This window comes from Carassius gibelio, chromosome B12 (genome assembly GCF_023724105.1).
Source record: "Carassius gibelio isolate Cgi1373 ecotype wild population from Czech Republic chromosome B12, carGib1.2-hapl.c, whole genome shotgun sequence".
Classification (NCBI taxonomy): domain Eukaryota; kingdom Metazoa; phylum Chordata; class Actinopteri; order Cypriniformes; family Cyprinidae; genus Carassius; species Carassius gibelio.
In genome coordinates this window covers 1,466,757-1,538,845 of record NC_068407.1, presented here as the reverse complement: position 1 = coordinate 1,538,845, position 72,089 = coordinate 1,466,757, and the positions used below count along the sequence as shown (strand labels likewise).

Sequence of the window (72,089 nt, the reverse complement as noted above, 5' to 3'; positions counted from 1 at the left end):
GTCTGAGTTTCGCTGTGTTTCCTCTTTACAGTCACATGTACAAATATACACACTGATCACACAGATCAATAATATACTGTTATTTCACAGAAACTTGTATAAAACAGAAACTGGGTTTTAAATCAACCACCAGAGTTATATATTCAGTAGTTTGAGATACAAGAGATAGTGGAGTATGTAGTTTAGTGGAGTTCAAATAAAGCTTGTGTGTTTCATGAGCACTACATGAAAAGTCAAATAAAACTCATTAGTTTGGTTTTGCTGAATCAATAATATTTATCGAACACTGGTCAGGCCCCGGTGAGGAGTATTTCAATTGTTCAAGACAATTACCGTTGCCATCATTATGTTTGATGCACAGAAACATCCTCTTCAGGAACCCAAAATATTGTTTTTTGCTAATTATTGCCATTAAGATGATGATGAGGATGACAGATAAGACCACAACTGCAGTGATGACATCATTCTTAGATTCATCTGCTGTGTTTGATGATGACCCTGGAAGATGAATGTATGTTTAATGATTAATTATAGTGTTAAAGTCATAAACTCAACTTAAGTCTATCAGCCTGCAGACACAGACCTTCACAAAACACTTCTGCTATTGAGAATCTGATCAGACTGATTTCACAGGCAAATCTACACATCTCTTTTCTGACTGAATATCTTGAGAGATGCACTACTATTTAGAAACAATGATCATGCAACAGTTAGGCCATACACATGGCGGTAAATTGCAATCATTTATTGAAATAGAAACAGAATATGCTGTACCTGTTATGTCCACAGTGAATTTTGTTGTTTTCATTCCACATGTTGTTTGCACAAAGAAGCTGAATTCTTCTGTATTGTTAATTGCTGTTGTTGGAGTGTAGCGGCATGTTAAGATGTTACTCTGTTTACAGTAGTCTTTAGGAGGCTCTGTACAAATGGTTGATTCATTGGGGTATTTAAACTTATACATTATAATGGAACAATTAGAGCAATTCACTGAGACACTGCAGTGGAGATTTCCTTCCTTCCCCACAGATCCAGTCACTTTCTCACAGCTTACACTGATATCTGAAACATAATAATGTATATCATTTAATCAACTGAACAAGATATTTTATATATATATATATATATATATATATATATATATATATATATATATATATATATATATATATATATATATATCATTGTTTTGTGTAAAAGAGTACATTAATGGGCATTAAACAATGTATTGTTAATAAATAATAAATAAATAATAAACCATTTCCCCCCATTTTCTTACATTTTTAGTCTCTCTTCTAAATTCTCACACACATAGCTGAAGTTTATTCTCTTACCTTCATCAGCTTGACAGAGAGCAGTAAAGGTCCAGAACAGAGAGAACAGTTGCACTGCATTCACAACATTCATGGTTGTAATTCTGCAAAATGGAAAAAAAAAATTATAAATATAAAAAAATCTGAAATTTACATCAGAAATTAAACTCAACTCAGGCAGTATTATAGATCAGAGAGTTTAAAGAGACATTAAAGAGGATAATTTACTACAAAGTTTATTTCTACAGACACATTGTTCAGTTGCAGGGTTTTACACTTAGTTTTGAAGCGCTAAAGGGATTATATGTATAAAATACACACAAAATCCCAAAATGTATTAAAGTAAGACATTGAAAGCACACAGCAAAATGTGTTTTTGAAACATTCCGTTTATGACAATGTTTCTGTTACTGGCTGAAAGAAAAACAAGTTTAATTCTTTAGAAAACCCTGCAACACTAATCAGACAAAATCACATTAAAAAGTTTTCTATAGTCGACATAAAAAAAAAAAAAAAAATTGCTAAATGTCTAATAAATGTATTTGAAGGTTTTCCAGTAGTTGCTTATGAATGTGTAAATGTTGAGGGAATTATTTCTCACCTGCGGTCTGTGTGTCCTCACTGTCTGAGTTTACTCCGCTCTGTTTCTCTCTGCTGTTGCACAAGCAGTTAAATAGAGCTCCTGACAGGGGGCGTGTCTCAGTGGAGGAGGAGGGGGAGGGGGCATGCTGGGGCACTGCCTCCAAATGGGTTGGCCTCCAGTGACAAAAAAAAAAAAAAAAAAGATACATTCTAAAGTAAATCCTATTGATTTTATTATTATTTTTTAACTTGAATAAAATTACTTGTTAACAAATGCAGTAATAAAGCGCATTTTTTATTAATTAATTTATTTTTTTCATCCCTGTATATATGAATTAAGTTACATTTGAGAATAAATCTTTTTTTATTATTATTATTATTTGAAAGAAACTCCCTATATCTTTACTTCTTTTCATGGCTTGGCACTGCTGTCTTCCCTTCCTTCAAAAGAAACACTTATGTGTGTCTGTTATTCTCAATCTCAAAAAAAAAATAAAAAAAATAAATAAAATCAAATTGTGAATGAAATGCGCACATCCATGTCATTTCACGCGTAAATGACTAAGTTAGGCCTGACAATTTAACTAACTGACTTACTCTCATGCATTAACAAGTATCATCAGACAATTATTATTATGGAACATTCTGTGCATATTGTCATTTGGTGCAATCTTGCTATGTGGTCACTGTCACAAAATAAACTGATACAAAATATGCAAATCAACATGACTGTATATCTTTTGATAGCGCCCAGCGTATTTTACTTTTATTGTGTTTTTTTAAATGTTGACTGAACATTGGATTGAAATCAACCATGACCAACGCGAGCAGAGCCATATATATATATATATATATATATATATATATATATATATATATAATATTAGCTACCTTGCAGTATAGATATCAATCAGCAGTAAATTCACCATAAACATTCACAATAAAATGAAATGACGTTGTAATTGTTTCTGCAGTGAAATCAGTCAGTGGTTCATCTGCCGTGATTACACTCGTTTTCATTCAACACACTCCGTGGCCCTTTCAAGTCTTGTGGTTTTTTCAGGTGATGGAATGAGGCATTGTCTTGACTCTGAATACTCATCACGTGTCAGTTTGTTCTCTTTCCTGGAATAGTTATGATTTCTCAAACAGATGCACCTTTATCTCAAACAGCAGACAGTGGTGTTATGCAAACAGATTTTGGGTTCATATATAAATATTGAATTCAAATGTTGCTTTGAATAAAAGAATCTGCCAATTGCATAGATATCATTCTTTCCTCAGATTTCAGAAAACTGGTTGATTTAAACTGTGTAGAATTACACTAAAATCATTCTACCTTCAAATCTCTTGATTTAAAAAACAAACAACCCCTCAAATATATAAAAATGTCCGGCTGAAAAATACTTTCATGTATAGGCTACTTTAAACAAAATTATAAATGCAACACTTTTGTTTTGGCCCACATTTTTCATGAGCTGAACTAAAAGATCTAAGACTTGCTCTATGTACACAAAATGCCTATTTCTCTCAAATACTGTTCAGAAATCTGTCAAAAGCAAAAGTGCAGCGTTTACAATTTTGTTCAGATCAGCTCTTTACTCGGAGCACTCTCACCCACTTTACTAGTTTAACTGGTGTAGCTTCCCATAAACAGAATCCAGATATCGATCTCTACACAACACGTCAACAAGTCACACATATACAGACTGATCACACAGATGAATAATATACTTTAATTTCACAGAAAGTAATATTAAACAGAAATAGAGTTATATATTCAGTAGTTTGAGATAAAACAGAGTGTGGAGTTTGCTGGAGTTCAAATAAAGCTGTGTGTGTTTCATAAGCACTGTGTGAAAAGTCAATCAAAACCCATTAGTTAGGCCAGTGCTATAATATTAATATAATAATCTGGACATTTACTGTTTTCCTCATCATGTTTGATGCACAGAAACATACTTTTCTGGATTTGGTGAAGCTTGGTTTCTTCTTGTGAATGATTGTCATTACGATGATGATGATGATGATGATGATGATGATGAAACAGCTCACAGCTGCAGTGATGACAGAAACCTTTGATCTAAGACCTTTGTCTCGTGCTGATGTTTCTGATACTTTCTGGTTCTTGACTTCAGCTGTAAAGGTACATTTAAAATCTTTAACAACAACGTTTAAATCAGAAACACATATTTCTCGCCAGGAGCTGCAGTGGCAACTTCAGATGTAGTGGTCCCTGTTAAGACATTTTAAGCATAAATTAGATTAAACATAAATATGCAAAGATTTAGTGAATAATAAAAAATATATATATATTATTTACATTACCTGTTATGTCCACAGTAAATTCTGTTCTTTTTCTATTAAAACAATCTGAATGGTTCTGTCACTGCTGTTGTAGCTGGATGTGAAGCTCTGCTCTGATCGCAGGAGTCTTCAGGAAGCTCTTGTTTTCTGATTGTTGACTCTTTATTACTCTCAGTGTATTGAATCATAATTTTTCTTTAGAATGCTTCATTCAGCGAGCTGCAGAGAGACACTTCAGGTGAAAGTGAATTCCTTCTCTACAGATCCAGTCACTTCATCACAGCTTACACTGACATCTAAAAAAGAAAAAAAACAATGTACAGTATATCATATAATACAGTAACTGAATATGTGTTTTTTTTTGACATGCAGATTTAATATAAAGTGTCACGAGTTATCCATGACTCTTTCTTTAGAGAACATATTCATAAATAAAATTTTGTAGTTTAAATTTAGAGTTCGATTGCTAGATCTTTAGTCAGACTAAACACCAAAATGTATTTTTTAGCACAAAGCTAATACTGTTTTTTTTTTTTTTGTAAGAGAGTCACAGGTTTTCTATATCTATGAATCAGCTTTGACCATATTCTCACACACAATTTCTCACACCCTCTTTTCAAAGAAAGTTTATTCTTGTTATACAGCATTCATTGCTAATAGACTCTTCTAATGCATCTTACTTACATTTGACCAAGGCTGTAAAAGGGCATTGCATAGGCAATGTAAAACATTTGCTAAATATAAATAAACCACACCATATATTAATGATTGTCCAGTAGTTATTGATTAGTAACTATAAAGGTAATTATTTCCCGTCCAGAAAGAGCCATTGCTCTCCCACGGACTGTGTGTCTTCGCCATCTGAGTTCATTCTGCTCTGACTCTTTGCTGAAACTTACATGCACATTAAATGATAATGACGGCTAGTGAGTGTCTAAGCATGCAAGTGCCCACACACAGCATTGAGTAGTGAACACACACTTGGAGAAGTGGGCAGTCTGCAGCTTCAGCGCCTGGGGAGTAATCAAAGTTTCAGTGCCTTGATCAAGTGCACCTCAGTCATGGTTAATGAGGTTGAAAGAGTACACCTTCCTACAATTGCTTTCCAGTTTTGACACTGACCTTCCCGTTACACGACCTTCAAATTACAAGCACAACTCTCTAATCATTAGGTCACGGCTGCCCCATAAATAAATGTTGGCATAAAAAAGGTGTGTTTGCTTTAACAGTGCTCGTTAATGTGAAAATCATTCATATGACTAATCAAATCAAAAAAGCCTGGGATTTACTGTTCACAGACTGTTTAGTTTGTGCATGACACGTGACCAAAGGGTAAAGGCAGTTTTGTTTCATCTTCACATTTTTTAGTAAAGGTGTTTTTGAAAGACATGCATTGTAAAAAACGCTTTATAAAGAAAACTGATAAACACTTATCCACCCATGAAAGAATCAGTTATTGCAAAATCTTTCCAACTTCAAAGGTAAACAGGTTTTTTATGGACTGGATCAACTCCAAATGCAACTTGAGTCATTGAACCACGTGAATGCACTTTATAAAAATGGTCATGGGAGATCTTCACTATCAAAATTGTTATAGACACATTAATTCTTACAATAAAAAAATATGATAATGCACATGTTTGAAGAAGTTTACTTTGTCAATATTATTGATTTACAATTAATATTTACAAATGGTTTAACCAATAGTATTCTATTTCTAAATCTCTTCTATTAAAAAAATCTGAATCAATACCACACTCTCGAAAATGTGTAGAAAAATCATGACCTGATCTAGAGTAAATCGTATATATTTTATAGTATTTTACACCAGTGACCTGAAAGAGCCTGCTTATCAATGCAAAATCTTTTCCTCATCAAAGGCAAACATGTTTTTGATGCATTGCATCACCTGCATTGCAGGCACATGAACCATTAAACCATGTGTCAAAATATGAATGCAGTTTGTGTACAATTTTCCATCATGACTTATAGCATTAAAAAAACAATACAAGCATCCACCGTTGAGCCTCGAGCGAGGTGTTTTCCAATGCTTTAGGATCATTGTTTTGTCATTTATTAAAAGGTTCAGTTACATCTGTGTCCCACCCACCTTTTGTCTCTTGGGCTTAAACTCTTTGCGTCACGCGACAGGGAATCAATCCAAGTCATTCCTCAGTCGGATGATAAATCATAGTAAAAGTATGATAATTATAATCATAGTTTGAGCTCAAGCCTGCAGTGAGAGTTCAGTGCATGAAGTAAAAGCTCTGAAAATGACCTACAAAAGATGACCTAACTTATAAAAAATAGTTTAATATAATGCACACAATGTGGAAATATTGGAAGCATCATTAAATGTCAAATGAATTTTTTTTTATTGATTCTAATATTAGGTTAAATCTTTCTTCTTTCAAGTTTAAACTCCGTAAGTGATTTTATCTAGTGTTGTTTTATTACCTACTAAAAACCAATAAATATCTTCACATGGGAAGTTTGGTGAGATTCATTATAGAAGAAAAAGAGACTGTGTACAGAACATTTTAGAAGTGAACCACATAAAAAAAAAAAAATAAAAAAAAAACAGTGAAAGAATAAAGGCACTTCAAAGAAACAAAAAGTGAAACAAAACTGTGTATTGTTCCCTCCACTTTCAGTTTGTAACAATATCAGTTTTATCTTCACTTGAATATTAAACAGGCAGCAATCCTCCACCAAGAGTCTTTAAACAACACTCGATCAACAGCAAAATAATGCATACATTTATTTCAGAACAACACACATTAAAAATGTAGTTACATATGATCTACATGTGATATTCATGCATTGCAACACTTCTATTATATTCATGACACATTAGCAGAAAACGGCTTTCAGACTATTGGACCATTTGCCAAAAATAACCAAATTGAATAAAAAATGGTTTGATTAACAGCATAGGAACTGTTCAAAATAATTAATAATCTTATTCTGGAATCCATAAAGTTTAGTGGAGTTTGGTTTGGGTTTGTAAATGATTGTCATGATGATGATGATGAAGATGATGAAGATGATTAAACCTCACAACCACAGGGATGTTGGAGATGCTTCTGGTGAGTAAACTGGGTTCATTTGTCCTAAGTAACCTGAAAAAAGAATCAACAGTTATTTTAAATATATAACAACTGTTTTATAAATAAAAATAAAATAAGCTATAAATACAGAGTAGCTTTTTCATTAGAGAAGCTATTCATTTTTTATTTTGTATATTATATTTATTGCGGTATTTTGTAAGCTATTCTTAAATAAAAACACAGATTTTCAGTAGGAATTAATTTCTATCCAAGTCAGATATTTTATTTATTATTAATGTTAACTTCAGAACACACACACACACACACACACACAGCTTTGTACATTTTTACTTTCTCAAAAAAACTCATTCTGTATGATTTATAAGTGTTTTGAAAAATGGGGACATGGGTTATGTCCTCATAAGTCACCCTCTCCTTGTAATACCTGTGTCATACCCATGTCATTATACAGAGTTGTGTCCTGATATGATACAAAAACAAGAGCACACACACACACACACACACACACACACTCATTTTGTCTCCAAATAAAGTTAATTCTCACCCGCTCTCTGTGTGTCTTTAATGCTCTCACTGTTTGCTGTTCACACAAAACTTTCAACATGATTTCACTTTTTGGAGAGTTACTGATGGCGATACCTTTTTTGACCAGACGTTGGTGCTGTCCTCTTGCCATAATGGTGATCACAGACCAAACGCTATTGCAATACTTAAAATATAGTCTAAATATTGGATCACTTCTTCATCTGGCTCTTAAAATGTATTATTGATCATGGATATTTGACAGTAACAAGGTCGATCCAGTTGATGCTCGTGCAGACTGTCTGTGTGTGAGACAATGTCGTGAAGAAATCAAAACAAATTAACACAACTGTACACAGAAAAACTTAATCTGGCATCTATAGCTTTTAAATTTATAACATAGATGACAAGACCAAGAGAGAGCAGTAGGCCTAAACTTTCCCTGAAATCATGATTGCATCACTTCTAAATGCACCCTGAGATTTACGATACACAGGCAACTTTTTTGAGCAATTGTTTTTTGGGCAATGTTGCTTGGGCACTTTCCCATTGAGAATTGGTAGTAAATATCTACCTGGATACTTTAGATCAGGCGTGGGCCCTGTGTCTCACCTGGTTGCCTGTTGACAGCATCATTGCCCAAAGTTGTCCTGCAACATTCTCATAAAGTTGTCGTTAAGCAATTGTCAAAATATGAATGCAGTTAGCTAGAATTTTCCATCAGTATAAGCCACCACCGTTAAAGCTTAAGCAATGGGTTTCAAATGTTGCTTTAGGGTAAGTTTCACTCTTATAAGCATGCATTTAAAATAGTTTTGAAATCATTGCTTTTGTAATGCAGTATATATACAGAAATAGATCAAGAACTCAAGAATTAAACTGTGTCAGAACATATTAATCTTGATAATGTCATATAATTTTAATAGAAAGGTATGTAACAAAACATGGTCATGTCAAAGTGTCAAATCACATTTTTGGTCCCAAAATTTTAATCAGTTTTACTGGTAGTCCGCCGTATGAAGACTTTTTCTGTATAATACCTGTATGTCACAGTTTACTTTATACTTTGTTATCCTAACTTACATAAATTAAATACATCAAAAATTATATCTGGTGTCTGAATAGTTTTTGGTTTGACTGTATATACTATATATATATATATATATATATATATATATATATATATATATATATATATATATATATATATATATATATGTCAAAAACTTTTTTTTTATTTTATGAGGAAAAGATTTAGCATTATTAAGCAGGTTATATACAGTGGTGTGAAAAAGTGTTGGCCCCCTACTGATTCCTTTTTTTATTTTTTATTTTGCATGTTTGTCACATTTCAATGTTTCAGATCATCAAACAAATGTAAATATTAGTCAAAGATAACACAAGTAAAAAAACATGCAGTTTTTAAATGAAGGTTTTTATTATTAAGGGAAAACAAAATCCCAAACTACATGGCCCTGTGTGAAGAAGTGTTTGCCCTTCATTAAAACTGTGGTTTATCACACCTGAGTTCATCCACATCCAGGCCTGATTTAATAAATGATCTCATAAAGAGGACCTGCCTGACAAAGTGAAGTAGAGCAAAAGATCCTCAAAAGCTAGACATCATGCAGAGAGCCAAAGAAATTCAGAAACAAATGAGAAAGAAATTAACTTTAATTTTTTTAACTTTTGGGAAAAGACTAAAGTTTTTGGAAGGTGTATGTCCCATTACGTCTGGTGTAAAAGTATTTCAGAAAAAGAACATCATACCAATGGTGTTGGTAGTATTTCGGTCTGGAGCTATTTTGCTTCTTAAAGCTGCAGTAGGTAACTTTTGACGCTCTAGCGGTTAATAAACAGAACTGCTTGTGCCTTGCGGAAGAACATCGTAGCCGGAACTACTTCTCTCTGTTTATGTCTATGAAGAATCACAAAGGTACTGTGTTACTCCGCCGCGGTACCCCCGAAGCAATCTAAAATAGTCAGAATATAAACACTTATTATAGGTGCACCCTAGTGATTCAGGACAAGCTAAAAACACGGTTTGGAAAATGGATTCATGGTGTACTCGCTTATTATATACATTTTTCTACATTTTGAACACAAACAAAGTTACGGACCGCAGCTCTGATTGGTTGTTTTTTACCGGGAGCGATGTATTTCTGCAAATGGCAATAGGACACTGGGAGGAGCCAGAGGAGCTTGATTTTTTCACAGATTATCTGTCTCATATTCTATCAGGACATAATGACAGGTTTAACAAATATATTTTTACAAAAGTTACCTACTGCAGCTTTAAGAACCTGGGAGACTTGCTGTGATGAATGGAACCATGAAATCTGCTGTTTACCAAAAGATAATCTGAAACATTAAAGTGTGACAAACATGCAAAAAAATAAGAAATCACTCCACTGTGTCTGTGTATATATATATATATATATATATATATATATATATATAAATATATTAGTAGTAGTAATTTTACACAAATGACCTGAGAGAACCTGGTTAATAATTCTAAATCATTTTCTTTTGGTAAACCAGTAAGTTTCTGATGCATCGAATCACCTCAGCAAGCACAGGAGTCAAAATATCAATTCGGTTTGTGTAATATTTTCCATCATGACTACAAGCCTCCACCGTTGAGCCTCGAGCGAGGTGTTTTCCCATGTTGCTTTAGGGTGCTCTCTCTGTAATAACCACACATTAAAAACGCTTTGGAATCATTGTTTTGTCATTTAGTAAAAGGTTCAATTACATGTGTCTGTGTCCCACCCACCTTTTCCACTTTGTTTGTCTCTTGGGCTTAAACTCTTTGCGTCACGCGACAGGGAATCAATCCAAGTCATTCCTCAGTCGGATGATAAATCATAGTAAAAGTATGATAATTATAATCATAGTTTGAGCTCAAGCCTGCAGTGAGAGTTCAGTGCATGAAGTAAAAGCTCTGAAAATGACCTACAAATGATGAATATTATAAAAAGTGGTTTAATATAATGCACACAACGTGGAAATATTGGAAGCATCATTAAATGTCAAATGATTTTTTTTTTTAATTGATTCTAATATCTTTCTTCTAAATTTAAACTCTGTGAGTGATTTTATCTAGTGTTGTTTTATCACCTATTAAAACCCAATAAATATCTTCACATGGTGAGATTCATTATAGAAGAAAAAGAGGCTGTGTACAGAACATTTTAGAAGTGAACCACATACAAAAGACCAAGACTATAGTGAAAGAAGAAAGAAGAAAGAAACTTCAAAAAAAGTGTATTGTTTCCTTCACTTTCGGTTTGTAACAATATCAGTTTTATCTTCACTTGAATATTAAACAGGCAGCAATCCTCCACCAAGAGTCTTTAAACAACGCTCGATCGACAGCAAAACAATGCATACATTTATTTCAGAACAACACACAAGATGCACATTCAGGTGCTTTTAAAAATATATAGTTACATATGATCTACAGCCAAATTTAATTAAAAATGGTTTAATTCCCAACATAGGAATTGTTCATAATAATTACAAGCATTATTATGAATTATTTTCAGCTGGAGTGAAATGGACCATTGCTGCTGCTCGTGATCTTCAGTGGTTTTGTGAGTAATGCATCTTTGTTTGTTGTGGACTCAAATGAGTGAGATTGAGATTGAGTTGATCACTTGTTAAACCAATAAAACATGCTGGATAAAACCATACTGTTCACACTATTAGAAAACTGCATGTGCAGAATATAAAAATAAATATTTTTTGTATGATATTCATATTGGTCAGAAGACAATATTGTTTTCATTGTCTGGACACGCTCTCTGCTGGTAGACGAATGCATTTCAACACTAACATTATATTCCTCTGACACCAGAACAGACTTTATACCATTCATTAGATTTGCACCATTTTCACTGGTATAACTTACTCTTCACTTATGAAAAAAGAGATTTCAAACTATTTTTAGAGCATCATGACTAATAATTTAAACAGCAATTTAGTAAATACAATTAAAATGCTAATATAAAAGGTCAATGCAATGCATATGCAATGCAGCTATGATGCACAAAAATGCTTAAAAAACAGTTTACACTATTTAATTTACACAATATTTACAAATGATTGCCGCAATGATGATGATGATGCAACGGGTTACATCAGTGATTACGTTGGCATCAGTTCCAAAACCTGATTGATATGTTTTATAAATAATTTAAGAATCTCTTTAGGAGAATTCAAATGCTCTTACAACATCATTTAGTTTATAAAACAACTGGAGAATATTTGATCCTATACTTGACTTCTCAATAGACTGACATTTAAACATATTATGCCACTATTTGGAAACTCATCCATAATAAATAACACTTTAGATATTGCAATGCAGAGAGATGCTTCTTTCCCCACAGATCCAGTCGTATCATCACAGCTTACACTCAAATCTGAAAAATAACAATGTTTATTAAATATAATACAGCAGCACAACAATAATAAAGATGCCTGTCATTATTAAAAATTTCAAGATATGTTATCCTAACATATCCAGACTTTTGTCCTTGTCAATATCGCTGCACATTTTAGATGTGTTCACAGACATGAAATACAACACTGATGGAAAGTTGATTATTGCATGCATAAGCATTGGATGTTTGCTTTTTCTAATGGCTTAAGTGCATTGACTAATCACAGTGAAAATGACTTTTAAAATCTAAAACAATCAAGAAGTTCAGACGGGACGTTTGGTGCGTTTCATAATTCTTTGTTATTTATTTCTGTATTATTCTAGGCCATCATAAAGAGAGGCTGTACAAACACGGTCCTTACAGAACTTTATACAAGCGAACCACATATGAAAGACAGGAACAAAGTCAAAGAATAAAGAAAGTCAACTAAATTGAGTGTTTCCTTCACTTTCAGTCAATAACATCAGTTTTTTCCTCGTTTACATTATAACTAACAGGAAGCAAACCTCCACCAAGAGACATCGATCGACACTTGATCAATGACAAAACGAGGCCTAGAATCACCTCAGAACAAGACACAAGATGCAAATGAGAGCAGAACAATTTCATGCCGTTTATGTACATTCAGGAGCTGCTTAATTAAAAATATAGTTTCATACGATAATCATATTGGTCGAAGAAGAATTGACTGAATTAATCATAGCAGGACACGACAGACGCTCATCAGCAGTCAGTCAGACATGACAGACATGACATAAATGTGTACAAACACCCACAAACCGAACAAGGCATCACTGGACCATTCCACTTTAATCTCTGGTTTCGTATGTTTGGCTGAAGACAGCGCTCTCTGCTGGTAGACGAATGCATGGCAACTACATTATATTCAAATGACACCTGAGCAGAGAATGGCTTTCTGGTTTTATATTCACCTAAAATCAGAACAAGACTATTCAACATCATGCTCTCTGGATATACAGCGCTGTATTGATAAGGTGGACTATATTAGAGGAACAACAGCAGATTTGAGTAAAGAAATTTAAACTCACAAAACACTTATAGGTCGTGATTTCACACCAAAATCAACACGAAAAGTATTTTAGTTAAAGATTTTCAGGACCACACATGCATTACAGCAATGGGATATTAAATATGTGCTTCATTGTCATGGGAAAATAATGTCTAATGTCACAATGTCAATATTGCAAATAAATAAATGGTCTTAAAAAATAGGTAAAGATATTCAAGCCCATTTTAGGACAATTCGATAATGATAACAACAACAACAACAACAATAATAATAATAATAATAATAATAATAATAATGCATTTTAGTTAAAGTGCCATTAAATAATATAAACACAAATAATGGTCCTTAAAATGGGCTTCATTAACTGTACTTAAAAGTTTATTTATTTATTTATTTATTTATTTAGATTTAATATTTATATTTATTTATATGTATATTATTTATTGTATATTATTATTGTAGTTTATCATTGTTTTTTTTTGTTTTTGTTTTTTTTTGGATTTTAAATAATGCCAATTTCAATAAAAAGTAGTTGTATTACAGTTTGTCGGTCTACATTAAATAGAAACTAAAGAGCCTAAAATGATGGGAATGGCAAAATAAATTGTGCTTAATTGTCATGAAAATAATGTCAATATAAAAAAATGGTCCTAAAAATTAATATCTTTTCCTTTTAATTTTGGAGTGAAATGTGACTTGGATGTGTTTTCTTGTGATATTCACCCATATAACTTCATAAAGTTCCTAAACAGATATTATTTTATCTTGTATTTCCTATCTGCCCTTTAGACTCACTGTAGCACTAAGATGATGTCACTTTCTCCTCAAGTCACGACCGCTCGGAGAGTTTGAGGAAATGTTATTTTACACCATATTTACTCACGAAAACAGCACATGATTAACTGCAAAAAGAAAAAACAATGATTGAGATTGAAATGCGATGCTGGAACCCCATCACCATGGTGAAAATCATGGTACATTCAACGGTTTCAAGCTCCCAATCATCATGAGCCGTGTCATTAAACATCCACATGTGCGTCGATCACACACACACAGGCCTGTGCTGAATATTGCATGTGGCAGTTTTGCTTTCGACAAACCACATTCATTATAAGATTTAAAACATTCCTTAAATAGGTGATATATTTTGTGCATACACATCCTCACTCTCTCATCGATTACATAAGAAAGCAATACGGGAAAGCAATGCGTCTTAAACACTGACTAACTGCATTTAACAAGAAAAGATGACATTCAGTGTGCTGCGTGGGGAACAGGTTCGTTTGACTCATGAACTACACGCTGCCAGCCTCCTACCGACTTCAGCTTCTGTTGAACCGAACAAACACGAACGATTGTCACTAGTCAGCCATGCCATACACAGCAGACGACATTCAGCCAAGAGAATAATGCAGAAAGACAAGGACGAGAAGCTAAAATAGAGCATATTCAAAGAATTAACTATACAGAAACAGATACGCGTCTCGCTTCACTGCAGAAATCATTTTCTCATACTGTTTTTATGTATTTTTTCTTTCACTAAAATACATAAACATCCCTAAAATATACTTTTGCATATTCCGCTCTAAGAGAAAACATCTTGGATTTTGCAAACTTAATATTTAAGTTTATCTAGCTACATTTAGTGAGGTTTTTGCCTAAAAACTATTGGGGAAAAAAAAAATACAGTTTGCCAATCGAACTTAGTTTATTTGTTTATTAAAAAGTCTAACAATTTAGTGAGATTTCGGCTTAAAAACTAGAACAAAAAATCTAATTTTAAGGATGTTTAAATATTTTTTTTTTCAGAAAAAAGATAAAATACTGACTTGAGAAAATGTGTTTTGCAGTGTGATAATGCTTCGTGTTCAGTGCAAAAGACGGTTTAGGGCAAAACTGGGTTTTGCGGCGCAAATGGACGGTGTATTTAGTGACTATGATGTCCCGGTGCATTATTGTACAAATACAAACAGCTAATGCTGAGAACAACATGAAGAAATAACTAATTGCATACAGGCTAGTCAGTCTTCTGCTTGTCTGCTGCTCCTAAACACCACACGAAATCAGACACCCTTATGACACACAACAAGGATTGTGTTCCACCGTGCGAAATACACACATCCCAGACGTCCAGCGTTCGTACTTCACCTCACCATTTTGAGCAGAATTGATGAATTTTAATATGCATCGTGAACAAATCGGTTGTTTCCAGAAATGCAAAAACGGAAGATTTTCCGACACAATCATATCTTAAAGGTTCGAAGACGTTTAGACCCAGATTTGACTTGGTAGTGTGCGATGAAATGGCTTCGGGCGAGAAGTCGCAGAAGAAACCCAAGAACTAGAAGGCAAATGAAGGTTATGCGTTTCATATTTACGTTCCCAGTCGCATCCTCCCGTCCAGATCCCATAGCACCTTGTGTTGTGACATCACCCAGCCATCAGCCAATCACAGAGTCAGATTCAGTCGGAATCAACACCCTGATGGCACACACAGGAAAGAGAGAGACCTCACTTCCTCTCCAGTACAGCGAGCTTCCTGTGGGTGGCGGCGGCTTCACTTGCGGACGGCCTGCCTGTAGCTGTGTCTCTGGCCCTGACCGCGGGAGCAGCTGTTGTTTCCGTTGCCGGACGGTTCTTGTGCGCCGTGGGCGGTGCTTTGGCTCGCTCCGTCTCTGGTGCTGCAGGTCAAACTGCTGTCATGAAGCGTGGGGCTGGACTGAGCTCTCTGTAGCGCACCTTCCTCCAGGAGCATGGCTTCAAACACTGACAGATCATCGTCTTCGCAGCGCTGCTTCGCCCGCAGGAGCATGCTGTACGTCTCATAGCGCGTTTTCTACAAGATGAAGATGTTTTATTAACTCGATCACAATGCATTCACCCTCAGGTCATTCAAGATGTAGATGAGTTTGTTTCTTCATCAGGTTCGGAGAAATGTAGCATTGCATCAGTGTCTCAGCAATGGATGCTCTGTAGTGAATGGGTGCCGTCAGAATGAAAGCTGATAAAAACATTACAAGTAATTCACACCACTTCAGACCAGCAATTAATGTCTTGAGAAGCCAAAAGTTGTGTTTTTAAGAAACAAATCTATCATTAAAGTGAAAAAAGTAGTCCCTTCTGAATCAAGAGAGAAATCTGCACAGATTTTACAAGACAAAACAAATATGAGTGAACTAATTTTAAAGTGAGAGGACAACAGTAAATGCAATTTTTCACTGAAGGAAGTGTTATCATGGACTTGTGTTTTAGCCGGAAGCTGCTGGAATTCCTTAATGATGGATTTGTTTCTGACAGACACACAGCTTTTCTCTTCATAAGACATTAATTTAAGTGGCATGGATTATTGTGATGTTTTTATCAGCTGTTTGGAATCTTGTTCTGACGGCACCCATTCACTGCAGAGGATCTGTTGATGAGCAAGTGACGGAATGCTACATTGCTCCAAACCTGATGAAGAAACAATCTCATCTTTATCTTGGAAGTAGATGTAGAGTTGATTAAAAGCGACAAAGACATTTATAATGTTTCCACATAAATATGAAGCAGCTGTTTTTAACACTGACGATAATCAGAAATGTTTCTGGATCAAATCAGCATATTACAATGATTTCTGAAGATCATGTGACACTGAAAACTGTAATGATTTAAGAAAAACAGTGACGATGAACCCACAATTTTGAAGGATAGTGTATATATATATATATATATATATATATATATATATATATATATATATATATATATATATATTTACCTCAAACTCCAGATACTCCTCTCTCAGCCGGTACTCCTCAAGTTCACGACCTTTCACCTTTCTGTCAGGCGGATAAGAGTGCAGTTGTGCAAGCTCGGTGGAGATGGAGCGAAACCGAGCTTCATGAGCCTGTGCCTGCTCCTCCTACACACACACACACACACACACATTACATGCACAGTCACTCTTATGAAACATAACAAGCCTCCTTGCTCTCTACAGCCTACATAGGCAGCTGTCTTTTAAGGAAGCATCCTAAAATAAGTGATGCATGTCATGCAAATGGACATCATGTAAACAGTTAAAATAATTATTAACATAATTAACTAATTATTTTAGAAAATAATTACATTTTGCAACAAGGTTTATTTTGTTAAAATTAAGTATCTGTATTAGTTAAGATGCACTAACAATAAACAATACTTCTACAGCATGAATTCATCATAGTTTAAGTTAATTAATCTAATTAATGCTGGCAATTTAAGTTTATTCATATAGATTTATTACTATATTCATCATATTATTTATTATTATAGGACTTTATTAAAAGTATGAAAACTAATAATGATAACATTAGTGATAACTTATGCAAATCAGCTGATTTGACCTGCGACAGCTTGGAGGCGGAGCCTGGCAGCAGCGGTCGACTGAATTTCTTCTGTGAGCCAATGGCAGCAGGGAGGGGCGGGGCTGAAAACATGGCCGCCACCGTGTTGATGCGTGTGATCCAAGACTGCATTTGTTCAGCATTCCTACACGAATGAATCAAATCCAGATTACAACACTAGTGGCAGATCAGATCTCTGTGTGGAGCACTGGCTGCTCTCAGACAAAAATATCACTGGATTATTACAATCAATGGCACATTTAATGTTTGAAAATGTAAACTGATATTTCTTACTGACACACTAGCTACAGCAAAAGATAGAAATAACTGACTTAAAACCATTTTTTTTATCTGGTGAAAATACTAGTGTGCTAATAATTTTGGCCATCACTGTAAATGATGAAATGGACTAGTGATGGACATTTAAATGAAAAAACAAACAAAATTATATATATATATATATTGCAGTAAAGCAGCAGATGAATTGGTTTTATACGCAGACATGCACACACACATTTTCCAAAACAAACATTGAGGGCTGAAACTGGGGCAAACTTCAACTAGAACAGAGCGAGTTCTCCAGGGGAACACACACACACACACACACACACACACACACACACACACACACACACAGAGAGAGAGAGCCTCATGCTGTACAGATGATCTATGCAGTCGTTTTTTCCAGTTAAAGCTTAATTTTAGTTTTTTTTTTTTTGTGAAGCATATGCACATGTGGTTAAGCAAGCAATTTTCACAACTGTTTGACACAGACTTGCAATATTAATACGGATTAATCTACTAAGATCATTTTGCAATGCTATCAGGTTATCATAATTAAAACTAATACATAAAAAATAAACTGTTTTGCTCCTTGAAATAAAATAACCTTTGACAAATTAAAATATAAAACACTTTAAATACAATATAAACACTATAATAAACTGTATTATATCAGCTAGTTGTCAAAGCAACATTTCTGCTTTTCATTTAGTTTAAATCGATGTACTAAAATAACTTAAAAAAAATACGAAAACAAAAACACAAGAACACTTAAAAATGTAACTAAAACTTAAATGAACTGAAATAAAAATAAAGACAAAAATGATAAAAACAGACACAAAATGACAAACTTAAACAAAATATATATAAATATAAAATTTTTAAAAACTTACAGCAAAATGACTAAATCTTTAACCTAAATTAAAATGAAAAACTAAATATAAAAATAAAAAATATGAATAAAAATAATAATAATAGTAGTAGTAGTAATATCTCACAATGTTTTCCATATTAAGCAGAATATTCAATCAGAACAAAATAAAAGGTAGGAAGAGACTTGGTTTTATTGGATGTTGAAGTGATTGTGATGTCTCCAGATGAGAAGAGGTCAGAGGGAAGCAGATGAAAAATAAGCTCAAATGGCTTCAAATGAAAATGGAAAAATCATTCTATAATAAGTTGAAATATTAGATCCGGACTGTGTCATGTTTCTGCGTGTGTGAACTCACGGGGCCTGAAAGAGGTAGACTCTCCAGTCCGCGGTCCGGAGGTAAAACACGTTCGGACGTTTGCTGTAGTCTGTGGCTCTGATGGCCAGCGAATGATGAATAGACACCGCATTCTTCAAATCCTCATCTGATAACGGTTTATCCGGCCGATACTCGCCCTGGAAACACGATTATCCAGTTATTATTCAAAACATGCATGCTTTCTCATAATTACTGATCTATTGATTGGCATTCTGCATATTTCTACCATCAAACTGTTTATATACAAAAACTAAATTTGGATATATTTCAAATAAAGGCAAATATATATTATTAGTTTGTAAGACACAAAAATCTCTTTAAAACACTTTGAAGTAATGGTGACAGAAGACTAATATTGTCAAGACACAAAAGTGCTGTTTTTGTTCTGAAGTCAAGAGAAACATCAAAAACTGCTTCATGCACTGCTGTATATCAAACACACACACACACACACACACACACACATGCACACACCTGCAGCGATTGAACTGATTAAATCAATTATATATAACTATTAAATGTCACAGAATGAAAAAAAACCTACAATGTAATGTCAACATGGATACATAAATACAGCATGCAATACATGCATTGTTTCCTGTAAAATAATGTGAAATATGCCTTAAAGCTAAAAACACAATAAAACACCAAAATCAAATGCACCTTGAGAATGTAGCAAACAACAATAAACAAATAAATCAATGGTGAAGTAATTGAAAAGGTTGAGACATTGCAATAAATAAATAATAAAGGAAATAAAATGAAAAGTAGCTTTGGAAGGAAGGAAGGAAGGAAGGAAAAGAAAGACTTACTTTCTGCAGGTAAAGGATGAGTCCCTTAAGAACAGCATAAAAGGCTTTCCATCCTCTTTTTCCACGAGGTGCTGCATTACACATGAAAAATACAAAACACAACACAGATGAAACAGATCACAGGACCAAACAGATCACAGGATCAAATATCAGTACATCAGTCTAGACTAATTAATACATTTTCATTGGTAGACATTTTTTGCATCTATTTGTAAATCATATTATTTGCATTTTGTGACACTGTATGTTATTGTTCAACAACATTAAACTATACATATATAACATATGTTTCCTCTGTCTTGAGTGTCTTGGGTACCGTATCTTCCAGACTACAAGTCGCACTTTTTTTTATAGTTTGGCTGGTCCTGCTACTTATAGTCAGGTGCGACTTATTTATCAAAATTTTTTTGACATGAACCAAAAGAAATGAACTAAGAGCCAAGAACCAAAAGAAAACATTACCGTCTCCAGCCGCGAGAGGGCGCTGTAGTCTACACTGAAAACATAGAGCGCCCTCTCGTGGCTGGAGACGGTAATGTTTTCTCTTGGTTCTTGGTTCTAAATAAATGCGACTTATAGTCCAGTGCGACTTATATATGTTTTTCCTCATCATGACCTATTTTTGGACTGATGCGACTTATACTCAGGTGCAACTTATAGTCCGAAAAATACGGTATATTTGTAACAATATCCAACAATACATTGTAGGAGTCAAAATTATAGATTTTTTTCTTTTATGCCAAAAATCATTAGGTTATTAAGTAAAGATCATGTTCCATGAAGATATTTTGTAAATTCCCTACCATAAATATATCAAAACTTAATTTTGGATTAGTAATATACATTGCTAAGAACCTAATTTGGAAAACATTAAAGGCATTTTTTTTTCTTGCACCATCAGATTCCAGATTTAGATGCATCTCGGCCAAACATTGTCACATACTAACAAACCATACATCAATGGAAAGATTATTTATTCAGCTTTCAGATGCATCAATCTGAGTTTCACAAAATTGACACTTATGACTGGTTTTGTGGCCCAAGGTCACATATAGAAATCAGATTTCATTTTCAAAATAGAAATAGATCATTATAAACTAAAACGGAAAAGAAACAATATCATCAGAAGTAAAAGACACTTCAAACATGCATTTCTACATTTGATGACTCTTTGTGAATGTGTGGAAATGAGGAGTCCACACTGCTGGTTTAGGGATGTGAGATGATGATGTCTATTTTAACACTCACTTCTCTTCCCGTCACAGTCTGCGTGGACCTTCCTCACCAGGAAACCGGTTTTGTAGAGCAGCGCTCCGGACGGAGGAGTGAAGTCGCTGTCCGTCTGCTTCACTCCTCTGGAGTTGGACTCTCCTCGCTGCTCGCCCAGCTCCGAGAACGACTTCCGCAGCTCCTCTTCATCGCTGAGGGAAGAGAACGCAGAAGTGAGCTACTACAGTAACTGAGAGCAAGTGCATAAAAGAGCAATTTGAAACCGTGATATGACATCATTGCAATTTTACTGTAGATGGAATATAAATAATTTGAGGAACCACTTTCACTGAGAAATTGCTTGGAATTAATTGTGAAATAGTAAAGTAATACATAGCATATAAAAGTAGAAGGACCAAAATAGTATTTGCTTGGAAATCATATTCCAAAGAATGTTTACTGTGCAAGAACTCAATTGAATTCATGTTTTCTCTTTAGTTTCTAATAATATTGCATACACTTAGTTTGAAGGGTTTGTTCTAATAATAAACACTAAATATTAAAGACTATTGCATAATTAATTCTATACTCTTGGTGTAAAAGGCACGAGCTTTCAAATCTTGCAGAAGACAAATTCTGAAACTGTTCCTTTGGTTTTCAATTAATTTCCTAGATTATTTGTGCAAAAGCTTTGAAAGCCTATTCTGAAATGCCATCAATCTAAAATAAAGTTTTATTATTTTAAATATTATTTTCAAAGATTTAAATTGACATTTAATTTTACTATAACTAAAAGAAACCTAATACAATATGATAAAAATATAGCTTTTATTAAAAACTAACATTTGAAATTCAAACCTAAATAAATAAATTATTATATAGAATTCACAAAGACTTAAAACATTAATAACAAAAATGATAAAACAACAAATTACATTCAAATTATTAATACAACTACAGTAGGCTATATTAATGATAGTAAAAATAGGTTAGATGTAAATAAAATAAATAAGAGTACTTATTTTAGTATAAGTTAGATATTATATATAGTTATAGTTTTTAATATTTTTATTTAGTTTTATTATTTTTTATTTTAATTTAAAATGTGTAGTTTTTTGTCAGTTTTTTTTTTTTTTACGTCAATATTTAAACTAGTTTTAATTAATTTTTATTTCAGTTTTAGTTTCACTTATTTTACTACACTTAGTGTTACGGGTCTGTTCCAATAATCAACACTAAATATTAAACACGTAATTGCATAATCATCATCATCCTGCACTGTTGTTATCACAGACATGAATGGATCTTAAATCATGTAGAATTCTGAAACAGTTCATTGGCTTTACCTCTTTTCTAGATATTTTGACCAAAAACACTGTTTAGAAAGCATTGGTGTTTGGAAATGGACAGAGTTCTTTATGTGTGGAGAAATCCAGCGAGTTTAAGGACTACAGGAGGCAGGATTCAGAGCTCGCTGTGATATTTGGGGGCTCTCTCGCTGCATGTCCCACCTGTGGGAATGAATAAAAGTCTTTTCCCGACAGTTTTCACTCCCGCCGATCATAACCCCCCGAGTGCAGGAGACGCTATCGATCGAGTGTGTGTTGAAGTAAAGTGCTCTTCCCAGCGGGCTTCTCTCTCTCTCACATCTGCCACCGCAGAAATCAAATCAAGACTCGATCGCTCGGGCCGAACTCTTCAAGCCACTGCGAGACAACCGCAGGTTAAATGGATGGGTGTTTCAAAGCAGTCAAACCGTGAACAATCTAATTATCCTTGTATTTTTGGAAACTGAAGTGTTCGATGTACTATATATAGGCTCGTTTAAACATCCTTTCCCCAACCTTGAACACATTCAAGTCAATTGTAGATAAAAAATTAAATAAAATAAAAAAATCAGGTCCCATGCACCGTACTTTTTGGTTAAACATCCTTTTTCTTTGGAAATTATGGAAGCAAATTGTGGTACACATGCCACTTAATGTATGGTAGCAAGCATTTACACATCAAGGCATATTCAGTATGATGCATGATAAAGACAGATGAATGAGCCAAATAAAAACATGTCATTTATATCTAGAAGAAAGTCTTGTAAGAACGGTTGCAAAAAACAGGTGGAAATAGAATAATAAAAATACTTTTAGTGCAAGAAACCTTGACTAACATTTCTAGTACATTTAAAAGTAGGGTGATTACAGTTCATTGGTCCTTAAACGTGAAAAATATTTTTGTTAATTGAAATAAAATAGATTTTTTTTTTGTGATAAATTTTGTTTTACTAAAAGGAAATTAATATAATAAACAGTGATAAAAGTTTTAGCTCTTCTTAAAAACTCAGCATTTTACTTCACTAAAATGTAAGTTAAAAATAATACAAAAACTATAAAAAGGCATTTTAAAAATAATACAAATGACAAAAATTTAAAATTGCTAATTGCAAATATATAATTGAATTGAAAATTCCAAATAAAATGAATTCAAAATATTAATACATAATATATAAAATGACACTAAAATCTACTTTAGACAGATACAAAATAATAAAAACAAAAATAAGTGTTTTTTGATGTTTAATCAGTTTTATTTTATAGTATTATTAAGGTACTATTATAGTTTTATATTTTGAATGATTTCTTTTTATAGTTCATTTTCATTTTATTTAAAGTTTTAGTATTTTTGTACCGTTTTATCATTTAATTTTTTCCAGTTTTATTTATTTTATTTTTTTTTCGGTTTTAGCTTTACTAAAATGTTATAAATATTAAAATATAGTTTTTTTTATTTTATATAAATTAAAGTTTATTTAACTAATTTTAGTTCACTATAATCACCTTGGCACTGATGTACTCAGAAACGGTCTCGGACGAGCGCTTTGAAGCCGGAGTGTGGATGTGTGAATGTTCTGTCTTTCTCGGCTGTTTTACGAGGTCTCTCGCCACATTCTGCACACTCTGAGGTGTAATATTTCTCCTGGACACACACATCGATTGTCTGCGGTCGCTGAAGAGACCTCTTTAATGCTGTCTTTCTCAGAGAAAGGACACGCATCACACTGCGTCCCGTCCACGTGATGTTTCTCAGGGGAGAGACGCTCGACGAGTCTCTGCAAAGAAGCCAACTGCAAGGAAATCACGAGACACGGCGCCACAAAGAGCCCAAAACCTTCAGATCACCTCCAAAAAACCAGCAGCTTTCCCAGCCGGCATCAGCACAACAAGACAGTTTCTTCCTCAAACCCACATCGCTACAAAATACACTAAATAAAAGTTATAAATAATGCTACCGTTTAACCAGTTAACATTTTTTGTACTTAATTCTTATTAATAGACATCTAAAGGGGATTTATCTTTTATATTTTGATCTAGAAGACCTAAAGCTCTACCATATGGTTTTACATTTGCTGAACTATTTTATGAAGTTTTTTTGTAAATAACAAACATGCTTTTACTTTTTTTAAGTCCAGATACATTTCAGAATTTTCTGTCAACAAAAAAATTAAATGTATTCAAAAATTCTGTCCAGAAATACATACTGTATATTATGGTCAACATAATATCCAGGCCTTGTTCAGAGATTTTTGTTATTTTTTATTTATTTATTTATCATAAATTTTCAATAAATAAATTTGTAAAAGTAAAATAAATAAATTCAATTATTTCAGAAATGTAAATAATATTAATTAGTAATTATTTGTATTACAAGGATATATGTTTTTAGTAATTTTGCTTTCGTTTTTTTTTCCCAGTAAAAAATATATATTTGATAAATTAACCTGTAAATAAATAAATACATTTCATTTATAAATTAAACTATAAATAAATAAATAAATCAGTTTAAATGTTTCATGACTGATGTAAACATTTTCTAGTTTTCAGAAGTGGGAGCTTTATAACATTTCTCATTTTCATTTTAAGTTAAAGTTCTAAAATAAGAACACTGAAATAAATTGTAAAAAATATTCAAAAACATATAGACATATTTTTAAAAAGTTAAAAAAAAAAAAAAAAACAAACAAAAAAAGCCAACTAAACCAATAACAAGAAAAAATAAATAAAACAACATTAATCAAAACTATAATAGTATATTAGTATTATGGTGGTGATATAAAAATCCATCCACATTTACTCAAATATAGAAAAATATATAAAAGTCAAATATAAAATCTGTTTAATATCTAAATCTATTCCAGTTCTGAATCTCTCAAATGTCAGAATGGCCTTCTTGATCCATTTTGGGATATTATCACTAACTGATTACACGACAACACTGCATTCATACACAGCATGCAGTTGACACAAGAAGAAACAAATGATGTGAAAAGCAGACGCATTGTGTGTGCGCTGCTCTAAAATGGGTGAAAAACATCGGTCAATCCCTCTCACACTGAGCATGTGCGTAAAACATCAAGCCTGTTGCCTGGTAACTGTGGGAACAAAAGAGAGAGAGAGCGAGAGCGAGAGAGAGAGAGAGAGCGAGAGAGAGAGAGAGAGAGAGATGGTCGGAGGACTGATGGAGAAAAGAACACAAGCTTAAGAATAAATTTAGCCCGAGCCACTCCAGCAGGACTGATGCTGCTCACGAGACGCTGATGAAGGATGAAACACATGACACTTAATCACACGACTGACTCCAGATCAGATCAGATCCTCACATCACACACAACACCGCTTGATATTACTGCATGTTTTCTAATGCAATATACTGTACATATCAAATCTGGATAATTTATGCTTTTGTTTACTTATTTCATTTCAACCAAATATCCATTTGCAACCAATTAGAGTCAAAGTGACAAACTTGGTAATAACTGGAATGAAGAATAAGATTGATGATCAAATTTTAATTTATGGCACCTTATTTTATTATCTTTATTTAAATGTACACTTCCTTTCGATAGTCTGGGGTCAGTAAGATTTTCTTTAAATAAATTGATACTTTTAAATCAAAGATGCATTTAATTCATCAGACAAGGCAATAAAGGTATTTTAAATGCTCTTAAAAATGTGTTTCAAGTAAATGCTGTTCTTTCGAACTTTATATTTAGACAGTCCTGCTTAAAAAACAAGGTACCAAGGTTTTAACAAATATATCAAACAGCAGAATGGTTTTCAACATTGATAATAATCAAAACTGTTTCTTGAGCAGCAAATCAGAATGATTTGTGAAGATCATGTGACACTGAAGACTGGAGTAATGATGATGAAAATACAGCGGAGCATCACAGGAATAGATTACATTTTACAATGTATTCAAATATTCCAAAAATATTTCACATTATTACAGTTTTTAAAAATTATTTTTGAACAAGAAACGCAACATTACTGAGAGCAAATTAATTTAAAAAATATTGCAGGCCCCAAACTTTTGAATGGCAGAGTTAACAAAGTGACAACAAGATCAAGGATAATGCGTATCAACAGGTTATTCTAACAATTTAATATTCTACCATTTTAAAATGGTAACATTTGTAACTGGAACACTAATTGTAACACTAGTCTGAAACAATTATATTGTGACGTTTGAAAAGTGTCAAAGTCTTCATGAACAGTTCTGAAAGTGTCAAAATTTGAATAGAATTATTGTAACAGAGTTTGAACTGATGCAATGTTCTAAAGAGAATTAAATCAGTGACACCGATTTAACACTAGCATTCACTTTTCTTTTACTCTTCTATATATTTATTTTCTTTTTTTTAATAAAAACTTACATTTAACACCATTCTGTTCTTTTTCTATTCTTTTGACACGTTTGATACTTTTTAAAAAATTATTTATTATAAAAAAAACATATACTGCGACTTGCTCTTTTGTCGGTTTTGATTGCTTCTGTTGTCCTCATTTATAAGCCACTTTGGATAAAAGAATCTGCCGAATGATTAAATGTAAATATAAAAGATCTCTGTTGCAACATTCTCAATGTCACACATAAAAAATGAATAAAAACTTGATTTATCGTCCAGATCTAGAAGACAGAAACAGAGCTGAAGCAGAGGAAGGGAACAGACAGCAGGGTGAAGCATGTAATCAGGAAAAGGGCAGAATGATTAGATTCAGAGAGCGGCATGCTGGGAAAACAGTGTGTCTCATGACACACACACACACCATCTCTCTGTTTTTCAGCGTTGCATTCTTTGTATTTAACAGTAAGTGCATGAGCTCCGCAGCAGATAGCAATGGATCTGAACACTTGCGTATGTCTACTGTCTTTTTTTTCTTTACTGACTGTAAACTGCTCAATTCCTGCACCTCCATCAATACAGATCTTTCCTTTCCTCTAGAATCGGTCTCTCTGTCCCAGTCTCTCTTCGTTTTCTCTCTCTCAGACGTGGTAAAATGACTTGATTATTGATTATTGTGACATTGTGATTAATATGTGCGTGAGATTAGCAATTCATTAACACTCCTGGCTGACAAACAGCAGGGTTCACTCAGGCCAGTGAGGCAGATTTTTACTTGCCCTGCCAACATTTTTACTAAAATCATTAGCACTACTGTTCAGAAATTTGTTTATAATTATTAAGTTAATAAAGAATGCATTAAATTGATCACAAATGACAGTAAAACAAAGTTAATACGAAAAAAAATAATACAAAATATTTCCTATTTCAAATAAATGCTGTTCTTTTGAATTTTCTATTCATCAAAGAATCTTGAAAAATAAAATGTATCAATTTCCACAACTGTTTTCAACAATGATAATAATCAGGAATGTTTCTAATATTAGAATGATTTCTGAAGGCTCATGTGACACTGAAGGCTAGAGAAATTATGCTGAAAATTCAACATTGCATCACAGAAATAAATTATATTTTAGATTATACTCAAACAAAAAACAGCATTTTTAAATTGTAATAATATTTAACATTTTTACTGTTTTACTGAATTTTTAATCAAATGCAGCTTTGGTGAGCAGAAGAGACTGCTTTCAAAAACATAAAATCTTACCAACCCCAAACTTCTGAATGGAAGGTCATGGATATGTGATCAAAATGACCTTTTATTAGGGTAGGTTGAATTTAATAGCACTTATATGAAAAAACTTAAGTTTAACAAAGAGATATAAAAATATTTTACTGCTCTAACTCATGATAGACCAACTACGAATGAAGTATTCCAGCAATCCAATGCAAAACATACAGATCTGTTTGTCTTTTTGAACTCATTCTATCAAATGCATGCAAGTCATTCCCATAATTTTGACGAAACCTCTGAGTTCGTCAGCTGGCTAGACAACGCTTCCTCTGTGCCTCATTAAAATCAGCAGAATTCACATCCTGATATTGCTACAGAAGCATAAAAGCAAGATCCCAGATCTAAGTTTGAGCAGCTGGATACGGACGGGTCGGCGTTTCTCCACTGTGCTCTTGTTCATGAGCTCAGGGGGGGACAGATGAGGCTATTTTGGGAGATGCAGTAGGAGTCTGTGGGTTCACCTCTGCTCAGGATGAGAGCGGGACCCTTTAAAGAGCGCTGGGGTGTGTGTGGGCGCGCGGATGAGTGTTGAACATGAGAATGAGGTAAGTGCACGGTGAGAGAGCGAGCGGGTGAATACATATCGATGAAACGCAGCCTAGCCGTAACTATGCAGCGGTATCCATGGAGCCGTAACCATAGCAACAGCACTCAGAAAGCCAGGGTCTTTAATTGGTGTGTGTGTGTGTGTGTGTGTGTGTGGATATAGAGAGAGAATAGGCAGCCCTCACACACTATTGTTTCTAGCAAAACAACACACAGATGCAATGCCTCGGACACTGAAAACTGCTTTCCTTTCACTATTTATGCCATTTCCTCCCCATGACATCACTCATATCCTTCATCCTTAAGAAAATTTACTGTGGCGGTTATTTCATTATTATTACAGTTGTAAAGCATCGCTATTAAACAAAGAAATTACTTTCCAAGTGACTGAACGTGCAATTTTGTCTAGCTAGATGATAAAATCTGCAAAACGTCTGATATACACTGAACGTAACTAAACTGCACGTAACAAATATACATAAATAAATAAATAAATAAATAAAGAATAATACTTTTAAATTAACTTTAAGTTACACAAAACGTTGAAAACTTAATTTATTTCACATTTCATTCCAAGGCAACGTATCTCATTTGATTTAGTTTAAGCCGATGTAAAAATAAAACTAGAGAGAAAAACAAAACTGCACAATTAAAACAGGAAGAAAAAAAATCACACTTACATTGTCCACTGCAGCTTTTCATTTTTAATAGAGTTGTACAGGGCCTGTGGAGGGGGGGGGGGGGGGGGGGAGAAAAAGAGAGAGAGAGAGAGAGAGAGAGAGAGAGAGAGAGACAACAGTCAGTAAAGTCACACCTGAGCTGTAAATGGATGTGTTTGGCTTCACAGACTTTCGTAGGAGTTGCATCATATTTACCGTATTTTTCGGACTATAAGTCGCACCTGAGTATAAATCGAATCAGTCCAAAAATAGGTCATTATGAGGAAAAAAACATATAAAAGTCGCACTGGACTATAAGTCGCATTTATTAGAACCAAGAATCAAAAGAAAACATTACCGTCTCCAGCCACGAGAGGGCGCTCTATGCTGCTCAGTGTAGACTACAGCGCCCTCTCGTGGCTGGAGATGGTAATGTTTTCTCTTGGTTCATTTCTCTCATTTCATGTCAAAATAATTTTGATAAATAAGTCGCACCTGACTAAGTCGCAGGACCAGCCAAACTATGAAAAAAAAGTGCGACTTATAGTCCGGAAAATACGGTACATAATCAGACTGTGACAGATCACTTCAAAATAAACATCTGATTTAGTTAAAGCCACACTGTCTACACAAGTATATGCCATTCTGGACATAAATACATAACAATCAGTGAAGCATCAGTTTAACTCCACAAGCAATAATCCAAACCTTTTCCAACCATAAATGTACATGAGATAGAAGTGTCGGTTTTTGTACTTGTTTCTAAATGGCAGTACATAATGAAGATAAGCCAAATCATTAAAAATGTATGATTATAATATAGAAATATAACATAAGAAATTATAAAAAGATAAATATTTTGTAAATAAGAACATTTAAAAAAAAAAAAAAAAAAAAAAAAAAAAATTCAAATAAAAAATACAAATAAAATACCTGCTCTTTTAATAAAACAGAAAAAAAAAAAAAAAAAAAAGGATCACAGATGGCTGTTAGTCTCCTCAGATCATTAGCACTTAATTGACACATCATTGGTGTAAATGACGAGTCTGTGTGGACGTCAGTCGTCAAACACCTGTGTCACAGTGGAATCCTGGGTTTGCAATTTAATAATCTGCACTGATTCCCCAAAGACTGTGCCTATAGCTGCATGATTTGGATGGAGATCATCATAAGATGCATATAAAAGCAATAGAAGCCCTTATTCAGATGCAAAACTAAATATGCATGAGAGAAGGACTTTAATAAGCATATTATTCCCTCCACACGTCCTTTCATCTAGAAAAAAAAAAAGAAAGCTCAGCATGAACAGCTAATAATCTCAGTATGTACTAGAAATTCGGCAGCAACAGAGAGCAAATTTACCCTCTCTGTCCCTCAGGGCAAAAAACAGCATCTCCCCACCAATGCTCATTTCAAACAAAACCAATTCAGCTAGAGATAGGAAGTTGCTTTTTGTTTTAGTTCAGGTCTATAAGCTTGAAGGCAATCTATAAGCTACTGCACTCCTAAAAGTACACTACAGTTTGATGCACTCTTAGAAAAAAAAAAAGCATTGCAACAGGAAGGATTCTGCAGCAATGTCCACTAGGTTAAAGGTTCCATTATGGAGCCATTAATATCAATAAAACACTTGTTTTTAAAAGTGCATGGTGTTTAAAAAGACAAAATCAAAACTTTATCTGATTAGAAGTGACTACACGGTCCATCCATGACATTTTTTTTGGACTTTTTGGGCAGCAGACAAGTACAGATGAGCAGGTGAGTGATGGAAAGAGACAAGGTTACCCTCTTCCTCTTGCGAGCCTGAGGGTGGTTCTGTCCATCTTGAGCTTTTCCCATGAAGTCCGGAAACGCCATAGGTTTGAGCGATCGGGATCTGGGTGTTCGTGGGTAACGGAACGGGTCCATCATACGGAAATCTCGCCCGTATCGAACCGAGCAGAGAGAGCGGGAGCGCAAGCGCCCGGCCGAGTGCAGACTGTTCACTCCAATCATGTTTGAGGCTGTGGTGCACTATGGGAAATAATCAACTCCAGTCGGGGTTTGGTTCTTCAGATGAGTCCACTCCAATGTTTAGCATCAAATGTTCAACTAAAAAAGCTTAAGAGCTTTCCTGTAGGTCATGGGTTCGATTCCCAGATAATGCAAGAACTGATTTTAGTGAATCTCTTTGGGTTAAGAATCTGCCAAATGGATAAATTTGAATCTTCAAACCAAGAAACATGAAAAAACCAACATGGATTCCTCTGTTAACAGATGAGGTAACTCTAAAAACAAAACAAAAACAAGAAAATCGGTTTTAAAAACGAAGGAAAATCCAAGTATTAAAGGTCTTTTTAAAAAAAATGTTAATCAAGTTTGTAAGTCTAGAACAGATTTGTAGTCTTTGCGAACACTTAAAACTACATTTGGTTGGAGACAGTAGTCTTAATTTTTAATCTTTAACATGAAAGCGATATGAAACATGTCTGGCGACGCAACAAGGGTCTGCAACCATCTGTTTGACAATTACACATCACACTTGTGAGATGAATCAAGTAATTCAGAGCAAAATAAAAAGGACAGCGATCCAGAAATGTATGATATTTCCCTTGTGTACTCTGAACACATGTAACAGTCGATGACAAACACCAACTTCTACAAGCTAAACATTGCAACCAGTGAGCAGCCAAACACACACACACACACACACACACACACACAGTGATGCCACAGATGGCAAGTAAAGCTTTCAGAAGTGTGAAAGAACAGCCGGGATCTGACAGATGGAACGAGCCAAACGGAAACCAGGAGAAAGCATGAAACACACAAGACGCTCGGACTCTGACAAAAGACACCTGCATCGGCCCAAACCAGGAGACAAATTCAGCACGCAAAAAATACAAATAAAAATCAATCACAAAAGACAGAGGGGAGCCTGTTGATTCTGAGCTTCAGCTGATTTTCTTTCTTGGAAAGACCAAGCGCTTTCAGAAGATGTGCATCATTCCCTTTGCATCCGTTTATCCATCAATCCATCAGGGATCCATGATAGGTCTGAAGGATTTTTTAGGAAGTGCGTGTGGATGCGGTCTCCTGAGTCAAAGATACGTGTCCATGGACCATAGATCAGAATATGTCCACTTCCTGTCGTCGTCCTGAGCCGTCTTTGTCGCTCTCTCTTTTATCTTTCAGGCTCTGCAGATGGAAAGTCTCTATCACGGAGAGACTCGAGGAGGCTGCTAGCTCGCTCGCTCTCTCTCTCTTTCAGGTTTCAGGCAGCCAATCACAGCAATCCAGCTCCCTCACACACACACACACACACACACACACACACACATGGCTTGCTTCGCTTTGAATGCTGATTATCATTCAGCACTTGTGCCCAGACGTGGGACAGAGAGAGAGGACATGGAATTATTATGGGAGAGAGATGAACACAAAGAACAACATAAAACTACAAGTGTGGCTGGAAAATAGTCTATAAAAATACAGTTTATAAAAATAAAAAAAAAATTGAGTTGAGATGAGGGTGAAGCTCATTAAACCAAACCCAGCTCCTATCTCTCACCATAATCAAGAAAAAAAAATGAAATTACATATAAATAATAATTTATATTTATTTTTTCACATTACAATAAAGGCAATGTTTTTCTTTTCTTTTAATTTGGGGTAAAATACAATGACTTTCTTAACAGATTTTATTCGATTTACAGCCTAATTAGTTTAATCATTTATTATTATTTTGCTGTAAATATTTACTGCTAATGTGTATGGTTTTAAAATTAAACATTTTCAACCCATTTTATTTGAAATAATTCTAGTTAATTCATAGTGAATTAAGTCATACAAATAATAAAAAAAATATCCAAATCTCATCTAATAACGTTAAATATTTTAAGGATATATTTTGATTTACAATGATGTCTTCGGCTCTTAAACTGCTACACTTGCATTTGAACTGCTGATACATTTAAATTTGCCTCATTTATTATTCATCATACTGTAACATATTCGAAAATATATCTTGGGCAAAAGTGATCTGCATTTTTACAAAGCGATGAGCCGCTCCGTCTGAGTTGAGGGAGTTTGCTCAACAGCAGAGAGCTAATTGTTCCCCCCGTGTGTCATTATCTCCTCAGTAAAATGGGAAGCCGTCAGCCTGTGACCACCCCATCAGTGCCACAGCATTGGTCCTCCCCTCAGTCTCAATGACGACGACGCACTTCAAGCACTCCACTAGTGTGTGCAAAAGCCCACAAGCAACCCACGTGTGAGAGACAAGCACAAATGCATCGTCTTTCACCCAGCACATCTTTGCATTTGAGGTATATTTACATGAAAATGATGAGAAACAGTGGATCCGAGCTGAAGACTCGCTTCATGCCACTCCTCACTGATGCTGGAGTTTGTGCTAAAGGAGCCATGACCAAGAACTGAGTGCATAAATTAACATGCTTTAAACAATTAAACAATAACCCTGTTCGTCCAATAATTAGCACCACACAATATCAGCTTTGCTTTAAATGACAATGTGTGAGTGAAATGTGCTTATGTAAGCTGTTGAGTATAAATTAGAGAACCAGAACGAGTAGGAGGCAGGAGTGAAAGGACTCATGTTGCGAGGGACAGAGAAAAGGATCGCCAAAGGGGAAGAAAAGAAAGAGAGGTCGTCATAAAAAGCTTTATAGAGCCTGATTTAAAACACTTGGCGTGAACAGCATGAACACAGACTGATCTCCATCGGCTCTCCCTCTCTTCGTCTATCGCTCTTCAGACGGTTTCTGTCCCAGCGAGAGTCAGTGTTTTCATCAACAAGATGAAGGACTGAAACACAAGCAGCTCCTCAGATAAAGCTCACTGCTGCGGCTTTAACAGAGCACAGAGATGTCAAAGGATTCATGCCATGGAAAACAGGATTGTCTCTGCCTTTTTCCAGTCACAATGCGATGCGGTTTTACAAAGAGGCCAGTATTGAAGGACGGGTCGGTGCAAACCAGACTGAACTAACAACAAAAACATGATTTGCTACATTCAGAGTAGCATACAATCACGATTATCTGTCTATGACTGTATTATGCAGTGCATTTAATGTGCATTTAAAAAATTAAAAATTCTGCATGGAATGTGCAAAATGCACAAAAAGTATCCCACAATGCAATGCTTTCAACTTGACTTTCCACTTCCTATGTAAAATATAAACCCAGCATGACACGATTAAAATGCAATTAGATTTTTTACATTATATTTATTATGACCATGCCAACTATCAAAAGTTATTTAGAATTAATTAAAACCATTAAAAAAATCATAATTGTCCACTTAAAATTTAAAATTTTAAAAATGTATTAGGATTTTAATTCAAATGCTACTGCACTACTGAAAAACGTTAAAATAAAATTATATATAAAACATAACATCTAACTTAATACAGTTTTAATTTTTGCATTATGAGCTTATTTTCATGACACTTACGCACATTTAACATCCCCTTCCCAGTAGCCCACTAATGCAAAAATATTCTTACTCTTGTTTGTCTGTTTTTCTATAAAAAAATAGATAAAGTTAAAGTTATAGTTAAAGACCTGAAGGAGCTTGAGAAAAACATCTGTCAGATTAAACACACGGAGCAGCTGTCTCTGTCCTGAAATGAATCGAAACCTGATTTAGCTCATTAGTATTAACTCAAGAACTCATCTGATTAGTTGAGAATGTGCCTGCAGGGTTAATGAATGGAAGCAAAACATCCCCGTTTCCTACCAATGACATTACAGCACTAATCTAATAATATAAACCAATAAATGACCTACTAAAGAGTCACCGCTTCCCACCGGGACACAGATCTCTCCTGCTTCCAATCACACACAGCAGCGCTGAACGCTATAATAGCACAGCGGTCACATGACCACACACAGGTACGAACAACACCCCTGCTGAACATCTCAAATCATCTCCTAAAGATGGTCTATTGACATGCAGATCTTCTCTGTGGATAATTTACAATCATGCAAACAATACGGTTTCACTATGCAGCTTTAGTAAGGAATATTTATGAAATATACAGTACCTTAAGGAGTTCTTTAGGAAAGTCATGTCCGCTGTTCAGTCCTTCCAGATTCCCGATGAACTGAGCGCAGGACATTCGCTTGCCAACATTCTGCCAACAGAAAACACCAACACACCAGTTAATAGTCCTCATTCATCTGTGCAATAACACAGAAATAAACAGCATTCTCACTGACTTTACACATTTAAATCACACAGCAAGAAAAAAGAAAAAGACATTTGTATTCACACACACACACACACACACACACACAGCATTGTGACATTGTTTATAAGACACGTGACATTAAAAATGCAATTAATCCAATTTTTTGTATTTCCACTGTAGTGTGAACAATATTCTTACTTCTATAAAGCAACAACAATAATAACAATAAAATATTAATAAATACACTCACATAATATAAAAAAAAACTTTAAAAAAAATTATAAAAAAAAAAAAATATTTTAATATTAATATTTTTTAATTTGCAAAAACAATGTTTAAAATACTAAAATGACCAAACTAAAATAAAATTGAAGCTAGACTTTCTATATATCTATCTATTAGTATTTATTATTTTGTAAAATGTATTTGTAAAAAATCTAAAACTATACAGGATGATTTTCTTTACATTTTGTCAATACTAAATTGGCATAAAATGTGCTTTTTAGTCATGAAGACAATACCATAATGCAGGCAAAAAAAAGAAAGAAATGGACCTTAACATAAACCTAATTTTAGTGATGGAAACCAAAATTGTTATACCAATTCTTGTTATAAAATATTTCCAGGACATTTCATCACCAGATTTGGCTTCTGATGCATTAAAATGTGCTCAAAGAGTGTATAAGTTTGTAAGTTATTGCACATTTTCAGATGAGATGTCAGAGTGGGGCATTTTTCGCCTCTGAAAGTCAGCATGAGGTGTCCTACATTTCAGCTGCGCGAGCATGAATTTATGAATGTCTGGAGCTGCAGAGAGCTCTGGAATACATCATCTGATATTGTGGACTGAGGCGTTTCATCAGAGCACACGGCTCTCATCAGGACCAGAAACCTGTTACCATGGCGACAGCGAGTCTGGCCTATAACAGGCGTCATGTGTTCGCTTTAACAAAAGCACAGGAGCCACGCTAAATATCCTGCCAGCAGACACACATCAGCAGTGATCACAGACCACAGATCCCTCCAGACATCTCTGCCTCTTCCAGTGCTGAAGGGGTTAAACACAACACTTGCACTCCACAGAGTTACATTAAGAGCTTTTCTGGGATTTCTCTTTCTTTTATTGTTTATTTTGTTCTTACAAACCGAGATTCAAGTCAGAATTAATGTTTGCAACAGTATTTCTGAGCATATAGAGCTGTTGATATCAATTGTAGGCCAAGCCGGAAGGGATAATTTGCTACAGGATCCCTTGAGTATTTCAACTAGGTTTTTAGATTAGACGATAACAGAGTTTTATGTTTTGTTCTATAACGTAAATTGCACACGTCGAACATGATCTGTGAAGCACTTAAAAAACATGAAGTTGTGATATAAGAACTACGACTATCACAGGGATGTGATGTTAAAAATTAGACAATCGATTTAGTCAGCAACATAGTAGCAGCTTATTTTACTTCATAAATCAAAAACTGTTGCTCGAAAAATCATTGACCCCTTGCATAGAAAACTACATAATTTAATGCATTGTGACAAGCTTACATGCTCAAATTCTACAGACATTTTTAATTTAAAACTACACTTATAATTGATTTAATAAATATTATAGCTCATCAATGTTAATGGTAAACTGTACTGAAATCAATACTGGTTTGAATCTCCTGCTGGGTTGCTATTGTTAACTTAAAACTAATACTATAACTATTTGGTTCGTTTTAAGCTTGAATTAAATGAAAGATCATAATACGAATAAATATAAGATGTAAAACCTAAATGTAAAAAAAAAAAAAAACACTGAAAGTTAGAAACTGAAAAAAAAAACTGAAATAAGTTTAAGTTCTAGAATTTCTAAAACGAAAAAAAAAACATAAGCTAAAGAGAAAACTAAAAGACATAAAATGAAAATTTTGTCTTTACAACTTATTGAAATACTGTATGATTAAGTTGAAGTACTATAATATGAGAAATGCATAAACTTAATATAAATTACATGAAAAACATAAATGAAATATTGCCTTCACAACTAAAATAAGATTAATTACTAAAATTAGTTAGCTGAAATAAGTTAAATGTAATTTTTTTTTAATAAATTGCATGAAAAACAAACAAAACAAAAATGAGAACTATTCCCTTCACAACTAACTGAAATAAGTTGAGGCACTATAAAAAAAAATTAAATAAAAAATAAAAATTATATAAAAATAAATAAAAATAAATATATTATTTATATATATATAAATAATAATAATAAAGGAATGTAAAAAAACAACTATAAAAATGAAAACAAGTACATTAAATTACCATTATTAGTGAATTGTGTCTCCTGTATCTGCCTGTGTTGAGGATTCAAGTTCGTGTACATTTATTCACTTTGATTTTGATAGAGTTGACTCACGTGGCCGTGCAGGTCTGTGTTGAGCAGCATAAGAGCACAGGTCAGCGTGTGGACACCGTCTGTGAGATACAACCACACAAATACATATTCACACATGTACAGTCTGTTCAACATGTGACGCACACATACAGAGACAGAGCTGTACCTTCAGATAGAGAGAGAGATGAATTGCACTGCGCATATCGACGGGAAAAGTGTGCTAAGATCCGCTCTCTCTCCTGCGTCTCACCCGTCAGAGCAAACTCTAGCAGAAATGCCCTGAAATAAACAAAATAACACACACAATAAGGAGCAAATGTCATAACAATTGAAAATTAAATCGAAACCCTTTTTTTTGCATTTTTATTTGCATATTTAATGTGCTGACCTTAGTGCTTGGTCCAAAGTCATTTCAGTAAAATTGAAGTAGCGCAGATATTCCTCTGCCACCAGGCGACTGAAGTCATTGCTAAAAAGGAGTCAGATATGAAAAGACAGTCAGAGAGGATGACAATGCAAGAACAAGCGAGGGAGACACGGGAGGAAGGGTGACAGACGCGACCAAGGCCTGTCAGAGATACACAGCTGGATGAACATTCCCATGATGCACCTGTCAGAGAGAGAAGAGCTCTTAAAGTACAGACGCTGTGAGCAATAGAAGGAGAGCTAGAGAATAAAAGCTGCATGAAATCCAGCTTTATATAACAGCGGCACAGAGATGGACAAACCACAAGGTCAGAGAGAAGTCAACAGGAAATCAAAACTGATTGCATTTACTTTCTAACGTTCCTGGCTTTATTCTGAACAATACAGGAGCACATGATATTCCCCCAAAAAAGTAATGTATAAAAAAAAAAAAAAAAAAAAAAAAAAGTAATGAATTGCTCCGCTTCTGACACAAAAGATAAATGTAATAAAATAAAATGCATGAATACACAAAGAAAATTAAAAGATGTGTTATTGCTATAGTTAATTGAAACAATTAAATTTTGTTAAATGAAAAAACTGAAATAACAAATTTTAGATTTAAAACTTTATATATTTTTCAAAATCTTAATGAAAAACCTAAATGAACATTTGAAATGTTGCCTTGTCAACTGACTGAAATAAGTGTATTAAAAATGACTAAAAATGAATTCAAAACATATTAAACCTAAATAGAAATACAAAAAAACTAAAATGAAGTAAGCACATACCAAAATAACAAAAATGTAAACTAAATTAAAAGAAAAACTTAATTATCTGTGTATGCACACAAACACTATATAATTCATTTCCATATTAAATTTGTTTACATTAGTAAAGGAACAATAAAAATACATATTTAAATGCATTATTTATTAATCTTAACATTTACTAATATATTTAAAATCAAAAGTTTTATCTGTTAACACAAGTTGATGCACTGTGAACTATTATGAACATTAACATTTTTATTATATGCATTTAGCAGACGCTTTTATCCAAAGTGACTTACAGTGCATTCAGGCTATCAATTTTTATCTATCATGTGTTCCCGGGGAATCGAACCCCCAACCTTGACAACGCAATGCTCTACCACTTGAGCTACAGGAACACACACATATATATACACACACACACACACACACACACAGACGCAAATATAAAGTAACAAGACTAGCAATACTAAATAGCACAAGGATTTACTCACTTTTTACTCAAATGACGTGCAACATCGCACTTCCTGAAGCCGTCGAGTTTGAAGAGGCGCTTGGCCAGACGTTTGGCAGAGTCCAGATCAGCTCGGTTACCGTTACTGAGAGTGTCATTACTGCCCAAACCCAAACGCTCACTCAGCTCCTGATCCAAATCTGGGTCGGCAGCAAAGCGAGGAGATTTCTCTCTGAACAAACACACAAAGAAGATCATTCTGCTGTGATGAAGCCAGTAATGACCTCTGAAAGCCGAGCTGGGGAGCATGCATTTTTATTTTTTATAAAGACATGAATCAAATCCTGAACTACATTTTCTCAAATGTTGTGGTTTTTTCATGGTAAATTTAAGTACCATGCAAATATATTTGAATGGTAATCATTCAAACCATAACACTCGGCACATTACACAACCACTGCACCACTTTAGCTTTTTTAAAGGACAAAAACAGACATAGACTAGGAAGCACCATCTCTTTCCTATAAGAAGCACAACAACCATTATAATATATACAAGTTTACTAAAATGTATGGGGAGCTTTTCCACATGTTCAATAATATAAAGTCATTACAAATTCAGGGAATTACGCAGTGACCAAAAACAAATAGTTAAACAAATGTCCTTCAAAATACATTCAAACTAAATGACAGAAATATTCTATTGTTTAAATGTGATCATGTATGAAATTATAGTGATTTGGCTCTAGTAACACTGATGTAACTATAATGGGATTTTGGTATAAATCGTGGTTACCAAGCTAAATAATAACCACAAACAGATTTATGGTAAGAATTCATTTCCATTCAGGTTAAATTGTTATTGCGCCCTATTGATCTGATTTCCTCTGGTTTCTAAAAATGTACGTGGGACAGCGGTCCTCATCTAACCTCTTCTTATCAGTGACTCACACTAAATCCACACCAAAAACAAACCATGGACAGAAATGTGTGAAACTCAAACAAAGACGTCTGGAAGCACAGGAACGATTCTTAAAGAGACAAGCGCAGTAAATTAGTATTAACTCCATATCTGGGTTACTAACATTGACTGAATCTAAAACCATTGTTTGTTTGTTTTATTATTGTTTTTTTTTTCATATTATTATTACTTGAAATAAATGTTACATAGTAAAAATTTACAAATAAGATAAAAAAATAAAAACCATGCACAGAAATAAGTGAAACACAAACAAATGTTTCGCGGCAAATTAATATTTATTCCATATCTGGGTTATTACGGTTAACTGAATATAAATCTAAAACCATTTTCATTACTGTTTTGTAAAAAATAAATAAAAATACTGAAAAAAAAATTAAATTTTATTTCAGCCTGTTTATAATTTTCATTTACTTATGGTTGAAGTAGAAAAAATAAATAAATAAAATAAAACTGAAATTTAGTTCAAACTATATACACATATTTGAAAATAAAAATATAATTGAGATAATGACAAAAAATAAAAAATAAAAAATAAAATCTAATTCAAGATATTGACAAAAACCATAATAGTAATAATAGCAACTAAAATAACACTGAATTTAGAAGAAATAGTTTTCTAAGGCCCAAAGAAAAAAAAATGCATTAATAAAAACAACTTAACTGTAACCATTTTTATGACGATGAGGTCACTGTAGGTGTTCTGGGTTGTTTTTAGTTTTATAATACCACATTTTGAGCAATAACAACAATTATTCTCGCCTTTTCTGCTGTATATTACATTCATTAGGACAATGACAAATGAATACAGCAATGCAGTGCTGATCTGCATCCGGTCCAAGCAGTTTCTACCTGTACAGTGTGTGGCAGCGGGTCAGGACGCTCCTCTCCTTCAGCGCAGAACAATGCCAGCAAAACACTGAGTGGGCTCTTTTCCTCAGACCATCTCTGCCAAAACGCCTCTGTGATGTGACTCTCTGAACCTGAGCGATGTTTGAATTAATGCTCAGCTTTTCACAGTCCACCTGAGCAGTGTTTGAGGACATCTCTGAGACCAATGCTGCTGTTTGAATTCATCTGTTTTTGGTCATTAAATATCTCTCTCTCTCTCCATTCCAAAGATCATGCAATTTCAATCCATCCTGAAACGGTTTAGCTTTCAATCCTGCCAGATACTTCCTTCCCAATGAGTTTGCCACTGCTTTCTCTCTCTCGGTGAATGTTGTTGACGCTCTGATGACCTTCTCGGTTCAGTGTGGCATGTAACATCTCTCAGTCTCTCCCTGAACTCACTCCTCCGTTCACACGCACTTTAAAATGTACAAAACACTTGTTTTCTCTCTCATGATTCTCTAAGTAATTAATGAGTCATTTGATAACATACACACTGTTAAAGAATACATTTACCTCTCTTGCACTGTACACAAAATCTAGTTATTTATCAGTGTCAACTTAAATCACTGCATTTACAGTAAGTCTAAATTTGACTTTTTTTTTTACTGTATTTTTTTGTCTAATATGATGCAGCATTGGTGAACATAAAATTCTTCATTTTTTAAAAACTTGCCAGTCCCAAACTTGGAGAATGGTAGTGTATATTCACATACAATCCACTTGATTAACCTTATACTATTTTCTCTGCACTCTTACCTATGTACGAAGTCAAAACATAGAACGAAAGAGAGAAACAGAGAAAAGTTGTGCTTGTGTTTTTCTGTGCGACTGGGCTTCACGTTTGGCTAAGCACCTCCACAATGCTGCTACTGTTCTTGCCATGCCAAACAAACAACACACACACACAATTGGCATAACAAATGAGCACTCATTATAAGACAACTAAGGATTTGATTGACAGGTTGGCTGGCCAGTGCAAATCCATTATGTTGTTTTAATTTTATTGCTTAAATGGTTGCACCTGATCCATATCGGACATAAGGATTTTCTAAACAATATTTTCTGATTAAATGTGTGTGGTTTAATCAATACGGGTAATTACAATAGTGATACTTTTAAATCTAATATGCTTCATTTTCTAAGTGACACCTTTGCATATAGCACTTATGAATAACTATCTCCACCGAGTGGTTTATTTTAGACACTACATGATGAGAGTAATATTGCAGTGCAGTGCTGCACTGTGCCTCTAAATAACATATAAAAAGCACCTGTTGTAAATGTTATTATACAAACACTGAATACAAAAATGGAACACATCACATTATTCATCCTATATATAAGGATTTATGTAGCAACATTTCTCTGATTGTGAAAATATATCTAATTCCTCAAACTATTCCCAGCCTCCTGGGTTTCTCAGTGTCTCCATCGTCATACATGCGGAAGTAACTTCTGTTCTCTGCCAGCAATCGGCTTTGCCTTTCACCTGTCCTTCACACACACACACACACACACACACACACACACACACACACACACACACACACACACACACACACACACACACACACACACACACACCTGTCTAAACTCACAGCAGATGGAAAAGGTTAAACCAACCGACTAATAGGTCATTCAGAATCATTATGCAGTAAATTAGCTACACTTTGAGAAATAAAAGAAAATATTGCTTGGAATCCACCTCAAGCAATTTATCCCTAGCCTGTCAAACCAAGTTGTAAATGGGATGTGTATATATTATATAATAAATAAAATGCATAAAATATTACAAATTATTTTATATTTTTTAAATGGTTACCCTAGACCATCGTTGGGGTTACATCTCAGGTAATCTCCACATCAATCTCACAAAATGTTCTTATGATAATGAGTTGAAATATAACTTGAACATACCTTGTTTACTTAAAATTCACCAAAACTCAAGTAAACAAAAATGCAGTATTTTTTACTTTAAAAAAAATTGTTGCTTGAATACTCCCTCTGCTGGACAAACTGAGCCATTGCAAACAACATATTAGTAGGCCAGTTATACTGTACTCTGAACACTGTACACAAATACTTTATCTTTTAAAAATGCAAGCATTTACAGAGCTTTGTTGTGATTTTCAATACTTTGCATTTTAAAATAAACTTGTGTCTGTTCAGTAGTCTCTGTAACAGACAACACAACTGAACAATAGCGGTGCTTTTAATCAAGTGACAAAAAGCAGCTGCAAATATTGTATAAAACAAACATATCTTTGCACAAAATGTGCAACACTTTATGCTTTACTACCAAGTTAAATGTAATATCTAATTATTATTAATATGTACCTTGTGCTGGGAAAGTTTCGGAAACCTCTCAGCAAAAAGTTTCAAGATTTATTTCCAGAACATGATGCATGATGGGATAAACTTTGCCTTGCATACTGCTCCTGAGCGGTGTTTGAAATAGTCTGGATTTAATGTGTGTTAAGGGCACTGAGCTTTAGCTTTTTAAAGCCCTTGGACAGTCTTGTGCATTTACTTCCTGTTGCATGCACCTGCTCTCAAGTTGGCAAAACCGCAAGTGTTGAGTATTGGGCCAAGCCCTTAGAATGGCATACTTCCATACTACACAGGTGACCTTCTACAACCTATACCCAAAACATCTAGCTGCTCACTTTAGTGATGAACATTGCACAAACCTGGGCAGTGAAAGTGGTGGGTTGCTCTGCCAGCTTTGTCCACTGCGGTCATCAGACCCACTGCTGAGACGTTCACTGGATGGCGCCCGTGTGGCATCTGTATCCCCGGTTATCGTCAGCACCGACTCTGACAGGCTGGGAATCTCTACGTGTGCCAATGGCGCAAAGCTGAGCTCCACAATTTGCCGGGCGCTCTGGTAGATCTGACCCTGCACCTGTGGAGTCAGTGTGGGGAGGTCAAAGGTCAGGACCGTTTGAGTGCTAGAGGTCAGATGGTCGAGACTGTCCAGACTGCTGTAGGAGGTGCCCTTGGCACGGTGTGACTCCATGATGTTCTCAAAATGCCGGCTGAACGTGTCCAAACTGTCTCCGGACCTTCTGCGAGGACCACGGACCAGGATGGGAGATTTTAGAGCTGGGAGGCTGTTACTGACATGATCTTGAGGACTAGAAAAACAAATGCTTGTTATTTCTGATATTCTAAACCATAATGCATCTTTAACAGTTTCTTAAAAATAAAAAATAAAGTGTGTTTGCAACTTCCCACCTCTTTAGCATCATGCTGTAAAACTCCACTTCCTCGTCTCGCTGATCAGCCATAAGCCTCCTCACATCACCCTGCATCCTGACAGTGACCCAGCTCGCAACATCCTCCTCTTCCTCCTCCTCCCCATCCTCCTGTCCATCTGTTCTTTCATTCGGTATCTCTCCTAGAGGACTGCTTCCAGCACAGGAAGTTCCCATGACACTTCGGTTGCTTCCAAACGCTGAGTCAGCATCCTCTTGCTCTGCTAACAGCACCTCGTCTATGTCCGTCTCCCGATAACATCGTAAAGGAACAGCATCCAGATCAGTCTCAGAGTATTTCAAAGTTCGCCGAATTATGCCCGTTTTGGGGGAGGTGCCTGGGGCGGCAGGGGGCGGAGTCACTAGCTCCACCTCCACGTGTTGGACATCATGATTAGCTCTGAGAGCAAGCTCCTCCAATGGCAGATATGAAGGTGGTACTGGGGTGGAGTGGCCACTTGGTGGAGCTGTGGTGGATTCTGGAACATCTAGGTGGATAACAAAAATATTTATTCAGCTATGAACTTAATTAAGTAGGTTCAATGGATATTTACAATGTTTTGTTGATGACTATTTCAGATCGGTAATATTGCAGTGTTATTCCACTTTAATACAAGAACACACAAACACTTTCATACACTTGAAACCATCTAAACATATTTCTGACTTAATCCTAGAAAACAGCACTTAATTGCTAATGACCATAGGCAGAGTGTGTGTAAGGCTAAGCATTGTCCTGGCCATGGGGTCTTATGGCAAAAATGCAACTAAATTGGACAAAAATTCTCCTGCACAAACATATTAAATATATTGCTAACAAAGTGAAAATGAATAGAAAGTGTCAATTGTGGCATTAGATTAAGATCTGCTCATGTTGCATTGTATTTTATTTAGGGGTGCACCGATATATATCGGCCGATGATTAATGATTAATGCGCATTCAGCTTTACTGACTAGATGCACATTAATCATCAACCGAGATATATATCGGTGCACCCCTAATTTCATTTTAAGCATTTTTACAGTTTTGCACATTATAACCAATCCCACACAATTCTGTTGAGTTTAGGAATGCGATGGCCAATCAGAGGCATTCAGATGAGTAATCACTTAAACTCATCAGCTTTCTTGAGTGTGCTCGTGTTCGTTGACTGAAATCTGGACACTTGTCAATTCTCTCATCATAAAATGCTAAATAAATAAAATAAGAGGTTAATTTAGCAGCGTAGACAGCTTCAGTGATTAGAAAGACTTTTTTTTGAGACTGCTTAAACTTGGGATAGATTAAAGTTAGTGATAATGTTATTTTCTGTAGGCTATATTTCATTCGCTGTCTGAATGACTGTGGAAAGGATTATAATTATAAATTTCTGTTAAATTGTAATAACATTAAATACAAATTCAGTCCCATTAAACATTTTATTAGCCTACATGACACCACTGTCTGGTTCTTGCCTAAAACGACATGATGTTTGTATTTAACAGATTTGGCTGCTTTTAGCCTTACCCTAGAGTTGGTTCACCCTCCACCTTTGCTAATGACGGAATCTAAGTGATCATTAAAACTGATATTAAAGAGGTCAACGGGCTACTCACTCTTCTCTTGTTTGCTGGCAGTGTTTTCTTCTGGAGTGCCAAAGAGAAACTCCCACTTGGCACGAGCAATTTTTTGACAGTGCAGAGATGGACCTGGCACTAAAGAACCGCCATCAGACTGCAACACCCACACAATATAAACACATTAGCTAATAATAAACAGTGAACTCTATGTAATTTACATAAAAAGGGACTTATTCATCAGAAGGGACTTGTTGAAGCTGTTCTTAAAGCACTGTATTGAACATAACTAGAATTCAAGCATTAAGGCAAGAATGCTTTTATGACAAGGGGCTCACCTGTATTCCTGATGATGGGTGATCTGATTGGTTGCTGTTCTGGCTGGACTCAGGTGAGATGCAATCTCTGTCTCCTAGGCTTCCCGTTACTCCACTAGAGCTCGGGGATGACCCAACCAAACCCTGGGGATCTCCAAACCCCTGTTCGTCCTCTCCTCTCTCCCCCTCTTCAAATACTACCGGCCCTAGAAGCAAAGCCTGTCTTCTCCTCCATTCTGCCTGTCTCTGTTGTTGTGTTAGCCTGGTCATCTCCTCTATACTTTCCCCAGGGCTCTGGTCTACTCCACATACCAAATTGCTCACATTCTCCTCTCCTCGTTCTATGACCTCAACCTGAACACTTTTTCTGTAAACTGGACTGCTGCTCTTGAGATTACCTTCAAGTTTTTCTGACAAACTGAACTTCCCTTTATCTTTCCTTGCCTGCTCTTTCCACTGCTGTCTAGATGTCCAACTGACCGGAGAATCATCCACATTCTGACCGATAAACAACCGCCTGGAGATCTCCACGCTCTCTGCAACGACACGGTCATCCCAGTCCTCCTCGTCCAGGAACCAGGGTTCCCCAGATATCCACTCCTCTCCAGTGTACTGTGGAGGCTTGTGACGGTGTAAAGTGGGGCTGTCAGAGACTGGCAGGTCAGCTCTAAGCTGACGAGGATCTCGGAGTGGAGAACACATGTCTGCTTTGGACAGACTTGGACGAAGATGATGAGACGGGAGGGCTGGAGAATCTGGGACAGAGCAGAATGAGTGACTGTGCAGGTCATCTTTTAAATCTGAGCTCTTAGTAGCTGGTGCTTCGTGCAGGTGCGGAGGAAACCCATTTGTCGTAGAACGGTCTTCATGCATAGGTATGTTCATCTTGACAGCCGGATGCTGCACTGGACTATGCTGTAAGGACTGGATTTCTCTAGAAGGATATCCATAGTTTGTGCTGCTTAGATTAGACCAGCCCCCGAAAACAACGGGAGGAGGAGAACTTCGGACCTCGTTGAAAATTGTTGATACCTTGGTGGCCTCTTCTGCAATTTTGCGGGCAATCTCAGGACTGTTCAGAGCTGAAGAGGTATTGCTTCCACTCAGCTGGTTTAAATCATGAGTGGGTGTGTTTGCGAGGCTGGTCCTTTGCCCTGACAGAGGTCTGTCTTCAGCCCGGCTTCCCCAATTTTGACAGAGTGGAGCAGAGCAGTCTTGCTTTGAACTGAGATTCTGCATGGGGTATTCTTGGGACCTGGAGGTGGATTTCTGCTGGTTGTAGTGGAATGAGAAAGCATCTGATGCTGGGCTTTTGGGGACACCACATGCACCTCCTACCCTGCCTGGGTCAGGTTCAGGATCATGGCGGTAGGCAATGCAGTTTGGCAATGGTGGGCCTGCCCAAGACTGGCATCGTTCTCTATGCCGTTGATGAAACTCCGGACTCCAGTCTGAGCAATGAGAAAACTTACACCTCAGTTGGGGAGACCCAAATTCCTTGAGGGCTCGGTGTGTTGCAGCTTGACCAATGGGATCTAAAGTAGAACCCATGTGCTGGTGAAAAGGATCATTATTGCAGGTAGATTCCACAGGTAGCGACCACATTTGGTCACTACACCTCTTACGTGGACAAGCCGCTACCTCCTTTATTCCACCCGGACTATTACACGGACTCTCTACGGTTTTAACATGGGACTTCTCAATGTAGCTGAAAGTGACCACAGACCTCTGTCCTTGCACTGGTTTAGAGTTCTTGTGATGGCTGCATGCTCCACAAGGTGTCCCAGGGCCAGATGTCCGTCCAGAGTTTGACGAGTGGGCACGTTTGATTAGTTTACTGTCAATGCTGTTATTGAGGCTAGAGGACACTGCTTGGAATGGTTCCTCCTGGGGAATGCTGCATCTTTGAGGGAAATCCAAAGAATTGTGTGAAGGCTGCAGTATGAAGCTAACATTTGGTTTGATTGTGCTGCTGGGAGGTGCGGAAATCCCAGATGCCACTTGTGCTAATTTGGTCAAAGCTTCAACGGGACCATCTTGCTCCACTGTCGTCTCATAGGAACTACCTTTTCCATCATGCTCTGGTGGGGATCTCACCTCCACATACAAATGAAGGACTTTCCCGGTTTGAGACATGGCGTCATAACAGTACAACACGAAGAGACACTGTGAAGAAGACTGAAGAAGAGACAAACAGGGAGAGACAGGGATATGTTCCGTTTTGGTCGGTTTGTGAATTTCTGTGACTTGTCTGCAAGTGTACTTTTAGTTCATGGAGATGCTGAGATGCTTCAGATACCCTCTTCTGCCAGACCAGCTACTACAGACGGAGATAGCATGGACCATTGCACCTAACACATGGAAATAGACAGACAATTAATTATTGCAATTGTGCTACACATACATGGTGACATTTTTCCTTTTACAAGTTTTTAAAGCATTAAACCTGATGTCGTTAATGCATGTAAAGCTGCTTTGACCAACAAAATGATTTACAAACAAAAAATATTTAAATATTTGGTGTCACGGATACATCATGGGTTGTGTCATTTCCACTTAACATTAATTGCATTAATTAAAAGGACCACTCAAATTGCTCCAAGATCCAAAACTCGTGAAACAAAGCAACATGGCAGAGAAGTAGAGCACATTTCTCGGTCATGATGACATATCAGTAGAAATTCAATTATAGAGATGCAGCAACCTGATTATATCAGCAGCGGTCATCTGACTCTTCTTTTTTTCACTGATGACATATTTATTCTATCGTTCCCCATCCATTTAACCAATGCACACTAATACTAAACAAACAGAGGGAATGTTCTCCAGCAGAGACTAAAATACACCACTGAAAAGAGACTTCCACACTGCATTTGATTGTCATACTCTTTATGAAATCGACTAAAGGTATTTTACCTTTTTTACAATATGTATTTTTTTTAACAACGCCATTCTGTTTTAGAAATGCCAAAATGACCATCTACATGAAGGGATGGGCTTATTTACTGCATAGCTGAGAAATTAATCCCTAAAATCCTACATAGTTACACACACATACAGCTTTATGTCATGCGCTAAACCTCAGTGACTCATACAGTGTAGACTCATACACTCAACTCCCATTCAGGCCTACAAACATTAGCAGCGTTCATATAGAACAGAATACTGATACACCTTTTCCCCAAACAATTTAAGGGACATTTCAAATAAGGGAATAAATCCACATGGTCTGGGCATACAGTACATGCAGAATGCAATGATTGACGAATCAGAATCAAGTGCTCCATACATTTTCACACATGCACCAATACAAATAAGCACAGTGTATTATTTTACCTGGAAATATGATGCTGTTCTAGAAGTGCATCCTTTCAAGATGCTTGGTGGTTGACTCAAGGATTTCTCGTTTGTGTTGCACACACACATACACTAACATGCTTTTGAAAGTGCAGGTGTATGTCATTGACTTAATGAAAGCCCCTCTCATTTAAACAATCAATAAGTGAGACCCTCTTAAACAGTGCATGCATGCAGACGACCTCTTACTTTTCTAAATGAAAACCTCCACTGGCACCATTTACTTCCATAAAGACTCTTTACAGGGAAGCCGGAATGTAAGCCCACACAACCGAAAGTAATGTACTTCTGCTTGCTCGCATTAAAAGTACATGCCTTGCACTGCATCTAGACCAGGTCATGGTTTTGCTGGTTAGCATGCCCCAGTTAGCCCCTGCTAGTATAAGACGTAACAACACCATTTGGACCCCAAAATATACTTCTCTATTGATAGCTGTTATAAATGACAACATTTATACATTTAAGCTACACATAATACTTTATTTTTTGTCAATATGATCCAGTTGAACTTGAGCACTAATTTGCTACATTTACAATTTCCTGACATGCACATTAAAAAAGTAGTCTGAAATCAAAAGTCTGAAACTACATACAAATAAAAAATAATAGCTATGTTAAAATTATTCTCAAAAAGTTAATTAATCCTTTTTATCTCACAACTCTGACTAGTCAAAATTGCAAGACAAACAGAATTGAGAGATACTATATAAACTCAGAATTCTCCGAATATTTTTCTTTCAGTTCCAAGTGTATGTCTCACAATTCCAACTTTTTCACTCTAAATTCTGAATTCCTCACAATTCCATTTTTTGTTACTTTGTTTCTGTAACAGAATAAAACACATGGCAACGTTTTCTCTCAAAATTTAGACTGTTTACTTTATATCTCGCAATTCTAATTGTATATCTCACAATTTCTACTATTTTCTCACGTTTGTCAAAAAGGGCAGACTTGTGCGATGAAAACTTTAACTTTTTTTATTCTGTGGTGGAAACATCTACTAAATTGTAAATGCACCAAAGAAAACTTTACATCGAAGTACACATTGCTGTAAAGAGGTTGTAAAGTTTACACTTGGGGAAAAAAATATATATTTTGCTCACTCAAATATAAGAAAAACAAACCTATCTGTATAAAAGCAGCCAATGTTAAAGATACAATTAAAATTCTGGCTTTTTTGGAGCTAATATAGCAGTTTTGCGCATCTTCTCTTAATTTGATATTAAATCATTGACCGGATTAATATTCATGAGTCCAATGAAACCTCAAATTTCAAAATGTGCATCTCTGTATCAAAACACAACTGTACAAGCAATCTAATACACACACACACACACACACACACACACACGCCTTTGTTGATTCTTGCAGTATAACTCTGTTCCACTCTCAATATCATCCCTCTCTCCTTCACTCATTTTCTCCCTGGACTTTCTCTCTCCAAAAATACTCACTCATCTGCACTGCAGGAGAATTACAGGCCATCTCAGCTATTTCACTGAAAACCATCTGCGCCGTCGATGCCATTTAAACAGACACCTTCACACCTTTATATCACCAACTCTCTTACTCGGTCCGTTATACCCTTCCCCAAAGGACTCGCTAAATATCACAGACAGCTGCACTTTTTTTATTGTCTAAAATTCCCTGTACAGTTTACTTGAAAGATATGAAATAAAAATGCATGCTCAGAGGTTTTCGTGAGATTCAGTTTATGGGTTTTAATTGCACCTGAGAGTGAGTTTTAGCTCACTATAACAACAAAAGCACCTGTAACACAAACACTTTATATAACAGTCACAGAGGAAAGAATGAGACACTGCATGAGCGTAATGACTCCTCTCGGGTATCGGCAGTGCCCGGGTGACTTCTGCATGTTTACAGGCAGAATCATGCTCTTATTAAACAGCGGCACAGAAACCGTCTCTAATGTCAACAGGCACAGAGCCGGATCTGTGCTAATATTAGCCGCTGCATGACTATCTGACTGCAGTCCTGAGATTCTGCTTTAGAGGACGACCTTTCTTGAAGACTCAAAATTTGTCTTTTGTGGCTTGTATATTACACTGCTCATTCACTGGGACAATGTATCAATCGATCAGTAAAAATTCACCACTGCTATTTATCAACAACAGCCAGGAATGTTATATTTTGATATTATTTTTATGCCGTTTAAGACGTGTAATATGAAACTGTTACAAATTCTTACAACAAATGAACACAGTCAACAATAAATGCTCCCGGTGTTGTGCAATGGTTCATGAGATTTTTTTTAGTATGTGTGCCAAAAAAAATAAATAATAATAATAATAATAATTTACTGATATTTTTACATTGTAAATGATTTAAAGCTGCAGTCGGTAACTTTTGACGCTCTAGCGGTTAATAAACAGAACTGCTTGCGTCTTGCGGAAGAACATCGTAGCCGGAACTACTTCTCTCTGTTTATGTCTATGAAGAATCACAAAGGTACTGGGTTACTCCGCCACGGTACCCCCGAAGCAATCTAAAATAGTCCGAATATAAACACTTATTATAGGTGCACCCTAGTGATTCAGGACAAGCCAAAAACACGGTTTGGAAAATGGATTCATGGTGTACTCGCTTATTATATACATTTTTCTACATTTTGAACACAAACAAAGTTACGGACCGCAGCTCTGATTGGTTGTTTTTTCCTGGGAGCGATGGATTTTCTGCAAATGGCAATAGGACACTGGGAGGAGCCAGAGGAGCTTGATTTTTTCAGAGATTATCGGTCTCATATTCTACTGTCAGGACATAATGACAGGTTTAACAAATATGTAAAAAATATATTTTTATTTGAAAGTTAATTTGAAAGTGAAAGTGGTAACTTTTTACAAAAGTTACCAACTGAAGCTTTAAAAGCCATCATCATTATTATTATTATTATTATTATTATTATATATTTTTTTTTGATAAATTGTACTTTTATTTCTTCATCAAAGTGTGGCCAAAGGTTTTATTTGTGCTTTGTCATCATTGCAGTTTGATGCGAGTTCTTCCAAGGCACTAAACACTGGCACATGAATTTATTTTCTTCATTACAGGCAATGTATTTATGTTTAGAGTGTTTACTACAGTTATAATGTGCTTTATTGTTCTCAGTGGCATCCACGCTAATGTTAGTCTACATGCAATTTCTGAATGAAAATTATTTCTATACTATTTTTAAGTGTAGGATTTACCTTTTACTCAAAAATTGCCTGCAAAAAAAAAAAAAAAAAAAAAACAAACAAAAAAAAAAATACAAAGAAATGGCAAGTAATGCACTGAATTAAACGTGACATCTTTAATAAAATACAAAAAATAGCTTTTTCTTGTGAAATGTATAATATTTGTTAAAATATTTTTACAGTGTTAACAGACAAGTCACAAAAATAAAACTTCAAGAATGTAAATTTGTAGCATTTGTAGTTATTAATTTATAGTTGCTTTATTTGCAACTGTAAGAAATATTTTTTACACGGCCATTCATATGCTGAAATTGGACAATTATAAGCTGACACATTATATGCATGTGTAGAAAAATTATGAGATCATTTTAATGTTTTCTGTAAAGTAATCCATTAAAGAAAACTTAAATGTGCAAATTACAGTGTATTGCTTTATATCAAATAAAAGAGGAAAACCTCCCATGAGAAATGACGACCAGAACAAAAGAGAATACAAACTGAAGATAGCTGTAACAGAAGCTCCTTCTGATCAAACTGATCTGCGTGGATTTCTATGGACTGATGAATATATTTGCCCTGAATTATAAGAACGGCGTTCTGTCGAGCACAAAGAGGTGAAAGCTGTATCCATAGAGATGGGCTTCGAGTCAAACGACTTCATTAGAAAGTACACGATCTTCCTTCCTCCTTCACTTCCTGTCTGTCACTCATTCACTTTCTCTTGACACTTCAAATAATGCACACTGCTTCCTGTCCAGAGGCACACCTGTCACACTGACAGAGTACATGCATATGAAGCAGGCTGCTGAATGTCAAATGCTTTCTGTGAATAGGACAGGCCTCTACAAGTAATGTGAGAGGAATTTCACTTCATCTAGTGCACAACTGACCCCAGTTTTTGGAGAATCACATATTCCTGAGAACCCATATTTTACATTCAACGTCAAGTTTAGATCCAAAACCGTGCCAAATCCATACATCAAAAAGTAAACAAAATTACTTTAAAAATAGCGTGAACTCTAAGGTAAAAAAATATGCTAAGTTATTCAAAACTAGTTTAACGCATGGAACAAACATTTACTGTAAAATAAGTACAAAAAATAAAAACTTTAGCCGAAAAAGACTGTTAATTGGTTAAAAGGAAGTTTCCTTACTATATATAAAAAAAGTAATAGATATAGTTGGTCATTTTACAGTAAACGTTAAAATTTATATTTGAAATTGAAAACCCATAAACTGAATTTCATGTATGACACTTCATATTCCTTACGTTAATGTAGCTCAGCTTATTCTAAATTAAATAAAATTTTATTCATTTAAATCTAAAACTTAATTTGAATAAAAAGTAAAAATAAATAAATAAAATCAACCCCCACCCATCAAAAAAGAAAAAAAAAACCTATTAAAACTTGCACACAAACAAATTTATATATATATATATATGTGTGTGTGTGTGTGCGTGCGTGCGTGCGTGTGGGTGTATGAAAAAAAAAAAACCTACAGAGAAATCACCAATTGTCCTCCTTATGTTTACACTTCCAGACACCTCCCACATCCGAAACTCTATTAATAAAACTACTATTTTTACATTTTTGAAGAAAAGCACGATGTGGTGTGGGATGAGTTTCACACAAAACTTTGGTTTAGAGACATTTCAATTCCCAACCGTAGGCATGAGCTATACACACACACACAGTATATATATTTTCTGTTTTACAATTTACAATGAATCATTTCATTGCTTCTTTCATCATTATCTCTGTGCTGTCAAACAGATATACGAGTCAGGTGACAGAGGTGACTTTCAGTCTTCCATATATTATCCTTTCTTAATCACCATAATAATACCAAAGATCAGAAACCCCATCTGTCTGCCTGAAATCATCCGTGACCAACATCACATGTACAAGCATGCAAGTTGTTCTTCAAACAACGCAACATGACTTGAGGAATCATTTATGTCTGTAATGCAATAATATACAACGTTTCATGGCAAAGTTTAGTACTTAGCGTCAGGAGTTTGCTCAAATCCCTTGTGCTAAAGCATGAGTGATAGTAATAGGGAAGCTCGCCTTAGCAAACACCACTGAAAGAGCCAAAAATAGCATGTGCTGATGTGGTCCAATGTATCGTATTAGCTCCCGCTCTCACTTACACACACACACACACACACACACACACACACACACACACACACACACACACAGAGTTCCTACAGTCTTACTTTCTCCTCCTCTACTTCTCTACTTAATAGGATTGATCAGCTTGTGTCTGTGAAACACAAACACACACCTGCAGTCCTGAGCCCAGGCCGTTTATTAACACTGATACCTTCAGGGAGCGCATGAACTTTTCTACACCTACAGATCCGTATAACTGGGTAATCCTCATAAAAACTGGTTCAGGCCTCATTGTTTCTTAAAATCACACAAAAAAACTCGAGAAACTCTCTTCTTCATAAACAAAGTGAAGTTCATTTCTAGAAACAAACAAACAAAAAATGCTCTGTGAATGTATTGGCATGATAATCAAACAAATCTGAACTAAATAAATGTAGTGTAGTATTAGTATTTTTTTTTTTTTTTTTTCAATTTTCCTTAATGGTGATTCTCATTAGAACCTCAAAGATTTCTTTGTTAAAATATTTAATTCAAATTAAATTAAACAAACCATGATTAATAAGTGTGCAATTTGTATAAACATTTACTGTTAAAATGTTTTTTTTTTTTTTTTTAATCAGCAAAGCTGCATTAAATTGATTAAAATAATAATAATAATAATAATAATTTTTATAAAATAATATTAAAATATTTATATTCGCAAATAAATGTTGCTCTTATGAACTTTCTATTCATTAAAACAAATTCTAGAAAATCACAGTTTTTACCTAAATATTATGCAGCATATCAGTTTTTAACATTGATAATAATCAGAAATGAACCGCAAATCAACATATTGAATGATTTACAAACGATTATTTGACACTGAAGACTAGTAATGATGCTGAAAATTCAGGTTTGATCACAGAAATAAATGTCATTTTAACATATATTACCATAAATTAATAGTTATTATAATATAATCCAAACATAGTCTCTAATTTCTTAGTTTTTTTATTTTGAGGTGAACTGGACTGGACATGTTCATGACAGGTTTCGACTTGCTCAGGTCTCTTGGGTTCACACATAGAGAACTACGTAACACAAATTAAATAAACTTCATCTCTCTGAGGATATTAAAGTCTATAATGGTGATAAAGTGAGTGAAAATGATAAATCATTCCAGGATAGAAAAGACAAAAAAATTACCTTCCTTTAGACAGCATTACACAGACCTTAAATCCATGACCTTTCTAACCTCGTGAGGTCACACACACTCAAACAACATAACTGTAATTCAATCCTCATGATGCACACTAATCACTTCAACCATCATCTACACAAATGAACACAATTATCCACTTAGCTGGATGCCATGATGCATAAAAGCCCGACAAAGCCATTTCCACGCAAACCCTTTCAGAGCCAATTATTTGATTTCGGGATGAGAATCCATGAGGTTTTGATCATACGGTGGATATTAATGGCTGGTTGCCCTGCAAGACTGCCAATCTCAGATGTGGTATTAAATAACATCCAGGATGAATCACATTTCAAACTCAAGAGATGGAGTCTGAATCGAATCATCGCTGGTCAGACAGCAGGTTTTTCATGGTACAAGCTCACTAATGGTCTCAAACCAATTTAAGGCGCATGCACATGTATTCTGTTAAGTATATCTTGAGATGCGGTCACTAGGTGGATTGAAAACAACACCAAGTCAACTGATTTAAATGCAGATTACAGTGATCAGTGCACCATAATTTGATCTCATCATGACATGCACATCAAATGCATTTCAGAGCTGAATTACTGTTAACGTGCGAAGCTCTGATTCATGTGATTTAGAGACAGATGGAGAGAGTGGGAGAGCGACAGGAGTGTGTGAAAGGAAACGTATGAAAGGTTATTGAGGGTATAAAGAAAAGGAGATTGTAGAAAGCAGAAAGCATGTGTGGGGAGTAGGCGGAGGGATGAAAGTGTTTCTCACTGATTCTCGAGCCTCATAAGAAGCGTGTTATATGAGATGACGACAGCCTGAAAATATTAATCAGACAGACAGAAAGAGACTGAGAGAGAACTGATGTAGACAGTGTCATTGTACGCCATGCTTAGAACATGCAAAATTAGACATAATGCAGTAATTTAGCAGACGCTTTTATCCAAAGTGACTTACAAAGTAGAAGCAATCAGACCAACAAGAAAGCAACAATATACAAGTGCTGTGGCAAGTCTCAGTTAGTCTAGAAAAGTCTAGAACTAGCGAGTAGGTATATTGGTGCAGCGCCATTGATTGTCTTGTAGGCAAACCTGAGTACCCTGAATTTGATGCGAGCGACTATATGCAGCCAGTGCTGATGAAAAGAGGTGTGAAGTGAGCTTTCTTCAGCTCATTGAAGACATCTATGGCTGCTGAATTCTGAATCAGTCCCTGTTCCTGTTGTTATACAAGGAAAACCTGCAGGATTAGCATTGTAGCAATATGGTCTGTGAAGCTTAACTGATAATCCATCACAACTCCAAGGATCCTGGGTGTCCTGGAAGGAGTTATGGTTTACAAACCTAGTTGTTTAGAGAGGTTGTGATGAAGTGGTAGGTTGGTTGAGACCACGAGCAGTTCGGTCTTAGCAAGGTTGAGTTGAATGTGATGAACCTTCATCCATCCAGACCAGAAATGTCTGTCAGACAGGCTGCAATGCGAATAACTATTGTTGGTTGATTTGGTTGGAATGAGAAGTAGAGTTAAGTGTCATCAGCATAGCAGTGATATAAAAACTCATGCTTCTGAATGAGAGATCCTAAAGATAACTTGTAGACAGAGACGAAAAATGGTCCAAGCATCGAGCCTTGAGGAACCCCAGTAGCAAGACGTTGTGACTTATATATCTCACCCCTCAAAGACAGCCTGAAGGACCTATCAGAGAGGTAAGACTTGAACCACTGGAGTGCAGTTCCTGAGACACCCACGTTCATGAGGGTGGATCTGGTGTCTCACTGTGTCAAAAGCAGCAGACAGATCCAGCGAGATGAGTACTGAGGATCTGGAAGCTGCTCTTGCCAGTCTCAGGGCTTCAGTAACCGAGAGCAGTGCAGTCTCAGTTGAGTGGCCACTTTTAAAGCCAGATTGGTTGCTGTCCAGGCGGTTGTTCTGTGAAAGAAATATAAAGAGTTGGTTGAACACAACTTGCTCAAGCGTCTTTGCAATGAATGGAAGAAGGGATCCAGACCGATTGTGGCATTTTCTAAAAGTACTGGATTTAGAGAGGTCTTCTTAAGCAGTGGGGTTACCGGAGCCTGCTTGAATTCTGTGGGAAATATACCAGAGTGAAGAGAGGAGTTGATAATGTGAGTGAGAGCAGGTATAACGGATTATACAATTATATATCATGCCAACATATTAACCCTGATTGCCAAATACCTAATAAACCTACAGTATGAGCCATAGCAGATACAAGGACTGTGTTAATCTGAATTTTGGGTGATGTAAAGTAGAGATTAGGCTCATGTCTAGAAAACACTGTGGCCAATGACCTACATAATGCTTAATGATGTCAAAGAAGATGTACCGGTACACACATATACCACACACATATATACATATATATATCTAATTAAAATGTGAACTAAATTATCAATAGACAAAGCACTCCTGTACAGTAAATCAGCCAAGCAGAAATAGTTTTTGGCTGAAAAGTCATGAAACACATATCTTGAGTAAAGATGAGATATTTTTACAAAAAAGTAAATATACATTACCGTTCCAACGTTTGGAGTAGCTAAAATCTTTTTATTATAATTTCTTCTGCTCAACGAGGATGCATTTATTTGATCAAAAATACAGTAAAATCTTAAATATTGTGAAATATTATTAGAATTTAAAACAACTTGTTTCTATTTGAATATTTTTTTTATATAATTTATTTCTATGATCAAAGCTGAATTTTCAGCACCATTACTGCAGTCTTCAGTGTCACATGATCTTCAGAAATCATTATATTATGCTGATTTGCTGCTCAAGAACCAATTCTGATTATTATTATTATTAATGTTGAACACAGTTGTGCTGCTTTTGTGGAAACTACAGAAAGCTCAAAATAATATTTTCTAATATTATAATTGTCTTTACGGTCACTTTCGTACATTTTAATCTGACCTTTGTAGATAAAAGCATTAATTTATTTTAAAAAACAATCTTAGCAACCACAAATGTTTGAATGATGGAAGCAACATAATAGCATACATTTTGCAATTCACTACACACTTGTCTGAAAAACTGAAAGGTGTAATTTTGAGTATCAAATGGGTTACTCTTAAATGTGCCTCAACAAATCACTTTAGCACTGAAAAAAAAAAAAAAAAATGGCACACTGCAGCTTTAAGGACACTCATGAAAAATAATATCTTGATTAAATTACGGTGCCAATTTACCAACAATGCATCAGCGTGCATTTACAGTATTTCCAGAAGACGACCGCAGGAAAAAAAAAAACGTGCATGTCACAATATGCTGAAAACTACATCTCATCAGCTGTAGAGCATATAAACTTCTTTTACATCTGAAATGAAGTCAAAACTAAGGTCAAAAAGCTCGTAGACAAGTATGTTATTATAAAAAAGGAGCAACTATGAAAACATGAGGAGTTTTAAAGGTTAAACAGAATAAACAGTGAGAGGTTTCATCAATCCAGGATAACATCGGTCTTTCTTCATGCTGTCTGAAACCCTCTGTGCGACATCAAAAGATGAAGACGAAACATCATACCTGACCCTCAGACAGACAACACAAGCTATGACTCATAATTTCATCCGTCTGATCGTCTGTTTACGTCTTTATCTATTTGCTTTCTCGCTCTTTCTCTCGCCGTGCTAAAGGACATGTCATTTGTATCCCGAACAGTCGCGGCACCTGCAGCTTTGTGTCAGACACTATAATTAATCATCCTTAAGAAGTCACACATCTCTCTCAGGACAGCATCTGCTGTAACCGCCAAAACCAGACAGAGAGAAACACGGCTCTTTCAACAGGGACCGAACGACTGAATGAGACCTAGCAGCTTTCAACAGCGCTAACGATACACTGATGTATTGGCCAGGGCTTCTCGCATCACTTGTTAACCACAACAGCTTCACCGATTAACACAAGTGTTAGTTTCTACTTGTGTCAATTGTGAAATATAACAGCAGTTCTGTCAATGAATAATAACCAGTTTTGTTTGAGGTTTTGAATGCATTTTAAGTGAATATTGTGTAACATAATATTGCTGCGTAAGTGTCATTTGTCATCATTATGTTTTGTATATTGGCATTATATCTTAATGTAAGGCGAAGACATTGATTTCTAGAGAGCATAATGTCTGAAGGCCGATATAATACAACTTAAAGAACTAGTTTACCCCAAAAGTGAAAATGTCCTCATCCTCAGGCCATCCTGTAGGCGAGTTTGTGAATGTAGAGAAATGTAGTAATCCATCACTTGCTCATCATTGGATCATCTGCAGTGAATGGGTGCCGTCAGTATGAGAGTCCAAACAGCTGATAAAAACATCTCAATAATCCACAGCACTCCAGTCCATCAGTTAACATTGTTTGTAGTGAAAATTGTGTTTCTTAAGAATCAAATCTAACATTAACAGTTGCTTTCAGTTAAAATAAGAGTCCATAATCCATAATTATGTTTACTCCAGTGGAACAATCCATCTCCTGTTGTCTCTCACATCAAAACCGACTGAGATATTTGTTTAGAGCTGTTTTGGACTGTTTTCACTTATTTGATATGTGCAGACTTCTCTCCTGATTCAGGTCAGATATCTTAATATTGGATTTGTTTCTTGCAAACACACAGTTTTGGCTTCACAAGACTTTAAATGATGGACTGGAGTGGTGTTGATTACGTGTGGATTGCTGTGATGTTTTTATCAGCTGTTTTGACTGACGGCACCCATTCATTGCAGAGGAGCCATTGTTGAGCAAGTGATTTACAGTAATGCAGCATTTCTCCAAATCTGATGGAAAAAAAAAAGGGGAAGAACTAAAATTTGTATTAGCTGACACTTATTGGCAGATAATCTCAAGATAACAAAATATTGGCTAATTAGCTCGCCTAGTTAATATATAAATATAACAGTACATTTGACGAAATATTGTGTGAAATACTTGGTTCCAGCCATTTTTGTACATCTCATTTTCTCATTATTAAGTTGTACCGTGTGTGTGTGTGTGTGTGTGTGTGTGTGTATGCATTATTATCCATTACAACAGCACTAACACACTTCACCTCTCAACAAGCATACAAAAACAAACAGCTGAGATCATAAAAACTTATGCTTTGATTTATAACCAAACATAAGCAGCACATCAGAAATGATGAAAAGAACACCACATCAAATCAATCACATTAACACAGATGCATAGCATCCGAGTGACCTCAATGTCCTAGAATGAGCAACTGGTTGATTCCAATGAAGAATTTACAAAATGATTGCACCATTGAAAGCCAAAACCACCAAAACCTACATAATCCAGCTGTATTTGAGCATTTAAAGGTCGCCTGTCCGGTGTCCTTTAGGACAGGGAACCTCAGGCCACATCTCGTGGAAATCAACACTGATCCAGCATGTGTTTGAATATGACATTTTCCCAGGACAAACTGCAATGTTTCTGCATGCTGCATGCAACAGCATGGCAATGCATCAGGACACCAGCTCCGTGTAAAAGCCAGCAGACACGCATGAAACAAGAGAAACTCTTACCAGAGGATCAGGTGGCTGTATGGATGGAGGAATGCGGGTCTGCTGCTGGTGTGTTACTGCAGTCCGCGTGCACTCAGCATCATCATCATCATCTTCTTCATCATCATCTTTAAGAGGCTCAGTCTGGGTTTGTGTGGACAGTTCCGCTGGCGGTGCTGAAGTGGACAGCTCCTCGACTCTGTCTTGCATTCGTGTTTTACGGAGGAATGAGAAGGACAGCAGGGAACTGAGTGTGTCTAACTAATAGAGTCAGACATCAGCCCCGCCGGTTAGAGCACGAGGTGTGTTCCCAATCACACTCTACCATACTACTCCTAATAGTAGTGCAGAACGGACGGAGGGTGGAAAGTGCTGCTGTTATCTGTTGCATTGGGTAGTTCTTCCTCCAGGGGGCGCATAGAGGCTCATTAAGTCGAATACTCCACTGAAGTGCATTGGAATTTAAGTCAAAAATATTGGGGACATTAGATGGTTTATTAAACATAGGTAGTATATAATCGCTTAAATATATTGATTTGAAAACATACTGGCCGATATGCATATTGAAACTCATTCTAGTTATCTTCACAAAATCATTTAAAAAAAAAATGAACTGGTAACCGCGGGTGATTGTGATTGGCTCGTACGGAGTAGCGCTGAGAAATGTAACACTTAGTTGCTCTTTCATCAATTCAAGAAGTACAGAAAATTTTTAATTAACAGCATACACATTTAAATGTATTAAACGGTGAGTAACGATGGGGAAAGTAACATGCACCTCGTGATCTTAATAATAATAATAATAATAATAATAATAATAATAATAATAATAATAATAATAATAAATAATTTTAAAGTAAGGCTTACAGTTGGCTCAAACGGTAATTCAGTAGTAACGAAAATAATATGCCCAAATAATATATAACATAATATAATAAATAATATAATTACCAAGACATTAATAGCTTTCCCATCAATTTGAGTAAAAATAAATATTATTATGTCAGTTTATTGAGTGGTCCGCTAAGCCCCGCCCGTTTTCACACAGGTTTCATGTTGGTCGCATCCTCTCTACTCGCTCTAATTCTGTGCAGTATGCAGTGCGTTAGTGTTCCAGTACAGACGCAGCGCGCATGCTCAGTGCTCGCGTGCTGAAATTACTGACAGGTGTGACGAGTTTTTCAGGTCGAGTCTCAGGAGGAAAACAAACCATAAAAACAACCGCCGTGATCCCAAATTAATAATGCGAGTCTATGAAAATAAAGGTTAAAGAGAGGTTCACCACTTATATCACACTATAAGTGATTTATTTCTGATCTCCATCGGTTTGATTAGTGTAGGTACAAATAAATTTAACAAAATAAGTATGTTGAATAATGTTATACCTATTTACTTTTAACAATTTTTTTTTTCAAATTGATTTTGTGATTTTTACATAAAAAAATGACCTATTTGTAAAAGACATGCTACATTCACTCCTATACTGTATACTGTAAATGTGAATTCAGTTAGACCATTTCAATGTCAATTTTTATTCATACATTTTCTTTCCTTAATCTTATTTTAAATCAACCTTTTTTTATTTTCTATTGGTCTCAACATGCATGGGTTATGAAACGTGCTAAAATAACAAATGGTAGATGACTTTCAAATGCATATGAATTAAATCTGACTTTTTTTTTACACAATCCAGAACCAGTTTTAGGGCTCAGCAGGGATAATAAAGCTATATGACTAATAATTCTGTAATTCAGGTCATCAGGCCACCACCTTCCTTCTATTCAAGTGGAGTAATTATTTTTTTGTAAAGACATTGCACATAGAGTTTCAGGATTCAAGCAGGGTTTCTGTGTACAAATCAAAAGTAAACCTCCTTTTCTTGGAACCAGAAGTCAAACTCCTCGGCATCCCTGCCTGCATAACTATGATCCAAAACCATAAAAATAAAGAGGATTCAACACTAAAACCCATGCTTTACAGCACTGGTCTCAAACTCAATTCCTGGAGGACTACATCTCTGCACAGTGCGGCTCCAACTCTAATCAAACACACTTGATCCAACTAATCAAGCTCTTCAGTATCACTAGAAACTTCCAAGCAGGTGTGAGTTGAAGCTAAACTTTGTAAAGCTGTGGCTCTCCAGGAATTGAGTTTGAGAATACAGCTGCTTTACAGAAACAGTATTTGTAAATCTCTGCAAATTTCCACTTCCTTCCTGCAATTAATAAAAGGCATTCATCCATCCGAAAGCATAGGTAACACTGCCCTCTGTTGGTTACACAGCGTGAAGACGTTAAAACGTGAAAACATCCTACTTACTTTCTATTTTTTTTTTAAGTAGTTCACACGAAAGTTTAAATTTTTCTGAAAAATTACTCACATTCGGCCCGTTCAATAGTTTGTTTACTCCATATTTAGAGAAATGTAGCAATCCATCACTTGCTCATCAATGGATGCTCTGCAATGAATGGGTGCCGTCAGAATGAGACTCCAAACAGCTGATAAAAACATAATAATCCATGCGACTTCAGTCCATCAGTTAACATCTTCCAAAGTGAAAAGATGTGTTTGTAAGAAACTAATTAATTCTGACGGCACCCATTCACTGCAGAGGATCCATAAGTGATGTAATGCTAGATTTAACCAAATCTGTTCCCATGAAGAAACAAATAATCTGCATATTGAATAACGTGAGGGTGAGTACATTTCCAGCAAATGTAAATTTTTGGGTCAACTACTGTAATAACATACCATTAGATCCAAGCAAGACCAGATACTTCCAAAGCATTGTATTGCATAAGACTTTATACTTTCTCAGCAATTTGCATAAAACATTTATGCACTTAATTTACAATCACACATTTACAGAATTATACAAAATCAAAGCACATTATATTTTCCAGCTTCAATCCTTTTCACACTGAGGTTTCAAAGTGCATATGAATCAATATCCATACAAGTCACATTTAAATAAGAATTCCTATATTCATAATGCATTATAGTTCCTAAACATTAAAGCCTTCTCATCTATTATTAGATTAATGGGAATAAAAACATAGAGCAATCAAGTAATGTTTTACAGAATCTGTATGGATGATATCAAGGAAGATCTGCATCCCTGTTCACAGATTTGTGAAGCTGAGAGAGAATCTGATGCTCCAGTAAAGCTGAAGGACTGTAAACTGTATTTCATAAGTGCAAAATGACAGGTGAACAAAGGTCCACACGCAGCAGGTGCTGGTTCTGACCAATCACAGGCAGCAGCTCTTCGTCCGGGATCCAATCAGAGCTGTTGCTGACGCAGAGGTGATGGAGAACTTGATTGTGGCGAAGCATTGAGCAAAAGGCTTCTTTAGGAATGTGAGGCCCTGTCTGAGGAGAAACACAAGTATGCAAGATTGATGAAAAAGATAATATTTTACTAATATTCCTGCAGCCTTGGATCTGAAATACTGGTGCAATATAAAACTACTTAAACACACGTTTCAGACATCTCTCAGAAGTTTGTCAATACGTTACTTTTTTTATTATTTATACTTTTTTTCTCAATAAAGTCACAATTATTATATTATATTATAATTGTTAATTCCATAAATTTACAAGTACACATAAAAAAAAATTGGCCAATACACTCAAAATCAGTTCCCATGAAGAAATAAACTCGTCTACATCTTAGTCGGCTTGAGGACTTGGGTAAAGTTGGTTTTATATTCGCACATTCGCCACTTTTCCCACATTTCCGCGTTCAATAACTTTCAAATTATATGTGCTAGAAAGTTTTTCTTGGCATATTCTGATCCGCGACATCATTGTGAACCAAACAGAATGGTTTCAAAATCGATCAAAATGGCCAAATATTGTTTTTATGGCATATTTAGAAGCGAATGTCCGCTGAATGTCCAACATAGTGCTGGATATTCGTTAGGCACCGTCTAAAAAGGTCGATGTTTTTTTTTCATTGTGTGCGATCAGACAAGTATTCTAGAGCCAACCACAAATGTGCCAGCAAATACCACTTACATGATGTCTTCTAATGCTATAGGTTTTCCTTGAGCAACAATAGAAATTATACAGATGGTGTTTGAAGATATGTTTAAGAATTAAAAAATAATAAACGTACATAAAGTATAATTTAGTGTATAATTTAACAATTCAGACAAGTGGAAAATCAAGTGTAATCTCTTGAACATAGTTAATGGCATAGTTAAAACAACATTTTTATATATTTATTTACCTCAAAATGAACATGAACTGTGTTGATGTGTTGGTTTTAACAATGACATATGATTTCTTTTAATAGGTTTTAAAAGCATGGGTCAACTTCTCCGAAGCAAGTTGGAACATCTTGTCTGGATCATACAGAACATACTACAGCCGTGTCTTGCATTTTATTCACCTTTGTTGTTTTTTTCTGATTTTAAGTATAAGAAAGACGTAACAGTGTAACAGTGTTCTCCAGGTGTTGATTGGAAAAAATGGCTGAACTCTTTGATGTTTTTCTGTTTTATGAAATCTTTGTTTAACATTAAACTCTCACAATTCATATGCATTGATTAATGTCTGCAATCCTGCAAAAATGTTACTTTGCCTGGTGCTGAATCCATCAGATTATTGACAAGTATTCAGAAATCATGACAGCAAACACAATGTTGATTTTGGGTGAACATTTCAAAAACTATGGCAAAACTTTCTTCAAGATGGATTATAAAGAATTTGTGCTTCACATATTTAATTTGAACATCACGGTTTTTATGGGATTCCTCAATGACAAGTCACCCACTTCAACAGCTTTTGAAAGAAGGGAACATGCTAAAGTAGCAATATATTTATGTGACCCAAGTTAACATAAATCCAGTCTTGTATTGTAGATGTATGTAGTGTAGACATTGAAAAAGATCCATACCTATGCACTTGTCCACTGACACAAATTCCAGTTCAATAACTTAAAAAAAGGCTGACATTGATGCAAAACAGGCTGCTAAATATTTATGTGACCTTGTAGAACATATCAAAAGTCTTGAAATACAAGTATTGGCCATAAAACATGCATATGCAGCATCACTGTGTTTCTTTATAGACACACCATAACATCACTTCCAGTTCAATAAGTCTGCAAAAAAAGGCTCACACTGTTAACAATGAAGTTGCTATTAATCTGACCTTCTTCATCATATCAGAAGTCATAAAAGAACAAGGATTTGCTCTAAATTATACATTTACCACATCTCTCTATTGCTTCATAGACACACCATGACTTCACTTGCAGTTCAATACCTTCTTAAAAGAGGCTCACACAGTTACAAAACAAGTTGCTAAATAATTATCTGACCTGGTAGAGCATCCCAGAAGTCTGGAAATACAATTATGGCCCATGAAACCTACATTTGCAGTATCCATGTGATTCTTCATAGACACACCATTACTTCACTTGCAATTCAATACCTTCTTAAAAGAGGCTCACACAGTTACAAAACAACCCGCTAAAGAGTTATCTGACCTGGCAGAGCATCCCAGAAGTCTTGAAATACAAGTATTGCCCATAAAACCTACATTTGCAGCAACCTTGTGTTTCTTCATAGACAGACTATTATTTCACTTCCAGGGTAATTGCTTTCCAAAGAAGGCTAACTCTGTTACCAATCAAGTTGCTAAATAATTATCTGACCTGGTAGAGCATCCCAGAAGTCTGGAAATACAACTATTGCCCATAAAACCTACATTTGCAGCATACCTGTGATTCTTCATAGACACAGCATTACTTCACTTCCAGTGCAATAACTTTTTAAAAGAGGCTCACACTGTTACAAAACAAGCTGCTACATAATTTTGTGACCCTCTTCAACATATCAGAAGTCTTGAAATACAAGTATTGGCCATAAAATATACATTTGCAGCATCCCTATGATTCTTCATAGACACAGCATTACTTCACTTCCAGTGCAATACATTTTTAACAGAGGCTCACACTGTTACAAAATAAGCTGCTACATAATTATGTGACCTTGTAAAACATATCAGAAGTCTTGAAATACAAGTATTGGCCATGAAACCTACATTTGCAGCATCCCTGTGTTTCTTCATTGACACACCACAACTTCACTTCCAGTTCAATACCTTTCCAAAGAAGGCTCACACTGTTACCAATCAAGTTGCTAAATAATTATGTGACCTTGTAAAACATATCAGAAGTCTTGAAATACAAGTATTGGCCATGAAACCTACATTTGCAGCATCCCTGTGTTTCTTCATTGACACACCACAACTTCACTTCCAGTTCAATACCTTTCCAAAGAAGGCTCACACTGTTACCAATCAAGTTGCTAAATAATTATGTGACCTTGTCGAACATATCAGAAGTCTTGAAATACAAGTATTGGCCATAAAACCTACATTTGCAGCATACCTGTGATTCTTCATAGACACAGCATTACTTCACTTCCAGTGCAATAACTTTTTAAAAGAGGCTCACACTGTTACAAAACAAGCTGCTACATAATTTTGTGACCCTCTTCAACATATCAGAAGTCAGGAAATACAAGTATTGGCCATAAAATATACATTTGCAGCATCCCTATGATTCTTCATAGACACAGCATTACTTCACTTCCAGTGCAATACATTTTTAACAGAGGCTCACACTGTTACAAAACAAGCTGCTACATAATTATGTGACCTTGTAAAACATATCAGAAGTCTTGAAATACAAGTATTGGCCATGAAACCTACATTTGCAGCATCCCTGTGTTTCTTCATTGACACACCACAACTTCACTTCCAGTTCAATACCTTTCCAAAGAAGGCTCACACTGTTACCAATCAAGTTGCTAAATAATTATGTGACCTTGTCGAACATATCAGAAGTCTTGAAATACAAGTATTGGCCATGAAACCTACATTTGCAGCATCCCTGTGTTTCTTCATTGACACACCACAACTTCACTTCCAGTTCAATAACTTTCCAAAGAAGGCTCACACTGTTACCAATCAAGTTGCTAAATAATTATGTGACCTTGTCGAACATATCAGAAGTCTTGAAATACAAGTATTGGCCATAAAACCTACATTTGCAGCATACCTGTGATTCTTCATAGACACAGCATTACTTCACTTCCAGTGCAATAACTTTTTAAAAGAGGCTCACACTGTTACAAAAAAAGCTGCTACATAATTTTGTGACCCTCTTCAACATATCAGAAGTCTTGAAATACAAGTATTGGCCATGAAACCTACATTTGCAGCATACCTGTGATTCTTCATAGACACAGCATTACTCCACTTCCAGTGCAATAACTTTTTAAAAGAGGCCCACACTGTTACAAAACAAGCTGCTACATAATTATGTGACCTTGTAAAACATATCAGAAGTCTTGAAATACAAGTATTGGCCATGAAACCTACATTTGCAGCATCCCTGTGTTTCTTCATTGACACACCACAACTTCACTTCCAGTTCAATAACTTTCCAAAGACGGCTCACACTGTTACAAAACAAGCTGCTAAATAATCATGTGACCTTGTAGAACATATCAGAAGTCTTGAAATACAAGTATTGGCCATGAAACCTACATTTGCAGCATCCCTGTGTTTCTTCATTGACACACCACAACTTCACTTCCAGTTCAATACCTTTCCAAAGAAGGCTCACACTGTTACCAATCAAGTTGCTAAATAATTATGTGACCTTGTCGAACATATCAGAAGTCCTGAAATACAAGTATTGGCCATAAAACATACATTTGCAGCATCCCTGTGCTTCTTCATAGACACACCATAACATCACTTCCAGTTCAATACCTTTCCAAAGAAGGCTATCACTGTTACCAATCAAGTTGCTAAATATTTATCTGAACTTCTTCATCATATCAAAATTCTTACAAGAACAAGTATTTGCTCTTAATGATACATTTACAGCATCTCTGTATTTCTTTATAGAGACACTTACCCTCACTTCCAGTTCAATAACTTTTTAAGAGGCTCACACTGTTACAAAACAAGCTGCTACATAATTATGTGACCCTCTACATCATATCAAAAGTCTTAAAAGTACAAGTATTTGCTCTAAAAGATACATTACAACATCCATGTAATATATATATACCTGAAACAAATTAGACATTTTTTAAATTTAAAGGAAAACTAGGTTTTATCTTATGCCACTGTCCATGGTCCTGATGCTACTTCTACCTTAACATTTCCATAATTTTGCAGTATTTGCCCAAGTTAACCCCAAATCACTTTGTTATTAAGCACACTCCAAAGGGAACACTATACCATGGGCACTGGCTTATGTAATACATTTAGTTGACTTTGAAAAGCAGCTATGCATATATATATATATATATATATATATATATATATATATATATATATACATATATATATATATATATATATATATATATATATATATATATATATATATATATATATATATATATATATATTGGATGGAGGGGAGAGAGACACCAATGAACTTCTCAGCTGCTCTCACTTGCGTTGCAGAGTCTTTCAGCAGGACGCGTTGCAGGCGCCATATCACACAGTGATGCAGCTCGACAGGATGGTCTCAATGGTGCCTCTGTAGAAGGTGTACATGATCGGGGGTGGGGCTCTGGCTCTTCTCAGTTTGCAGAGGAAGTAGAGACGCTGCTGTGATTTCTTGGCCAGTGCTTCTGCACTGTAAAACCTGACAAGTTAACTCAACTCAAATCGTTTGAGTAAACTGATTGCCTTGACTGTAATACCCGACAAGTAAACTTTACTCAAACGGCTTGAGTAAACAGATATCCTTAAGTTATGTTAACTCAAACCATTTGAGGAAACCGATTGCCTTAAACCGTTTAAGTTGAAAAAACTAACAGTTATGAGTACTCTGAACTTAATTCAGTTGAGTTCCCTGAAAGAAGATATACATTGCAATTAAGTGATTAAGTGATTAATTGAGCTTTAGTGATGAACACCTGCTGTTAACAAACAGAATTACTGAAGAAAAGAGAGAAAGGAACAACAGCTGACTTCAGACACAGACTTACTCAAACCTGACAAGTTATGTTAACTCAAACCGTTTGAGGAAACTGATTGCCTTAAACCATTTAAGTTGAAAAAACTAACAGTTATGAGTACTCTTTACATAATTCAGTTGAGTTCACTGAAAGATGTACGTTGCAATTAAGTAATTAAGTGATTAACTAAGTGCTGATTGAGAATTAGTGATGAACAGCTGCTGTTAACAAACAGAATCACTGAAGAAAAGACAAACACAAGAACTACTACAACTGACTTCAGACACAGCCTTAGATGAAATCAACTGAAATAAAATACATGAAATCTCTCAAGATCTGATTAAACAACCCCACAAACAGCATCTCCAGCTCCACTTATTAATAACCAGATTGACTTTATTTCTGTCAGACGTCTACAGAAGATCTGATTGAGAATGAACTAAGGTTTAGATGTTGATTTATTGTTTCAGTTGAAGTAACCATGTTAGAGATCAGTGTCTGCTTTAGTTGGGCTCTTGACCCTTGATTTCTGTCTTAGTCTTTTCTCTGGCTGTTATAACTGTGTGTTTCTAAAACACATGTGTTGTAACGCAAAAGCCCAGAAGAAATATCATAAGGTGTTCACCTGTACCTAAGTGTAGGTTGTTATACTTTATAAACAGCAGCTGTTATTGATCCATGTGGAGTCTAATCTCTTATGTGTAATTAGTAGAAGTGGACCTAGTAAAAATGACACTAAGAGCCAGTGACTCTGTAATATTCAATTAATATTAAAATGACTTCATAAACATTTTGTACACATACATTTGTCTTCTATGCCAGTAACTGGTCAAACAAAGACATTAATAATCAGAATATGAACCTCTACAATGGTGACAAAAAAAACATGCTGCAATGCATGCTGGGTACTATTGTAGAACAAAACTCATCCATGGCTCCCAGCATGCTCTGCAGGATTTTTTTTTTTTATGGTCACCATTGTTGAGGTTCATATTCTGATTATTGATGTCTGTGTGTGACTAATTGACACCATGGAAGTCCAAACTGTTTGGAAAGTCTTTGTATTAACGGATTATCACAGAACCACTGGGTCTTAGGATCACTTTTACTATAATCAATCAAGTTACATAACACT

At 35.5% G+C, this 72,089-nt stretch overlaps 1 protein-coding gene and 1 long non-coding RNA gene across 3 annotated transcripts in view; both read right to left on the bottom strand.

Moving 5' to 3' along the window:
- LOC127968832 (uncharacterized) overlaps positions 1 to 1,956 on the bottom strand; it is a 2,141-nt gene extending 185 nt beyond the window's left edge. Inside the window, exons 1-4 of the long non-coding RNA XR_008156139.1 lie at positions 1,915 to 1,956; positions 1,335 to 1,417; positions 775 to 1,062; positions 1 to 498 (exon numbers count right to left, since the gene is read on the bottom strand). The exon at positions 1 to 498 is cut by the window's left edge and continues 185 nt beyond it. This is a non-coding gene — a long non-coding RNA (uncharacterized LOC127968832). The remainder of the gene's footprint in view (positions 499 to 774; positions 1,063 to 1,334; positions 1,418 to 1,914) is intronic.
- Positions 1,957 to 12,226: 10,270 nt separating this feature from the next.
- LOC127968801 (PH and SEC7 domain-containing protein 1) lies at positions 12,227 to 62,259 on the bottom strand. 2 transcript variants are annotated; one of them, XM_052570142.1, is made up of 17 exons: positions 61,974 to 62,259; positions 46,593 to 48,922; positions 46,294 to 46,411; positions 44,678 to 45,185; positions 44,131 to 44,577; positions 39,609 to 39,800; positions 38,325 to 38,405; positions 38,103 to 38,215; positions 37,958 to 38,016; positions 35,416 to 35,505; positions 29,391 to 29,434; positions 21,233 to 21,405; positions 19,985 to 20,055; positions 19,152 to 19,309; positions 17,641 to 17,785; positions 17,034 to 17,177; positions 12,227 to 16,112 (listed from the first exon to the last, which is right to left on the bottom strand). In XM_052570142.1, the coding sequence occupies exons 2-17, from the start codon at positions 48,705 to 48,707 to the stop codon at positions 15,834 to 15,836; spliced, it is 4,737 nt and encodes a 1,578-aa protein (XP_052426102.1). In that variant the 5' UTR covers positions 48,708 to 48,922; positions 61,974 to 62,259; the 3' UTR covers positions 12,227 to 15,833. The 2 variants fall into 2 exon arrangements, with proteins under 2 accessions (XP_052426102.1, XP_052426103.1); XM_052570143.1 differs by lacking the exons at positions 44,131 to 44,577; positions 44,678 to 45,185; positions 46,294 to 46,411; positions 46,593 to 48,922; positions 61,974 to 62,259 and adding an exon at positions 41,399 to 41,735.
- Positions 62,260 to 72,089: the final 9,830 nt, after the last annotated feature.

What these genes read in the sequence shown, in the direction of transcription:
- LOC127968801 (XM_052570142.1), bottom strand. Translation starts at nt 48,707, where the DNA reads ATGTCTCAAACCGGGAAAGTCCTTCATTTGTATGTGGAGGTGAGATCC. An exon ending in TTCCTAAAGAACTCCTTAAG is followed by an intron (nt 29,435 to 35,415) that starts GTACTGTATATT and finishes CCCCCTCCACAG; the next exon opens with GCCCTGTACAACTCTATTAA. An exon ending in GTCTACCTCTTTCAGGCCCC is followed by an intron (nt 17,786 to 19,151) that starts GTGAGTTCACAC and finishes TCATTCGTGTAG; the next exon opens with GAATGCTGAACAAATGCAGT.